We start from the raw sequence: 67,980 nt of genomic DNA, 5'->3' as shown, positions 1-67,980 counted from the left end.
ATAAAAAACAAATATAGTGAAAAAAACATGAAAAAAAAATCTTACTTTAATGTAGTTGCAAGTGAAGCTAAGAAGAGAAAAAAAATTCATAAAGTATATACTAATTAAAAAAAAACTGAGAAAAAAAAGAAGAAAGAAGAAGAAAACATACCTGATCATGAAAGAAAAGAGAAGGAGTTGAGGAGAGAAGAGAAGAAAAAAATGGATATTGATGTTTTTTACATATGGGGAAGAAGAAGAAGAAGAAAAAGAAGAAAAGAGACGAGTTTGTTGTGAAATTAGGAATTCTAGGCTTTTTATTAGAGCGTTGTACCGACGAATAATTAAATATTAATATTTTTTATCATTCTATTGGTGATTTCATCTGTAATATTTTAATTATTTTGTTTTTCATTGTATACTGAGAGAGTATTACCGTTGGAAAATTTTCTTTGAAAATATTCTCTCGATATTTTTATTTGTATTTGTTAATTTTTTGGTAAAGGGTAATGTAAATTTCCTGATGCAAATTGCAATTTATACAATCCGAAGAATTGAGTAATTTCCATGGTTAATGTGTGTAGTGGATCGTTAATTTAGAAGATAACATGGCATGGGAGATCGATGGGACCTTTGATTAATTTTATGATGTTGGATAACACCGGTCCTGAGATTCCTAGTACCGCGTTGAATTGTTGTTTTGTTATTTATTAATTTTTTATTTTAAATTAATTTTTTAAATATTTTTTAATGTGTTAATATTAAAATAAATTTTTAAAAAATAAAAAATATAATTTTAATATACTTTTAAATAAAAAAATATTTTAAAAAATACGATAATCTTATTACCAAACAATCACCTAATAATTGACCAGGATTTGCTGTTAGATTTTATTCCTGTGGCCCGCCATTTTGCTTAGAGAGGAGGAACACTCCACATTCAAATTAATAACTATATATTCACATTTTGTTCTATGATTTGTTTGTTTTGTAGATGGACGTGTTCTGTCCAGTATAAGAAACAAAAATGTACCCGAAGGTGATAACAAAGAATAATGAGTGCGCACTCATCCACAATATTTTTTTTATAATTAAACTTGAAGCTTTTATACTCTTTCACCAATAATTTTAAAACTCCATTCGGTTCGATAACTTATTTTAATTTTAAAATACAGTTACAATTTATTAATTTTTAATTTTTATTTTTTATTAAAATGATATCGTTTTTATTTTAAAAAAAGAATTGATTCGGGCATCCCAAGCAACCAGATCAAAACCCGGTGACCCGGTCAAAACCTGAAAATCGGGCCTTAAACCGGATCAGGTCTAAAAACTATGGTTTTACCTATTCTAATTTTAATACTTTTATAGTTTTTTTTTTAATTTGAGTATATATATTTGTGAACTTTGATCAATCAAATATCTCTATTAGTTATATTATCAAAACATTCGATGTGATAGTTAACTCTTTATTTATAAGGGCTCCATCGTTGTTTTTAGAGATAATGATTGAGTACTTATACTTTATAATTGTTTTTATTTGAGTACATGTATTATTTTTTTTCTATTACAATATTTTTTTATTATTATATCCTCATGTAACTTGAGGATAATTTTAAAATGAAAAATATGATTTTATGAATTTAAATGGAAAGACGCAATATCACATGTTGGAGATTTAGATGTTATATAATGATATAATAGACATAATTAAAAATAGTTTCATATTGAAAACGTGTAAAATTATACAGGGAAAAATGAAATAATTTATTTTTATATTCCGAGTGTCTATACTGATTTTTTTAAATAACAAAAACTTAAAAAAACTAATAAAAATAAACTAATTATGTGAGTTCTTATCTATGTTTTTATTTGGGGTTTTTTGCTTTATCTAAAATTAGATAAACTCTAACTAACGAGTAAGAAAAATAATGCACTGACCTATTTAATTAACTAGTTTTATTTATTTATTTGTTTTTTTCTTATTCTTATTCTTATTCAAAATTTTGATTAAAAAACAAAATTGTTGAAAAATAGCAAAATCAAGATTATTTCAAACACATAAGCCTCTTTGTATCGGAGATAATTGACATGTCAACTGATTTGAAATAAAAGCTTGTGAAAATACTTTATTGATCAAATTTTATGAATACATACAATCAAATTACTCAAAGAAAAATAATAAAGCATAAGTATTTTATTAAAATAAATAAAAATAAAATTATCTTGACCCATTCGGGTGAAGAGTTAAATGTTATGTCAGCATTCTAATAACAAAACTAACGTAAATATTTAAATATTGATCAAATTTCACAAGTACAAGTGTTCGAATAAAAAAAAGAATATAACTACTTCAAATATCATTATCTTTAGTTTTTTTTCTCCTCCTCGCTTTTGTTTAATGAGTTGGACTATACAGGTAACACTCCTTGATTACATAATTATGACCAAATTAAAAATTATCGGTATTAATTAATGCATGCATCATCTTGTTATCAAACTAACTAGGACAGCAATTCCAATTCCAACAACAACAATAAAAATAAATAAATAAATAAATAAAAGGAAGCTAGTGGCCTAGAACAGCATCTTTGTACATGTTTTTCAACCTCTATTGTTGGTTTCTCGCACAAGGAAATTCCCAAAATTAAACGTCCTTTTCTTCTCTGAATTTCCCCATCTTTATGAATGAAGACACGCCTAATTAACCTCGTTGATTTGTGAGTTGAAAAGAGAGCCTCAAAGTTGTGTGATATGATAGGTTACCCAACAACCTTGCTGCACTTTCAGTGTTGATTCGTTCAAGTTTCCAGCTGCATATGTTACTAAAAATAGGTGCTCCAAATCCATACGTTACGACTTTGATATCTGTGTTAGCAAGATGATTAGGTAGGCGGCCCATATATCAAACCATGGTGGTGGACGTGAAAATGATGGCGCCATGGGTGTTTACAGTAGTGATTCCGATACATTTGACAAAGTTAAGTTGGCCGAGGCTGGCCATGGCCTGTCTTCACGATTCTTTTTCCGTTTTTGTTTTCATTTGCTACAAGTCCTTGGTAGATGCTAGCTAGCCAGCTCCCCTTTTGAAATTATCATCCCATTAACTGCTATATATCATTGTATTACTATCTATCTTCTTGGAGATCATCATGTCACATTTTCCACAATTTTTTATTGCTATATTTTCGAAATGAGCATCAAGATATCAAAAGTTAACATCTTGTAGCTAGAGCAGATGGATTTTAGCATGGATTTAATTAATTAGAACCCTTAATTTCCTTTTCTTTTTAATTAATGCGTCTCATTACAAGGGTAAATGGATTTAATTTCTTTCCTTTTTTCTATTTTTTTTAGAATAAGTGTGAAGAAGACTTAACCTATGGGTTATTATTAGTATTGTTTTTTTCCCACGGATCGATGGAACTTTATCGAAGATAATAAGATCGAGGAGGTTTTTTGCCAAACTAACTTGTATATAATTCTAGCTAGGTGATATTATGTCACTTTGAGTAAGGTGATACCAAACAAAAAGGAAATAAAATAGTGCTAAACACAATAATCGAAAATTAAGCAAGCATAATCATTGACCAATTGTACTTTTCTAGCAATAGTGTTGAGCAATTAGGACTGGATTTTAAAATATGTAAATAAAAAAACAAGGAAATTACTGAGTTTTTATTTTTGCGTCATAGCATTCCTTTTAATTTATTTTTTAACTAAAAAAACATTAAATTGGTATCTTTTAGGTATTTTTAAATGAATTTAATATACTAATATAAAAAATAAAAAATCTAAAAAACATTAATTATTTATTTTTAATTAAAATACATATTATATCACAATACCAAACACACAAGCAACTGCCTTTCTTTCTTATATCCAAATTTCCATGCATGAGCTCCTTTTTCCAAAAGCTTATTAGGTCCATCGAGTTTTGTAGTAGAAAATCATGACGACATAGCCTGCCTAATAAACTGGAAGAAAGAAGAAGAATCTTATCTTTCGAACAATTGGTGTTCATGAAGAAAAAGAGGCTGAGTCTCCCTTTACAGTAACACAGAAGTGGGTATATTTGCTAATCTTGTCGAGAAAGTGAGAGTTTCTGTGGGTCCCTACTTCCTATTGCCCTGCACATTGAGAGAGAAAGGCCGAACTTTTGTTGTAAAAGATGGGTTTCAACTAAAGAGAAAGACTAGATGATGGTATGATAAAGAAAAGAGAAACAAATACCAAAGGGCAAAAGAGATACACTAAGATTTTGCACAAGGAATCCTGCTTTGGAAATTAGGTGTAAAGATAAAAAGGTCGACCAAAAGCAAAAATTCTGGCATTTAGTCGAGGTTAAAGAAAGAAAATATACGAGAGGGACATACCAAGCCATGAACACCACTCATTTCCGAAGAAAAAAACTTTTATTGTATTTTTTTCAAAGAATTTAGGCAAGATAGCATGTTTGTATATAGTTGACTTTACTGTGATTATAACCTGTCCATAATTACCATTTTTTCTTGAAAAAAAAGTGTCATTAATTCAAGACACAAACCAATTTTCAATGCAAAGTCTAGCAAGCTAAAATTTTAGTGTTTTCAACGCTTGTTGATTTATTGACATACGATGACCTCATGGCCTTATTAATGTCAAGGAAAGCACCAAATTTATTTATGGCAGCTCTTACCGACTCTAGTTGTTTTCTTTCAACTCAACATCATCGCAAAATAATGGAGTGTTCGAGAGTTTGATTGTTTTTTTATTTTATTTTATTTTAAAAATATCAAATCAATATTTTTTTAGGTTTTTGATATGTTGATGCAAGAAAAATAAAAAAACTTCAAAAAATTATTTTAATATATTTTTAAATAAAAAATATTTTTAAAATACACAATAATATTAAACACACGATTATAAGTCAATTGATATAATTAAAAAAATAGGACTATAAAAGCACACGCTAACTATAAAATTATTTTTTTTAATAATTACAGTAAAGACTAGTTTTGAACTCTTCACATATCAAGATTAATATTTTTCTTCTATTTAAATAGAATTGAATAATAGATAAGAATTTCAAGAGTAGACTAATACATTCATGAGTATATATTGAATTATATCCTTCATTGCTATTTCCTATACATTAAGTCTTCTTCCAAATTAATTTGAGTAATTCCCAGTTGCTCTCCCGACTACAGGGAATAGCTAGGGTGATTACACAAACATGTAACGATATTAAATTAAGTACTAGAAGCAAAGAGAGATGATTTTCACTTCAGTTGAATAGCGAAACCTCACGCAGATCATCCTTGTAGTGCTCTTATTTATTTATTTATTAATTGGTACGATTCTGGCATTTTTTTACTTGTGTTGCGTTAACATGCAGCATAGGGGACAACGAGTATGGTGGGAGTGGAATGTTTTTTCTAATTGCATCCATTACAACAGGGACGTACATGGCTTGTGCATCTAAAATGGATGTATTGATAATTTTGAGGGGTATAATTCAACTGGTTAGGTTTTGAATTTGCTACTTAGAGATCAACAGTTCGAGTCTCACAAATCTCAGGGCCACCAGAGACTTACATGATCGTTAACCTTAAAACCCATGAGATTAGTTGAGGTGCGTGTAAGCTGATCCAGACACCCACACTAATTAAAAAAAATAAACCCATTGACATTTTTCGTAATCCATAACTCAATAAAATTATGTCCATGTCTATCCATGGCCATACAATAGATTAATGAAGTTGAATGCTTCATAAGAAGAAGAAAAAGAAAAAAAAGAAAGAAAGATTGCTCGAGTCTGTTGCCCACTTGTTAGAAATCTATACCATGATTGCTACAACATTCCTACCATCGCTAATTTTCTCTTTTTAATTCAATACAAACAAAGCTCGATAACGTGTCACAGTCAATTTCGGCTGTTGTAGCCGATAGATCTGTTTTTATATTATGTTCTTACAATAGATTGATTGTATCATTAATGCTCAACACAAGTAGCTAATTTTTTTATGCATTAAAGAAAGCTGATTCAGGGTGTATTTCCTATATGGGATGTTTTTTTTTAAAATGATTTTTTTCTTAAAAATATATTAAGATAATTTTTTTTTAATCTGTTTCTTCAATTAATTTTTATTAGCATATCAAAATCAATAAAAAATATTAAAAAAATATTAATTTAATTTTTTTAAAATAAAACACACTTTTAAAATTTATTTAAAAAATATTTAAAAGTGCTTATATTTTTGTTTCGGAGTACTTTTTAAAAATGATTTTAGTTTGAAAAGACATCAAATTGAAGGTTTATTTTGGTATTTTAGGATGGTTTTAATATAATAATGTTAAAAAAAATAAAAATATAGAAAAGTTTATTTTAATATATTATAAAATAAAAAAATTATTTTAAAAAATATAATGTATCATAAATATGAACACGTACGTAATGAAAACAGAAATTGTCAAACTCTCCGACCACCATTAGTTTATTATCATTGATATAATCAAAGCAATCTATGTGGCCATCTTTGAAAAACCTAAAAAATAATTATTTACAGGTTTCTTCTGTGCAGAGCGAAACATGGATTGGTGTGGTGTGGCTACAGTACTTGCCTCTTTTAAGGAAAAGAGTGGCTACAGAAAGTCCACTTGATATATAAAAAAAGACTTGACGAAACCCTTCTCATCCTTCAAAAAAGACTGAATCTTTTTGAAGATACGCTGCACAGAATACTGTCGTGGACATGTATGACGACAATTTGTTGAAAAGAAAAGGAAAGAGAGAAAACTCCCTCCCCTTGGATGTTGTAATTTATATCAACAAATTAAATACATCTCAATTCCATAAATATTTGGAGTAATTGTGCAAGGGAATGGTTTTTTTAATCAAATCATTAATCTTAATCATTGCTAAAGCATCAGCGTACTCAAGGGGATGGCTTACCTAATCAAACTACATTCCAAGATTCTATCTTCCGAGATTTAAATATTGAATCTGGGTGTAAGTTATCTAAATTACTGTTAATTTATTATTTAGATATTAAAAAGATATATAAAAACAATGAGATTGTTTTAAGAATACAGAAATTTGTTTTAAGAGTGTCAAAAAAGCGAATTTATTATTTAACTAAAAACATTTCTATCTCTTTTAATCATATCTATTTTTTCTATGTTAGAACACTAAATTATATAATAACTTTGAAAATTAATCTCCTAGAATATGTTGCTGTGAATCTCAATTCTATGGTAATTGTCAACCGATTGGATCGTATGCTCAATGCAGGATATGAGACACGATTCCTGAAGATAATACTCATGTTGCTTCCAAGGTATATATGAAAGCTGTCATTTGTGACATTATCTGCTCTGGTCAAGAACATTGTTCAAAGAAAGCTTCCAGGTATTAATGATCTCTCTTACTGTACGCAACTGGGATCTGATTTGTCTGTTTTGGCTGCCTAAAGGACACAAGAATGGTAGATAAGAGTTTTAATTATATTTTGTCATTGTAGCGAACAAAAAAACATTAGAGTTATGATAATTTGGAAACATTTTCCGCGTGTAAGACATGGATAAGACCTGTGACCAAAGGCTTGGACCCAGTTCTAAGGAAGAAACACAGGAAACAAAACTCGGTCTAAAATCAACCATTCACACCAACTGAGTAAATGCATATATATATATATATGACAAAAAGAAAATTATGGGTTTGTTTCCTGGAAGTAAATGTGTTTACATGGATTTAGTCAATCTCAAACCGTGCCAATCAACCTCTGGTATATCGTCCTAGGTTTACCCCACATGTTTCTCGTTAGTTGTTACAGTCTGTCCAGTCATTGTAATATTGCATGCCAAAACATCACACTCAAGCCCATCTTCCTCTGTCTAGAGAATGTGGTTCGTTAAAGCCAATTTCACATTTGAAAACAGTTAATCTGCTTAACATCATTCAAATTTGTCGAATCCCTTTGATCGAGACTTGACTTCTGTACATCGACGGATTCTAGTATACTCTGTGTTTTTAATAGCTAAGGTGCACTTCAGCGTTACCGCCGAGCGTTACTTTGAATTATTACTTGGAAATAACCATTCAAAACTATAATTTTCTTACCATTCACTTATTGTAAGTTTTAACTTTCTTACTTTATTCTCTGTAATCTTTTCTTCTAATTTAGTAATGACCTGGAATAATATAACATCGATCAAGGAAAGAATCATTGTAGTTAATGAGTCCAGAGATTTGATCTTGGCCCAGTAATACCAGTGTTATATATTATGTTTGCTAACTAAAATATTTAATTTCTAGTTATTAATTTTAGGATTTTTTTTAGCTATATTTTTAATTGATTTTTTTTTCAAAAATCAGTTTAAACTCTTATTTAAAAGGTAGTATGTCTAGAGAGATTATTGTTATTAAATTTATAATTTTTTCGGAATCTAATAAATTCAAAGATTTTCTCTTAAAGCTTTAATTATAGAGTTATAAAAATCTTATTTTATTAATCTCTAGCCATTCTCTCGGATGTTTCCCAACATGAAAATGTAGATTGAAGCACATCATAAGAAAACGATTGCAAATTTCTCTGCGAAGCCCAATATAGAATATTAAGTGATGGTTTAGTACTATCATCATTTCTGTTTTTTAAAGTAATTTTTACTTGAAAAAATAATAAATTAATAATATTTAGTGATTTTAATATATTAATATAAAAAACTATTTTAATTAAAAACACTTTTAAATAACCCTAGAAGGTTCAATATTCTCCATTTCCCTTGTTACATTTCAAAGCGTACTCAAAATAATTAAGACTACAAGAGTACATTTTTGTCACGAAACATCCACTTGAAAAAAGGGACCGTCCCTTGGAGTAATATCCTTGATCACCATAACATCATGCAATATAAATTGTCCACCAAATCCACTTGTTGTTTATATTTATATCTATAAATGGCAAGCTAGCTAGAGCCTAATTAACTCTAACCCACATTGCATACTTGGCTTGCATGTCTTGATGGAATATTTTTTTTTTATGCGGCTATTTCTGTGGAATTCAAAATTGACTTGCTGAAACATTATCCAATGATCATGACCGGTTTAAGCATATGCTTTTGTCATTGATAATCACCATATAACCTAATATTTCTTGGCCCAGTTGATCACTTCAAGGTCTTTTTCTATTGAATTTTAATTAAACTATTGCCTTAATATTTAGTTATTATTTCGAGAAGAAAAAAACAGATACAATAAAGATAGAGAACGTATCTATTCGTGCATGCAACCTAAAGGCTTTTCCCACCCTTGCAGCCAATAATTCTAACTGTTCATACTTGGTATGGAGGAATTTTGCTGATAATTTTTTTTCTCCCTGTGGAGATGAGAAAGGGAGGAGATACGTTGAGAGAATCTTTTGTATTGGCTGCATACATCGTCCAGTCTCTGAAACCACGTGAACCTTCCCTTGCCTACGTCCCTACATGGATCTTCCGTATCCATACCTGGGCCCCTTATTCAAAAACCTGGCCCCACATACTGCCTCACTCTCTTCCTCCACACGTGTCTCCTCACCTCTCGCACGTGATCGTCCACGTGTCCCCTCCATCTTCCCCGACCCCATTTTGTCCTATAAATTGAGAGCCTGTATCTTATATCCCAGGCACAACTCATAAACGTCCCCAAGACACAGTAGTCAGGCTCTCTCCCCCTCCCCCTCTACCTGCACTACCACAAACACACAAGAGATTAAAATCAAAATATTATTTAATATTTCTGTCGTTGAATTACCTTATATTATTACCTTCTTATGCTTACATGTGTGTGTAAGTAATACTTTGTGCAACGTGCAAAAAGAGCAGAGAGAGGATTAGCGGGGAATCTGAACTTTGCATGTTCGGCCTAGAAAATCTTTAAAGCGCAATCCAGCTTACGTTACCCCACCAACACAAACAGGGGCACCAAATTTTGTTCTCTTTCTTTACCTCTCACCCTTATCGAAACCACCACCTCGGCCGCCGCCGCCGCCGCCACCGCCACCTACTTCTAACTGCCACCACCTTCTTGACTTTTTCTTTATAAAGGATTATTACTCTTACTCGTAATATACAAGAAAACCAAAGAAAAGAAACAAGAAATCCTTGAAATGGCTACTAAGCTTCTCTTAACGTTCGCTATCTGTCGTTTGATTGTGACTGTAGGGTTGACTGTTGACCCATCGGAGCTACTTCGTCTTGGGGTTGACGGTCAGCTCAGCGTTGATCCGTTTGATGTCGAAACGGCTTCTCTTGATTTCGGCTTGATAAGCCGATCCGAACCGATGGCAGTCTTGCACCCGGGTTCCGCTGATGACATAGCTCGGCTTGTCCAAGCGGCGTACCTCTCGTCTCAGGGTTTCACGGTCTCGGCTAGGGGTCATGGGCATTCCATAAACGGTCAGGCACAGACAAGTAACGGGGTGGTGATTGAAATGAATGGCGGCTCGAGAGGGAGTCGCCTTGGGTTGGGGAACCTGGCAAAGCCACAAGTAGCTGTGAAGGAGATGCATGTAGACGTGTGGGGAGGGGAGCTGTGGATAGATGTGTTAAGGAGTACATTAGAGCATGGGCTAGCACCAAAATCATGGACAGATTATTTGTATCTTTCAGTAGGTGGTACCTTATCTAATGGTGGAATTAGTGGGCAAGCTTTTAACCATGGACCTCAAATTAGCAATGTCTATGAGCTTGACGTCGTCACAGGTTGGTCCTTCAAATATCCATGGCTTTCTTGCATGGCTGGTTTCTTCTTGTTGTCTTCCTGTTTTTGGATAATTATTTTTTGCACAAATTAATTCAGGGTTTTTCCTTGGCTGCTTAATTGTATATCTTGGGAGATAGGTTCAAATTGGTTTTATGTTGATGTAATTAATATTCCACTACTGGATATCAGGCAAAGGTGAGCTCATGACATGCTCCGAAGAAAAAAATTCAAAGCTGTTCCATGCTGTTCTTGGTGGTCTAGGGCAATTTGGAATCATCACTAGGGCTAGAATTGCACTTGAACCAGCTCCTCAAAGGGTATAACTCTCTCTCTCTTTGGACAAAATCAATATTTTTCACTCGTTGATGACAGATTTTGGTTTTGTTCCACGGTGGGGCACATAACTTTGCATAAATTTCCTAGTATTAGTAGAAGATAAAACGAAAGAAGCAAGTATAATTATTCATGACTGATGAGTTAAGATTGGGTCCATGTAAGCTTTTTAACTCATTCAAACGGCTGTTCTAAAGCTGGCAATGTTGTTGACGTCTTGCTTTTGCCGCTAACATGGTCTTTTTCTTTCCTTTTCACGTTCTCTTTGTTTTATTTATCGCAGGTGAGGTGGATAAGAGTACTGTACTCCAACTTCTCGACTTTTACCGGGGACCAAGAATACCTCATTTCCATGCATGGAAAACCTTCTACCTTAAAATTCGATTATGTCGAGGGATTTGTTATTGTTGATGAAGGGCTTATTAACAATTGGAGGTCCTCTTTCTTTTCCCCTCGTAATCCTGTCAAGATTAGCTCAGTTGGGGCTAATGGGGGTGTGCTCTACTGCTTAGAGATCACCAAAAATTACGATGAATCCACTGGCGATACCATTGATCAGGTAAAATCCCTTTAATTCGTCCACAGAATTCTGCGTTCATATTTTTGTGGCTACAGGACTTCTCGTAAAATTATTAGCAAGAACTTGGTAATAATAATACGATCGCCTTGCTGCTCGTCTTAATTGGCACCATGGCTTATTAATTTAAATGCAGAGTACAATAATAGATATTGATAATCTTTTTCTCCTAAGTTGGTGGCTGGACAATCTCCAATCAGTATATATTTAACTCATAATTGTATTTAACTCAGTTTATTTTATAAATTATAAACTTATCCATTTAATTATTTTTTAAACCTGACCGGATTGAATACCTTCAGCTAAATTTTTTATAGATAAAGTATCTATAAATTGGACTTATATTACCAATTTTGAATATATTAGATTTTCAGCTGAATTTTTCATGGATACTATAAGTCTCTATAGGTTGAATTTATATTATCAATCTTCATGAGGTAGACTTAAATGTAACTAAGATTTAGGCTTAATAAATTAGCTTAAAACCTATTATAAAATGTAACAAATAATTTAAACTTAATAAATCAATTAGAACAATTGAAGCAGATAATAAATTGTAAAAAACAAATAGAATGAATTGTAAAAAAATCAGGTTGATCGAATTTTAAAAATTCTTACTCGTTATCTTCCTTAGAAACACAAACATGTCTGATATTATGATTTTGTCGACGACAACTTGACTTGGGTTAGTTAATATAAATATTACCCATGATCATTTGTTTTTTTTTTTTTTTTTTTGACACCCCTATCCCTCATGATACATGCCTTTTATATCATGGTGCTAACCATGCTGTTAAGACTAATTACAATTAAAAAAACAGGTTTAGAAAACTACCAGGTCTGTCCTCATTGAATGTGGGTTCGAAATGCATGCTAATCCAATTAAATTTCTTATCAATAATTTGCTTAATCATCTCTTCTTACAATAATATAGAACCTTCTACTATCATCGCTGTCATTCAATTGTATTATTGTACACATTTTCTCTACTTTTAGCAATATGCTGCTCTCAAGGGTTGCCCCCACTATTCCTAGATTATATGATTGTGATTGCTGAGTATGTATTTTTATACGTACTAGCTACTATAAAAATGCTAGAAAACATGTACAAGAAAACATGGGAGATCTAATGCAATCTATCGTCCTGTCTGAGCCTAAGATTGAACGCTACTTTTCTATTTTTTTTTACTGCATTAAATATTAATAAATCTATTATGAAGCCGGCCACCCACCAAATGATTCTCTTCTAATTAATATCTCCTTTCTTGAGCTTATTAAGAATTGATTGGAATCAAACTTATCTTGACAAAAGCAACAATGTCTAGTAGCAGCAGCTTTTCTTTTTTGTACTTGGATTATATTTTTCTAATGTTCTTATAATTAATGACACCAACAAATCATAATTAAGTATTGTCTGGTGGTTACTTGCTGCAGGAAGTAGAGGCTTTGATGAAGAACCTGAACTTCATACCATCAACAGTCTTCACAACCGATCTGCCCTACACTGATTTTCTGGATCGCGTCCACAGGGCCGAGTTAAAGCTGAGAGCCAAGGGTTTGTGGGAGGTGCCGCACCCTTGGCTCAACCTATTTGTTCCCAGATCAAGGATTGCTGACCTTGACAGGGGTGTCTTCAAGGGCATTTTGGGAAACAACAAGACAAGTGGGCCCATCCTCATTTACCCCATGAACAAAAACAAGTGAGTGATTCTTGGCTCTTTAGTGCTCCATAACATGCATTTCATCTTTTATCTCTTATCTTTTTCACAAGCACTGCATGCATGCAACATGGGACTATCATTGTGTTGCTCTCATCACGACAAGTCTCTCATCAAGTGTCTTCATGTTGTTGTCGTCGTCGTCCAACCGCACACGTAATTAAGCACATGTAACTATACACTTTTTGAATACATGTAAACGTACATTTAAGTTTTGTGTACAAGAAAGCATGCTTTGAACCACCCTCTTGCCTGCCAATAATACATACGAGACAAAAACAAATAATGCTGGCTAGCTAGCTAGCTAGCTAGAGCCAAGCTAGAGATTACCTCTTCACGTTAGGGGTAGCTATCAGCCTTCCTTCAATAATACAAGGCATTGTCATTACCATTACCCTCACTCTTAGCAATAATACTTCCTTGTGTCAATAATATGTTGTTAGTTAATTACAAATCGGACGAGTTCTTGAGGACTTGAAAACGATGATGATAAGGAAAAGACGAAGAGGAAGGAAAGAGACAGGGTAAAAAATCGGGTAGACCCATGACTATGGTGGTCCTCTGAGTCACACTGATACACGTGGCATATGTATCTAACGAAACACGTGGCCCACATGCAAAAGAACCAGCTCAACATATGAATATTTTGTATTAAAGGCCAGCTAGGATTGACAAACCCTTTTCTCTTTTGTTGACTGGAACCCAATAAATTGACGGTAGTGATCGTCCCAGTGGCAGATTCTCTTGTCAGGCGATCTTCGTTATGGGTCCCCCGTGAGAAGATGGTATCATGTCCACCTCCAAACTCTTACCAGGCCTTCAATGAGCAAGGATAGAGCTAAACAAGACCTGACATGATTGATAGGGCATGAAACTGTGAAGGGTATTTAGTATTTTTCTTGTCTATTGAGTTCCGAAAACCTAGCCTTGATGGGATCAACCATTGATTAGTCCAAAACCATCAAATCCCAACTAACATCATTACAAGAAAACTGAACTCTCACTCGAGAAAGATCCAAATCTGATGTCCTGTCTTGATTATTTCTTGTTTGCTAAATGCCGATGATCTTTCTTAACGTTACTGCTGTTGGGTTTTTTTTAATCTTGTGTAGGTGGGACCAAAGGAGCTCAGTTGTGACACCAGATGAGGATGTGTTTTATCTGGTGGCGTTGTTAAGATCAGCATTGGATAATGGTGAAGAGACTCAGTCCTTGGAGTACTTGACTGATCAAAACCGTAAGATCCTCAGATTCTGTGATGATGCAGGGATCAAGGTGAAACAGTATTTACCTCACTACACTACACGAGAGGAATGGATGGACCACTTTGGGGATAAATGGGACCGATTTTATCAGAGGAAAATGGAATTTGATCCCCGGCGTATTTTAGCAACTGGCCAACGTATATTCAATCCCTCCTCTGCCTCTACCAGTACGGTGTCTCCATGGTGATGATGGCACAGGATAGTCTACTTACACTACACGGGATACTATACTAACCTCTAGAAATTATAATCTTGTACATACAGTTTTTGCTTAATCATCAATGATGCTAGATTAATAGCATTTTAGCAGTATTAGCGGTCCGCCTTTTATCAAGTAAATAGCAAGAAAAGAAAAATATTGTGGGTTCTTGAAGAGGGTTTTTTACAGTGTTGATGTTGAATGATTTGATTTTCAAGGAAATGAAAATCTGAGGGTCGAGATTTGAGCTTGATAAAGATTGGGTCCAGGGATCATGGACCGCGCATGTGATGCTATTTAGCAGCGCCAGTGATCCCGATCCCCTTGTCTGGAGCTTCGAAATACAAGCTCACAGCTGGTTCCAGTCACATCCAGCCCAGTTCATTGGTTCACCCTATTGACCCAGTAATGGCCACTTCGTTCTTAACATCATCACAATGGTTCTATCATATTTTGCATCTATAGAAATCAGTGAAAGACATCTCGTCACTGTTCTGACCTATCGGAATCTTGGTTCTGTTGACATTTATGACTCACTCTTTTACAAGAACTGAGCAAAGACAGAAACAAAATTATGGTAGGACCGTATACCGAACAGCTCAAATCAAGGGTGGATGATGGAAGAAGAAAATTATTGTAGGATCATTTTTTGGATAGAGTAAAATTGGAAGAAAAATCAGGTCTTTCTCAATCTAGCAATTCATAGACTGGTGGGCTATCCCACGAGAGCAGATTCATTCAATTTGGTAATCAATGTCTTGGTCAAGTTTTATTCAACAAACAGTTTATAAAAAATCAAGCTGGTGGTGAACCCACAAAATGCAGAGTGTCTCCCACCTAAACAAAAGCTAGCAAGGTGGACAAAGGTGCCGATACATGTAAGAAATCTCACTCAAAAAGTCGGCCAATATGAAGTACCTTCATGTATAAGTTGTTCACGGCTCCCTTGACCCTCTTGGCTAAAAAAGTCTTGCTCCTGGACCTCAATATCATGCCTGCAATAACCTCTGAGCAGTTCACTTTGCCCTCTCTCAACTTCTTTGAGGAAAAAAATATTTTCTCCAATTTGTTCCAACAATAGTACGCTTGCTGACTTCAGGAAGCAAGGGGGAAATGCGGAGGTTGATTATAACTCGCATCCCTACTCAAGAAGTCAATAAGGCGATGGCAAAATCTCTTCAATGCAAGTGACATGAGTTAATTTGAATTATCATCCGCTTCAAGTTGCTTCCCAAACTTCTTCAATGCCAGCGAGTATAATGTTTTTCTCTTCACTGATGCTCCTTCAGCCACCAATTTGACTGCCTACACGCACATCAAAGCAAATCATAACCACGGTTGCAGACTTGCAGTGTAACAAAGCAAGAGCAAATGATAAAAGAGATTATTACATATAACCGATGCATTGCGCTTGTTCCCGCACATAAAATGGGACCCACCATAACAATTTCTCACAGGGTAATTAGGGAAGAAGAGGAGTGGTCATAGCAAGGTGCTTTTGGGAACCAAGAAAGACGATGCTTATCATCATTTTTTCTATCAGCTATGTCCAAATGAAAACCACTCATAATTCAAAAGTGCATCAGGTTTTAAAACATCAAAGCTAACTGAATTCCACTATGTTAACTTCAGAATCATTCACGTGCGAGATGAATTCATGTAACAATGATGGATTGCATGAAGAAACTTAATGATCATCAAATGGGTCATTACCGTAGAAAGAGTATGCCCACGGGAGATCAATTCTCCCAATTCATGCTCAAGCTGATCTTCTGACGGAGTTTCAACCAAACAATTTGTCCTGCCTTCAATTAGCAGTGTCATCTCCCCCTTGGGTTGTTGATTCAAAAAACGTACTTTGGCCTCCCCCAGAGTGCCCCGCCAAAACTGATTAGGCACTCTCATCTTGATCAGTGAACAAGGATGACACAAAAAACTGGTGGTCAACTGATAACTAATTTATTGGGCATTATCATCACTTGAGGCTCAATAATAATTTTTAATGACAATTGGTTAAAATGATGCAACTTCAGTTCGAGTTTCCACAATCAGCATCACTATCCAAATTCTTAAACACTATATGAACAGAATAAACCGGGTAAAAAGTAAAGAATAAAAAGCCACCTCTTCATGTATTTTTGTCATTTCTCGAGCCATGACACACCGCCTGCAATGCAATTAGATTAACTGTCACAACCAGCACTAATTAATCATTTAACTTACTGAACCATGACTATTTTGATACTCACTGTAGCTGGGCTTCTCGAAATTGTCTTGTAGGTGTCAAAAATGGAATCTAAACAGAATAAAGGAATTAACTTGGTCTTTTTCCAGTTATTGTCAGGTTTCATATACTTTTAAACCTGTAGATTGTAGTCTGCCATTTCAGCTCACATTTTCCATCTATTGTTTTCGATACCTTTATCTTTATCTATCTAACAAAAAAATGGAATTAATTTGATCCATGAAGGTCAGAGTCCAGAATATAGATGAGTTCCATCATCCTCATGAAGTGCACTCATAACAGGGTGTTGTTTCAATTACTTGGACCACTGCATCCAAAAGGCATGAAGCCACACAATGAAAGGGTAGCACACAGAAATCTGCTTAATCTGAATAATCCACGTCTAACTGGAATGCCAGCAACATACAACCAATACATTTTTTTTAGTGTTTCCCTGAGAACTTGTAAGAACTTGCATATCCATACAGAATTGAGAAAATGTGAGTAGTGCTGTACTACGATGATGAGCCTTGTATACCTCGAGTGCTGTACTAACAAAAGATGATAAGCCTTATATACCTCGAGTCACCAAAAAGCAATGAAGATTCTTCGAGAAACTGAGAAAACTTGTGCGGAGGAACATAGAATATTTGTGTTCTTGCTTCATTTGCAGAAGCTGTCAGCCTTTCTCTCCTGGAAGGACCATGCTTGGAAAGAAATCCAACTAAAAAAATATTTTATATCATTAATTTTTGACAATCCTAATGCTACGAGCAAAACATCAGAAACGTATATGAGCATCAAATTTAGAACAAAATTACCAAATGTAAACTCATCAGTATCCAAGCCTGAAGCAGAGAGCGCAGCAACAACCGCACAAGGCCCTGGAATTGGAATAACAGGAATATTTTCATCGACGCACAACTTCGCCTACAACCACATTCCAAACACGCATTCATTATATCCTACACAATCGACTAAACAATTCACAGTTACTATTATCTTACAACATGGCTAAGAGATGTAAATTTTTTTTTAACAAAATGCTAACCAATTCCGCACCGGGATCACTGATTCCTGGCGTCCCTGCATCACTAATCAGCACCACAATCTCACCCTCTTTTAACCTCCTTAACACCCGTTGCTCTCTTTGAGACTCGTTAAATTTATGATAACTCAGCTGCAAATATAAACCACACAATTAACAACTAAAATAAAAAATAAAAACAGCAACGCAGAAAACCGAAAACTCACCAGTGGAGTGCTGATATTGTAATGACGAAGTAACTTCCCCGAATGCCTTGTGTCTTCTGACAGTATCACATCGGCAGATTTTAATACACGAAGAGCCCTGCATTGGTGATTTTTCAAAATAATTTAATAAACAAAATATAATTGTATTCTGTAATAAAACAAAATTTTTTTAAAAAATAAAAAAAACTGCTAGTCAAGTTCAGCAACTACCTCAAGGTAATATCTTCGAGATTTCCAATGGGGGTTCCAACTAAATACAAGCCAGGTTTCAAAGGACCCTGCAATCAGAAAAATTGATTAAACACGATGTCGTAAAAGGAGTTGAAAATCAAGTGATGGTGATATCTTACACGTTTTGAAGAGTCTTGTTCAATGATTGGGTCAGGAACTTGAGAGGCGGAGCAGAAAGTGGCGAGGAGGGAAATTCTAGGGTAACAGGGAGTTGATTTTGAGGAGATTATTATTTGTTCAGGGAAGAATTTGGGAGAAGTAAAACGACATGAAAATGCTGATGTTAGAGTAATCGTAATTGGAGGTAACCGTCGTATTATCATCATCATCTTCATTGTCACTCGCAGGAGATAAGAGTAAAAAGAGGGAGAGCGGTGTTCTGACGACAGTATGCTTGCTAGCCTATAGCAGCATCGATAATATGGGCCTGAGTGATTGTTTTTTCGTTATGATATTTAGTCTTATGGCCCAAATTCTGTGGGCTGCATTACGAATCTGACTAAAGTAAGGGCCTAAATCATACTTCACATTAAGCAGCGGAGAAATGTAAAAAATTCCGTTGCCGGGAATCGAACCCGGGTCTCCTGGGTGAAAGCCAGATATCCTAACCGCTGGACGACAACGGAGATCTTGTCGGAGATTGAAGCTAATCATATTCATATTGAATTATTAAAAATTCCCATTCCAAGCACAGCTTAATTACACCGTGTAAAAAATATTAGTCATATTTTCAATTCAAAGTCAATCAAAGATGACGCATCTAAACATCCAAAACAAACAAATCCGATCCTGTGCACCGGGTAGTTGCTAATGCTTCTCCTTCTCTTGCTTTTCCTTTCCTACCTCAACCAGCCCATTTATGCCCAATACCACCACCACCACCAATATACTATACTATACATTAGAGAACCTAGAGTGGAAACATTGTTTATATGAACCATACACCACCTTAATTTTATTTTTTTTCCTTTTTTCATTTGTATCCTTCACTTTTTTTTATATGGTACTTCAAACCTTTTTTTACAGCCTCAAATCTTTTTTTTCTTTTGTTTTTTATTGGGTTCTTCAAACTCTTTTTTTTTTCTTCCACAACATTCTTTTTTATTTGATCCTTTTGCTTTCCATCAATTGTGGTTAGGGTTCATCAAATTGACTGTCAAAAAATCATGAAATAATGCAAAATGAAAGAAATATTAAAAAAAATGATGAAAGTACAATATAGGAGAAAAACACAATCCATTATGAGTTGCAATAATTATCCACAATACTTTTTTTTTTATTACTTAACTTTTTTTTACATTAAATTGAGTTTGGATTATATTTGATGTTTTTATTTTGGATAACTTTACATGAGGCTCTCGTGATGTGAAGAATATATTTTAACAATGAGTTAATGCTCAATTTAATAAAAAAAAAATAAGATTTTATTGATTCAAACCTATTAAAAATTTAGGATTCTAATTTCAAAAAAAAAATTTCATCTTTTTTTTCTTCTAAAAAATAACATCTTTATCTTAACTTTTAGACTTGATCTTTGATTGAAATCAACAAATTTATTATTATTTATTAGCATATATATAATTCTTGATTTATTTTATTTACATCCATATAAATTTTTTAGTTTGTAGTTAATTTTTTATGATAAAATATGTTAATAACGCACAAATTTTTTTGTAGTGTTGAGAAAAAAAAAGAAGCTCCATCCCACGGCATAGCACCCAGAATCAAACTAGTACACCATCTTTGTTGTGGCTGAGCCCAACTTCAGGATGAGAGGTCTTGTTTTGTCTTCCTAGTAGCTTGGCAGGATTTGAAGAACTAGTGGCATTGACTTGGGTATGAGCGGTGCTGTTTCTCCCCTTTTCACTTCTTAATTCAACAGCTACCACTGCTAGAAAGAAAAGAATCCAAAAGATTCTCATTTGTGCCTCCATCAGTTCAGCAAGTAAGCTTCAGAAGATAGAATGTAGCAATTTCATGCCACTTCGTAGAAGTTAGTAAGCTTATTCAGTCCATTTCACAACTTGGTTTTGGTCCCTACCTGATCCAATAACTAAACCTCAACGAATCAAACATCCTCTGAAAGAGTGAAAAAGATGGCTTCCCAAACTTTGTCCCCGCTTGCAATTTGGAAGGAAGCAGCAATGCAAGCTAACCAAAATCCTCAAAATATCCATGCAATTTACACTCTGCCTAGGCAAGCGCGTATCAGCTATCGATCCTTGACAGCGATATCTTATTCGTGTAATTTCATTTCGAATTAAAGTATATTAAGACTGCTTTTGATCAAAATATATCTGACGTCTTACAGTATGCTACGCCTACTGATTTATGGATGGGCATGCCAGATTGTCGAAAAAGAAAAAACATGGCAACGAATAACCCGTCTGTTTCAAGTGATGAGCCATGTTAAAAGCAAAAAAATGGTCGCATGATGATGAAGCACCGTCGAATACCGAAGAGCTTCCTTTTTCACGCAAAGAGCAAATGCGAGGTAGTCTATTGCCCACGCAGTGGTGAGTCTACCTTCCTTGAAATCAGCCTTTGTACATCACCCCTTTCGCTAAGGCTATTCATGGCCAGAAGACTCAAACATCGCTTTCTTTATACATTTATATAAGGCTTAAAATCACCCATTTATTCCCTGGTAGGGGAATATAGTTTCAATCTGGCACTTGATTGAAAAACTCTGAAAGAGTTGCAATATGGAATTTTTGGCTTAAAAAAAATACTTCCCATTGAATCTCTAATAGTTTTTGCTGGAAAAGATATACATCAGACGCCATTAGAATATATGCAGTATCTTTTGGGCATCTTATGACTCGGCTGTACTTGGTCTTAAATGCCTAATAAGATAGTAATAAAGGGAGAAGCCATATAAGTTGTTCTCCTTGATTAATATTATATATATTGCTTGCAAGCCCCTAATGGTGGCATCAAGGTACAAAGAAAAAAAATACCAGGTACGTGATTCACGGCCAAGGAAAAAAGTAAAGTGGTTACCAGAGCTATGGCCGCTCAAAGCCTTGCCAGGCCCCGTTCCACATCATCCATGATAAATGGAACTTATAGCCTTGTTATACACAGATGACAGATACATAATGGAATTAAACCTTGTCATCATGGAACCACCATCTTGTCTCCTTGGGAGATCGGCCACTCCTACAGTTCTTCACATAACGATCGTTGTCAGCAGGACGTTGCTGCAAACCATAACAGTGTATATATATGAGTGCTTGATAGAACAGGTAGAGCAAACAAAACAACTTTTAAATCTCAACAATTTTGAAACTAACCTTCACCGTTGAGCTCGATAACATAGAGAGAATGCTGATACAGATAGAACTAACAGTCATAGCCGGGGACCATGAATCATACAGTATGTCTGCAAGAACCAAGAACAAATAACAAAAATATTAATTACATACCTGTTCAAGGCACAACTGACCACCGTACCCTTGGTCGAAGAAGGGAAGCAAATGAAAAGACTACTAATATTATTTTCATGGAATGTCTTCTGAAGATGAAAAATATAACGAGTCTTCGGGCAGTAATGCAGAAACCGCACCCCTCCATGTGCATAATATTTACAACCAGCAAAGCCCAAATATAGTCCACTTGGTTAATAAGATAATGTTAAATATATCGTTCAATTTATAACTTCTTTGCAAGTTGAAAACAATACAACAGAGAACCAAACAAATAGAAGATTTGCTTTATATTTCACATTTGTTTTTAGCTTCTATTGTCTGACATAACATGCAAGTAAACTGAGTAAATTAAGATGCAGACAGAGTAAATTTTGTTTCCAAGTTCCACAACCAACCTTCCACATATCAATGATTTACGAGCTACCATTGCACACCATTGTTTCAAACAAAACTCATTTGCCAAAAAAAGCAAGATGCAATGCTTCAATCCTGCTTGCCTAAGACAACCACCACCACTTCAAAATCTCCTTGAAACAAAGCCCTTATTCAAAGAATATCAAAACAACAGCATGGAATACAAAAGAATCTTCGAAGAACAACATGAAAAACTTCTTTGTACAGAAGCACCTAATAGACCTTACAACCAGAGCCAAAACCTAAGGAGGTATACTCTAAAAGCTTGGAGCGAAAGCTCATTTATAAAACCTTGAGAATCCAACTCAATCTATCTTCGATTCATACACAACGCAACGTAGTCAGAATCTCTAGCCTTAGGGCTATTATCCACTCAAAAAATAACAATAAACTTACACAATAAGCAAAAAGGAGAATGATGTTAAGCAATTTAACTAAATAAATATCACTCTACCATCAAGCAGTCAATTACCTAAACAGATATGTCCATTGCTGTAGATGTGAGGATGCAGAGGAGCCGGCGGGGCAAAAATCACCTGTTCCATCAATTTAACAAAATAAATACATAAATAAAATCATGAAAATGAAGCACAATTATTCTCAAATAACCAATTCACATAAAATAGAAAAATTAAAAATTAAAAAGAAATGGAACAAATCACTAACCTGTGGTGCTTCCATAGGGTAATGTTCAGGGAAATCAACTTGAAGCTGATAAGTTTCATTCGCATACAGAGTCCCTGCGGCTCCATTCACTTCAATCACCCATCTTTTACACCACAAATAATCCCAAATTAACCATAATTATATATATAAAAAACCCCCAATTAAAGCAAAACCAATCAAATTCGTGATTAAAACGGTACCGTTGGAGATTATCAGTGACTTTATGCTTGAAGCCTGAAGGAGGATTGAGTTGCCATTCTGCGAGCTCTTTTTGCAGCCTGTTGCAAGCGATCTTGCTTAAAGCCTACGCAAGAAAAGTCAAGGAAAAAAGAAACAATCGAGATTAGGGCATAAAATAAGCGTATATAGATATTTGCGTGTGGGTAGAGATTTATAGAAAGGACGAGGACCTTGCGTGACAGAGCGGAGCTGCTTGTCATGTTTTTCCTCAGAGAGAGAGAGAGAGAGAGAGAGAGGAGTGTCTGTCTGTGTGTGTTGTCGTTTATAAATGTGAGGCCAAATTCATGAAATCTACTTTGTCTCGTTATGGAGTGGGAGTAATGTTGTATTTTGGTCCCCGGATGATGGGTTTTGTATTATTTTAATCCTTTTATTAATTTTTTTTGTCCTGGTGCCATTTCTCGGTCGAACATTTTTTTTTAAATTTCTATAATTATTTGCTTTTTTTTCCTGTCAAATATTACCTGATGAGGTTCGTGGAATCATATAAGTATTAAGTTCTTTTTCCGAGACTAATGGATAAACTGAAAGATTGAGAAAACTAATCATAATTTTCATGTTTGATTAAGGTTTTGTGTTTTTAAGCTTTACCTCGCATTTTATGTTAAGAGTCAGGTGGTCAGTAGACTAATAAAAAAATCATATTTATCATGAAAAGAAAACATGAAGATGATACAAAGTTTTTTTTTAAAAAAAAAACATAATTTTTTCCTCTAGTTTTGGTACAATTTAATAACAGTGATTGGTGATCTATAGTCTCGAATGGAGCATATTTATCTGCAAGTGCTGCTCATTTCTCGGCAGATAAATGGTCAGATAACAGTTTGTTTTGGATTTCGGTTCTGTGTGCATGCCAATGCGAGCAGAACACATAAGAGTCCTAAATTTGCCGTTCTCCCCCTGAAAAACCCACCTAAATGTGGTAATAATTCCACCATACAATGCATGCATGAATGGGAACTTTCTAAGCTCTTTGACGGGGCTACGCTTTGGTTTCATCATAGGAAACATGTTGCCAACGCTATAGTAATACTTGGAGGCATCAGCTTCGAATGGGTGGAGAGCACCGGTAGGAGAATAGGACAGGGCATTTGGACCCTTTAGGCCTTTTTCGCATTTGGTCTGTGGGCTGGGTTTAGCCACTAGAAACCCTATTTCGTATGCTACTGTTTCAAGATTTCTAGGTGTTCTGTTTAACATTTCAACCCCTAATATTGAAGAAGTAATGCGGTGATCAATGCGCATCAAACTGTTTAGGATTTGCTTGCTTGGACATGTTACTGTTACAAATTTTCTAAACAGTGATAGAAAATAATCATGAAAAGTTGAAGTAGCTTAAACACTGGTGTTAGTTGTACAAGATGTGCTCCAGGCCCATGGCAGCTTGTGCTTTCCCTGAAAATCACATGACAGCTCCAGGCTGTTCTCAGATATTTCAGTTTTAATTGCCTAGGATGAATGATTACAAAAGATGTTAATTGTCTATTGCATGAAAGAAACAACGAAGCACAACTTGAAGAAGGAATTAATTTAGCTATCAACCTATTCCTTCAGTCCTCTGAATGATCTGTTACACCTTCCCTTGTTATGAAAGAACTGCCAGGTAAGGGGTTCGAGTCTTCAGAAGAATCTGCGAACTCCACTTTGTACATTTCTTCTATCATAGGCTTCCATAGCCGGACTCGAGCATTTATGAACCAGTTTGAGACCTAAAACAACAATGTTTGCCCACAACTTTATCAGTGTCGAGCTAAACCGTAAAGAAAGCAACATTTTAATGGAAGATAAAGCAAAATTAAACTTACTTGATTCTTTGTCAAGCCTGTCTGCGATGCTAACATTAGCTTCTCAGATTCATTTGGATACCTGTGTGTGAATAACGAAGTCGGTAAATCACAGATTTAAATTTTAATGAGAGGATGACCACCATGGACTTATCACTGATTTTAAAGGACTTACGGATGCAAGAAGTGTTCAAAAAGCCAAGAGCGAAGGATGGCTACAGAAGTCTCTGGCAATCCTCTGATGGGTCTCCATGCTTGCCTTTGGCTTTGCGTCATTCCAAGCTGTTGAAGAGACATCCGATTATGTTTGGTCTCTTTATCAAAAAAGCTAAGTGGTGACAATCCTGAGCTGGTTCTTGGTAAATCTTGAGAGAATTTTCTTCTTGTCTCATTGATCTGGGACACTATGGCATCTCTTAAGTTGCAGAAGTGCTTGGACATGGCTTGGAGCGCTAGAGCTGTGTAAGATTTGGCAGCTCCTAAACCTGCCATCTCCTCAAATGATGATACCACTTCTTCCATTTGATGGTAGTATTTCTCGTATCTTCCCTCAACCTGAAATCAACAAGATACCTCATTATTAACCTGCTGACAGAGAATGTGCACTCAATACTGTTTGGACTCACCTCCTCCAACAATGCTATAAGCTTTGCAATTTTAAGCTGGACTTCGTGTTTCTCAGCTTGCACAAGCCCATTTCCCCACAGTTCTGCTTTTAATTCAGAAGAAAGTCCAAGAGATCCTCTACAACGAATTAACCTTCGGACATATTTTTCATTGCTAATTTCAACTGCCTTGCAACTTACATGCACGGTTTCTTCTAGTAGGGACTGAGCAGGCTTTAAATACCTTGAATTCTCTATAGCAACAGCAAAAGATTCTGTTCCGTAAGCAGTAGTAGAACGTCTACTTAACGAGGCTGGTGATGATGGAAATCCACTACCAATGAGAGAATAGTCGTTGTTTGCTTGTTCACCTCCAGGATTACAAGCTTCCCTTGCTTCTTCTTCTCTAGGAATTAAGTAACTAGGACTCATGAGATCCGAGTTAAAGGATCTCTGCCTGTACTGAACTTGAGGAACAAGCATGTGAGAACCAAGAGACAGTGATAGCCTTTGAGCTTGACGATTGGTCTCATTTGCCGCTCCAAGAAGACTCATTAAGTGTCTTGTGTGGCTAATCTCGGATTCTTGCGCTACTGAGGGAGCTTGTACAAGGTCTATCGACCTAGACATTCTTTCCTCAAGAGACTGTATGCTAGGCAACACACCATGAGACTGAGGAAATGTGTTACTGCCAACTAAAGCATCAAAATTCTGGTTTTGAAATTGGTTTTGGCTAGTAATGGAGTCCGAGAAAATGAATTGGTGTAGCATGCTAGAAGCTGAATTTGAAGATGAATCTTGTGAAACCATAATACCAGTAAAGTAGGAAGGCAAAGAAGTATTGATTTGCAACTCAAGAGAAGAGTTCTATAACTTAAATGGTCAATATGGTATAGCAAAGAAAGCATCAGAGCTCAAAATACCAGGTTTGATTCCAGAATATTGGCTTTGCAAGCCAAAAAAAGGCAATATCTAGCCTGGAAGGAACTACAACTTGGGTTATCAACTTCTCATGCATTCATGATAACAAGAAGAAAGACAACGATCATCAAGTAGAAGGTCACAGACTCGCACAAGATCTGGCTTACAGCTCTTGAAGTGGCATTCTGTCCTAACTTGGATATAAAGCAACTGGAATCAAGAGCCAGAAAGAGGTACTGCATTATTAGGCATGACAAGAGATTACAACCAAACGAAGTTCATAATTATAAAGCGAATAACTATTGACAAATAAAAAGATCCAACAATACCAAGCCAAATGAAACCCAGTTGAGTGCAAATATGTAGAAGCAGAATTGAAACCAGAACTGCAAGTAAAACAAATTTCTGAAAGAATACATCAGAACATATTCGGAATGGGGAGAGAGAGAGCGAGAGGTGAAACAAAAAGTTCCAATATGTGGAACCCTTAAAATAGATGAAGAGAAAAAGAGCTGGTGAAACTTGAAAGTACAGTACAGGACCGTGGGAACAGAAGAAAACAAGTCAAGCCAACATCTTAATCAGTCTTTGCCAACTAACGCCTGCCCTGATCGAACTAGTTGTAAAAGTTTCAAACCACCCTTTAAAAGCTAAGATGGATTCAGTTAACTTTAATAAGCATAAAAAACAGTGGATGACAGAAGTCTAAGGCTACAAATCCACCAGTCTGTGAATTCTATATACTTTTGTTTAGAGCATAACAATTCCCTGAAGAAATTGATAACTCTCTCTCGGAAATAATGCGCAAGTCTAAAATGTAAGCACCTAAAAGCTATAATGCTAAGAGACAACCCTCTGCTAGTTCATTAAATGTGAGAAGCTAGTTGGTTGAGTAAAATGCAGAAGCTGAGGGCAAGAGATGGTCCCCCTTCCCCAACTTCTCCGAGTAAAAACCAACAAGCAAGAGCATCAATCTTTCAGCTTTAATGCTTGCAGTTACATTTCTTTGGGAGACTCAAAAGTACTTCCAGCTAAAAACAGTGTAATTCTCTCTCTCTCTCTCCTGGCTTGTCACAAGGAGAGTTCTTTAATATGTAAAATTTGTTCTGTTCATTGTGTTACTGTCATCTGCAAAAGGTAGAGAAAAAGCTGGCTATCTTTTGCACACTCCCAGTTTTAAGATTGTCTGTTTCTGAGACTGTGACCATATGGGAATATCTAGCTTTTTCTTGCTAGGTGCTGTAATCATGCATAGAGATGTTGAAAGGACACTGAATATCATGATCTTTCAAGCGCAAGTAGAAAATAAAAAATCCATCTTGTGCCCTCAAACAAAGAAAGAGAAGCTACAGACTTGTGGATGTGGTTTTGTGTGCTGATAAGACTGATTCTAGGTGTTTTTTTTTGGGCCGGGCCTTTGGATGCTTTAGCAATGATTCCATCTTTGTTCCTTTAGCCTCCTCCAGTTGTCACTCTCTGGTTCACTAACTTTGTTGTTTATCTTGGAACTTAAAGGCCCACACTGATAAGATTAAAGTGTCTGCATTTTCTGAATTGTTTCAGCAATTTCAAAAGGATAAATTCTGTCAGCTTTATTAGCAATTGTTTATGCCATGTAACTTGCCACAAGGAGAACTTGTAAAACCCAGTTTTGAACTTGCCTAGCTTTAACTAATGGCCTGAAAAAATTAGATCAGATGAAGTGGCTTTGTGATTTTCATGATAAATCTAGAAATTAGGTTCAACATGACAATCATTCCCCATAGCTTGGAAAGAGAAAACTGTGGGCACTAACACTGATAATTGTGTGGTCGTTCAAGGTTGCATTGGCTCAAATGGAATACCAGGTACCTCGGCTAACTAGAATGTGGACTCACCTTGAGCGCCAAGCAGGAGGCAGGGTGAAGGGCGTGGGAGAGAAACAAAACATCTCATTGTGCAACATGAAGAGATTCACTTTCTGTGATATTTGAATTTAGAACTGGCAATTGATTTGCTGAATTTGTCTTATGGACTTTGTAATCAACACTTTCAATGCGCGTGCAGTTTATTTGACATGATCATCTGTCGCATTTTGTCCTGCTAGATTGATGTTCTTAGAAAAAAAAAGCTAGATTCTGTTAGAAAACGTAGAAAGCAGTACAGGAATAGGCGTGCCTCTGTACCTGTTACCTGTCTCTATAGTATCTTCGGTAAGAAAACGCAAAAACATCCTGTTATCTATCCTTCCTTTTCTTTTTCAAAACAGAAAGAAAACCAGAGAGTGCAGGGGCGGTTCTTTAGACCGACCGCTAACATTATAGGTATGTCATGCATTTGACTTCATTTAGGTTGGTTACACAAACGCTGGAAAGAGTACACTACTTCTGAATCAATTAACAGGAGCAGATTGTTTGCTGAAGATCGGCTATTTGAGACACTGGGTCCAGCTATAAAAAGGGTTTAGGTCAGTCCAACAAGTTAGGAAAAGAAAAGTCTTCGTTACAACTTGCTTAGGGCTTGCATAATTATGTTCTTGCAGAACCAAACAATTATTGATTTCCAATTTGTACTGTAGACTTTTTGCGTTTATGAAACCAAAACGTTTGTGGCAACCTGGCTTACAGAAGCTGGCAGCATTTACTCACACGAGATGCTCGTGTTGTTTGGTTTCTTCCAGATGAAGAACGGGAATGTTTTTTCCCTGTGGAATCTTTTCCAATGGTTTTTCACTTGAAACAACTAGATAACTTTTGGTTCTTGCAATGTTAACTCTGTATTGATAACATCATGGCCACTGCTGCTTATGGCATCTTGACAGGGTCAGTGATGTGAAAAAACTAAAAATGGAAGCAGAGAGAAAACAAGATGTTGTTTGCGTGTCTGCTATGAATGGCGATGGGTTACAAGAATTCTGCAATTCAGTTCGGGAAAAACTGAAGGTATTGAGTTGGTGAAAACATTATGGTGTTTTTCGAAAACGGATAGTTCTGTTCATTCTTGCTACCAGGACTGGAGTTTCAAGTGCACTTGAAAACCTTAACAAGTTTCATTTGTTGTAGGATTCTATGGTATGGGTAGAAGCTTTGTTTCCATTTGACAAAGGGAAGCCTCTCAAGATCATACATCAGGTTCGAATGGTAGAGAGAACTGTGAGTATGTTCTAGATTGTTTTCATTTTCTTCTACGGAGAACTGATCCTCTTATTTTTTATTTTTGTCGTAAATTTTTCTTTCTACTCATTTGATTAGGAAAGTGGGACATTGATCAAGGCTCACGTCCCCCTTCGTTTTGCAAGGTTGCTAACTCCTATGAGACAGTTGTGTAAATCATAACTCTTTAGCGTATTTGATGCTCTTGTAGAACTGCAAGTACTATCCATGCCATTCATTAATTGTCATGTACGTATGAATCATCTGACAGTCATTTCTTTCCTGTTTCTATGGGGGAGAGACCACCAATTTTTTTAAATGGCCTTTCTTTTACACTTCATCCTCTCAATGAAGGCTTCTAGCACAGGATACTATCACGAAAGTTTCAGTATCTTCCCAAGTGTAACAAATTTGGAAAAGGACTGTGGTTTTCTGTTTCGGCATGAATGTTTAACCACTGTCATTGCTGAAGTAACAGCTCATGTAATTTGAGCTGACCTTTCGTCAAGCAGCGGTGGCGTATAGGAAGAGTTCTACTTGTTGACATCTGAAATTGTCAAGGTTTTTATGATTTGTAGTCGGCAAGTGCTGATGTCTGTTGTACCATACAAACTATCAAGGGTAACAAATCGTGATGATCGAAGAGAGCAGTGTGCTTCTTTGTGTTATGAATTCGACATTGCAAGACAAGCATGTGCAATATTTAGCTAACGGAGAGGACCCAGTAAATTTTGCACGTAAGCCATGTTGGGCTGCTGCCTTAATGAGTAGTATTGCAACTCCAAAATGGAAATCTGCGTCTCCATATCGCTGTATAAGCTCTCAACTCATGGGCTAAGCATACAAGTAGAACGTGCTGGATGACTTGGACATGCCGTGAGAAAAGATTAAAATGTTATTATCAAGGGGTGCTGCGTCTGAAAGGGTCAAAACGTTGTAGATTGTAGTTCTATAAAGCACAAGCTAATCCACTAATAGTAATTTTTTAATTAGTCATCTTACTAATATTTGATGAGCTTTGAGGATTTGAGATCCCTGTGGTTGTCATTTTTCTGGAATGGACTAATGGTATTTCTGTAACCCAATTACCCAAGGGCCAGCCGCCAGGGACATAGCCATGCCCATGAGCGCTTGAGCATAATAGCCGAAAGGAAATTCCTCTTATATCATTGGCTTTCTGTAAAGTGAAATTTAGTTTCATTGTCACTATTTTTCTCCTCTCATCAACAACGTTGCTAGCTCATCCTGGTTTTGGCTGGGGTGGTCCTTTTGGCGGTGGCTCGTTTGGTCTTTTCACTGAGTTTTATCAGTTTTCATGCCCCCAAGCAAATGACACTGTTATGTCAGTGTTAAGAAAAGCTATTGCAAAGGACCCCCGGATGGCTGCCTCTTTGCTAAGGCTGCATTCATTCATTCTTCTTCTTCTTCTTCTCCTTCTGCTCCTCCTCCTCCTCGTTTTACACAATCTGTTACCTTTTCTTTGAAATTTTCGTATCATATGGCCTTGAACAAATTTATAAGCACTGTGTTACTTTATTAAATTGTCATGCTATTGATCTGGCAGGGCTGTGATGCATCATTATTGTTAGACGATAGTTCAAAGATCGTGAGTGAGAAGAATTCAGCACCAAACAAGAATTCCCTTAGAGGATTTGAAGTGGTTGATGAAATCAAGGCTAATTTGGAAGAAGTTGTTAGTATAATGGAGACAAACAATGCCCCAACTCCACTATATACTAGTGGGAACAACTCATCTCCCACTTAGCACAAAGTGGAAGCACATGGTGGGAACAACTTATCCCACTTAGCATAAAGTGGAAGTTTATGGTGGCCATGATCTCTTGCTCCCAGCTTAGTCTATAATTAGACACATTGAAGAGCTGAGGCTTATGTGCTAGAAGAGAAAGTAGAGAACAGAGAAATAGAGAGAGCTAGAGTTAGTAGAGTTGAGTTGAGAAGAGTTTTCTGCTCCTCCTTATTTGTATTGTTTCTTTGATTGATTAATACAAACCAGTAGCTCCGTGGAGTAGGCAAGTTGTCGAACCACATAAATGTGTGTGTGTTTGATTTCTAAAATTTCCCAACAACTGGTATCAGAACTTGTTCTTGAAAAAAAGGGTGTTTGATCCAAACCCAGAAATAAAGGTTCTCAAAACGTGTTTTTATACATACCATCATGTAGGTGAAGAAGATATACATCCACTGGTGAAACTCCGGTGAAGAACTGACGTCTTTCATGCCCGCACGCACTCACACGCGCCGACGTCAGGACTGCCCACGCGCACAAACGCGCCACACGCTCCTTCTTCGCCCGACAACCTGTAACTGAACCAGGTTGACCCGCCACAGCATCCGCCAGTCAGGAGCCATAGCAGCAATTCCGCACAAGCATCAGCCACGTCATCTGACCAGTCAGCTCATGCCACATCATCAATAATTCCACACGGCTGTGACGCGTCATCTATGGTGGGCCTAGTTGCTTACGTGTCTGACATGTCATATTAGCCACGTCATCATCTTGAGGTTTGATCCGGTGCGCCGCAGACACTATTCATCTGACACGCGGCTTCATCTACATCGTCCATTAATCCAAAAGTTTGATTGATAAGATCTGAGCCATCCAAAGTCCGATTTGGGTGATTTCAGAGTCATTTCCAATGTTTTTGGCTATTCCCGACACATCTGTAAGGTTAGATTCAGCAGATTCAAATTCAAACATTATTAAAAATGGCAGATGAATAAAGGCTGCTGGAATTGAAAATTTTGATGGGACAGATTTTGGATATTGAAAAATGCAAATCGAAGACTATCTATATGGGAAGAAACTTCATCTTCCTTTGTTGGGGAGCAAACCAGAGAATATGCAAGAAGAAGAATGGCTACTTCTTGATAAACAAGTTTTGGGCATTATCCGACTATCCTTATCAAGAAGAGTTGCTCACAATGTTACAAAAGAAAAATCCACTACAAGATTAATGGAAGCCTTGTCTGGGATGTATGAGAAGCCATCAGCAAATAATAAAGTGCACCTGATGAAAAAGTTGTTCAACTTGAAGATGATCGAAAGCACCTCTGTTACACAACACCTCAATAACTTTAATACCATCACAAATCAATTGTCATCTGTTGAGATTGAGTTTGATGATGAGATTCGTGCACTCATCTTGCTAGCTTCACTTCCAAACAGGTGGGAAGGTATGAGAACAGCCATGAGTAACTCAGCTGGAAAATCCAAACTGAAATATGATGACATCTGAGACTTGATTTTGGCTGAAGAAGTGCGAAGGAAAGACTCAGGTGAAAGTTCAAGTTCAGGTTCAGCTCTCAACATCAACACTCGAGGGAGGAGACAGGATAGAGGCTTATCCAGAGATAAATCAAAATCAAGATACAGAAGTAAAAGCAAGTTTGGACCCAGAAAGCAGGTTGAATGTTGGAATTGTGGCAAACCTGGTCATTACATGAGGAGTTGCACAAAACCGAAAAAACCTGAAGCTGACTCTGCGAATGCTACCACAGATGAGGTACAAAATGCTTTGATTCTTGCTGTACAAAGTCCAATTAATGATTGGATTCTTGATTCTGGTGCTTCATTCCACTGTACACCACACCATGAAATGATGCAAAACTATGTTGCTGGAGATCACAGTGTAGTCTATCTGGCCTAGGGGTGTGCAAAAAAACCGGAAAACCAAATAAACCGAGAAAACCGAAAAAAAATTAATCGAAAAAACCGAACCGAGAAAAAAAACCAATTAAACCGATTAGAATAGTTAGAAAAAATCCCGGTTCGGTTCGGTTTTCGATTTTATAATGCAGGAACCGGTTGAACCGGCCCGAACCGAACCGGTTCAAAAAAAAAGTCCCTAACCAGTGTTTTGTGTTGACGGTATAAATAGAAAACGATGAACTCTCGCCTCTCTCCACTCGCTAACCCTAATTCCCTAACAGAGAAACACTCTCCCTCGCCCTTGCCGTCCCCCCTCTCCCTCGCCGTTAACCCTAACCAGAGCACCCGCCCCCGTACCAGAGCACCCACACCCTCTCGCCTCTCCGCCTCTTCGCCTCTCCCTCTCCAGTCTCCTTAGACTTAGAAAATAGAAACACGGTTACACAGATCCAAAACAGTTTGTGTTTCCATCGTTTGAAACCAGTCAAGCCTCTCATAAACAGATCGACGTTCCTCTTCATCTACGCAAGATCACATGGTACTCCACAGTCTCCACTACTCCGAAACCGAATCAGTTCTATAGCAGTGAGTTTTAATTTTGTTTTTTCTGTTTTAATTAATTAATTAATTAACTAATGGCTGCTCGTATTTTGCCTAGATTTATCTGTTTATCATCTATTTAATTTATTGTATTTGTTTTTTTTTTTCAATGCAGAGGTCAAATAATAAAGATACAGTTGCTGTGTTGATTCTGTTGAAGTGAAGGCATTCTGCTTGCTGCTTCATGTATGTCAGAATTTATTCGTATGTTTTTTAGATTATTCGAGTTAATTTGGATACTGTTAGAAAAAAAAAATTGTTGATACTGTTAGAAAAAAAATTGTTGAAATTACTGATTATAAAATTGCTTTACTAATTTGTTAGCAATTTCTATTTAATTATTGATAGTGTATAATCATCCGTATTTAGTACTGGTTTTTTTTTATGTTCAATGTTTATGCTTGCCTGCTTGGTGCTGTGTCTCCTCATGGCTATTATTACTGTGATTCTGTTCTGTGAACGAATTTAGTTTCATCACAAGAAAAATGATGTTTAAGTCTTTAAGATAACCTGTCAAATTTTTCAAGGCTTCATAAAACATAACCTGCAAATAATGAAAACAAAAATAACTCAAATAAGCTCTACAGAAGCTATTAATTAGTTTTGAGATTTTCTTTTTATGTTTATCTGTGTTGGTTTTATGCCCTGGTTCTGGTTTGTAGTGTGATAATATCACTTACCTTGCCACTGCTTCTGAAATGAATGGATGATAATGATATAGGCCTGAGAGAGACAATGTGTTTTTCTTTGCTGAATTCTTGTTTTATTAAGGTCATTAGTAGCAATGAAAAAATAATGGAATCTAGATTAATATCGGAATGAGGGTTAATTTAATATACAAACTCTTGCATGTTAATTTAATATACAAAACGCAGATAATTGGCACTGGTAGAAATGGCACTGGTCTGAAAACTGAATTTTTTTTATTTTATGAAAAGAGAATAATGTTTATATATATATTGTATTGTATTATTGTCTATTGAAATTACAAAATACAATCTCAGCACTCAGCAGCAGAATTTTTTTTACAACATATCAACCAAAATAAAAGAACTTAACTTGTGAAAATAATCTTTAAAATTACAGCTGAACTTATGCATGTCATATTATTGTTAATCTATTATAAATTATTGGTTTTTAACATGTTTTCATTATGTAATAACAGATGGAAACTACTCAAATTCAAAGTGCTTCATCCACGGGCACTACACCAACATCAACTACTTCTCCAACTTCAAAACCTAATGCAGAATCAACCAATGCAGGATCCACCACAGATACAAAAGGTAAACAACCTCAAGTCCTTACATCTAGGAAAAGAAATGCTGATGATAAAAAGAAGTCACAAATTTGGGATCACTTTACAAAACTTGATGTTGATCCTAAAACCCCTAGAGCTGAATGTAATTATTGTGGAAAACATTATGCATGTCATACTATTGTTAATGGCACAAGTAATATGTGGAGTCATTTAAAAGTGTGCAAGAAGTTCCCTTTTGTGATTGATAAGAAACAAAAGGTTTTGGTATTAGAACCTAAGATAGAGAAGGGTGAATTGGGAGAACAAAATGTGGGAAGTCTTAAGGCAATAGGTTATAATTATGATGAATGTAGACAAGCACTAGCAAAGATGGTTATAATTGATGAGTTGCCTTTTAATTTTGTGGAGGGTCGGGGATTTAAATTGTTTGCTAGGACTATGCAACCTAGATTTGACATTCCTTCTCGTTTTACAATTATGAGAGATTGTTTGAAACTTTATGTTGAAGAGAAGGATAGATTGAGGACAACTCTTAGGGGTCAACGATTGTGCTTGACAACAGATACATGGACATCAATCCAAAATATTAACTATATGTGTTTAACAGCTCATTGGATTGATAATGACTGGAATTTGCATAAAAGAATTCTTAATTTTTGTCAAGTTTCCAATCATATGGGTGAGACAATTGGCCAAGTTATTGAGAATTGTTTGTTGGAGTGGGGGATTGATAAATTGTTGACTATTACATTAGACAATGCAAGCTCTAATAATGTGACCATTTCATATTTAAAGAATGTGATGAAAGATTGGCCAACTAATATATTGTCAAATGAGCACTTGCATGTTAGATGTTGTGCACACATTGTAAACCTCATTGTGTGTGATGGCTTGAAAGAGATTAATGATTCAGTTGTTAAGATTCGAAATGCCATTAGGTTTGTAAGATCTTCACCGTCGAGGCATCTTGCATTTAAGAAGTGTGCTGAAAAGTTGCATATAGAGTGTAAGAAATCATTGTGTTTAGATGTTGCAACTCGATGGAATTCAACTTATCTTATGCTAGAAGCTGCTGAAAAGTTTGAAAAGGTGTTTGTGAGGTTAGGTGAAAAAGAACTTAGGTATATGAGTTACTTTTTGGAGGTTGATTCAAAGGGGAATAGAAAAAACATAGGGCCACCTGGTTTGGAGGATTGGGAAAATGCAAGAATTTTGGTTAAGTTCTTAAAGATCTTTTATATGGTTACATTGAGATTTTCTGGCTCATTGCATGTCACATCAAATTCTTTCTTCAATGAATTGATTTACATGCATACAAACTTGTTGCAATTGTGTAAAAATAAAGATAGTATTTTAAGTGGAATGACATTGAAGATGATGTTAAAGTTTGAGAAGTATTGGGGTTGTGAAGTAAATCAGAATTTTTTATTATATGTGGCTAATGTCTTAGATCCACGTTTTAAGTTGAAATATGTGAAATTTTGTTTTGGTGATTTGTATGATTATGACAAAGCACAATTGCTAACAAATAAGGTGAAAGATACTTTGATGAGCTTGTATGAGTTTTATTTGAAAATTGATGAAGTGGTGCATAATAATAGGCATAAACAGGATGTTAATGCTATTGATGATGTGGAGGTAGATGTTAACACTTTGGCTCGATTCAAAAGACATTTGCTGGAGGTGGATAGTGTGGAAAATAAAAATGAGGTTGAGAGGTATTTGATTGAAGGTTGTGAGGATCCTAATGATGATAAGTTAGATATTTTGGGTTGGTGGAAAAGTAATGCTTTGAAATTTAAGATACTTTCAAAGGTTGCACAACATGTTCTGGCTATTCCTATATCCACAGTGGCTTCTGAATCAGCATTTAGCACAGGTGGTCGTGTACTTGATCAATTTCGAAGTTCTCTCTCTCCAGCAACTGTTCAAGCACTCATTTGTTGTCAAAATTAGTTGCATCATGGATCAATTCCAACTGATATTAGAAGCTTGATAAATGATCTTGAAACCTACGAAAACCTTGAGTCGGGTAATTTTTTTTAGAAATTTGCACCTTTTATTTTGTTATTTATTAATTAAATTGTTTGCAATCATCTAACATGTCTAATTTTTTATTTTGTAGAATTTGGTGGAAAGTTACATTTAGTAACGGATGATAATTAGTTCAAAAGTTACTTTGATGGTAAAATACTACTATTTATTTTTACATATTCTAATTTATTTTATCATGTTATAATTTTAGATCTTGATTTTCAGGTTTTGATGTCAATGGTATTACGGAATCAAAGTGCAATGTTCTTGTCATCTTGTTGTACTTTTTGATTGAGATGATGTGCACAATGAAGATTTATATTTTTTGCATGAAGTATTTTATTTTTTATGGCAATGTTATTTGTTGTTTTTTTAAGCCCATTTTGAAGGCAATGCTTTGTAATTTTAATTTTAATTTGGTGTGTGTGTTATTTAAATTTTGATGCATGCGGAGTCCAAACTCCAAAATATAAATATTAGAAAGATGTTCAACATATTAAACATAATATTAGCACTAATAATTTAATATAAATGAATATTTAGTGAAAAAAAATATTAAATATATTATAGAATTTTGTAACAAAATTAGATGATATTTACATTAATTACAAGCCCATCAGAAAACCCATCAGAAAGCCCATTAAAAAGCCCGAAAAAGCCCAAAAGGCCCAAAAAAACAATAATACAGGTTTTCCGGTTTTTCTGATAAAAAAACCGAACCGAACCGAACCGAAACCGGTCGGTTTGAACCGGTTCCGGTTCGGGTCCGGTTTGAATTTTTAAGTTTTTCAAAATTTGATTTTGGTTAGTTTTTTGGGTAAAAACCGAACCGAACCGAATTTGCTCACCCCTAATCTGGCCGATGGACAACCAATAGATATTATGGGTATAGGAGATGTGCAAATCAAGACAATGAATAGATCTATATGGAACTTACAAAATGTAAGGCATGTTCCTGGATTAAAGAAGAAGCTGATCTCCGTTAGACAACTTGACGATAGTGGTCATTCAATCTTTTTTTCTGGAGGTATGTGGAAGGTATCGAAGGGAGCCATGGTTTTGGCTCGTGGAAAGAAAACCGGCACCTTGTTTATAACCACAAGATTTGCAGATATTTGTCATAACCCAATTTTTGATCATTTTATTTTAATTATTATTATTATTTTATTTACTGAAAAGGATAAAAAATGATGATAATAATGAAAAAACAAGTAAAATGAAATAAATGAAAAATGAATTAAATTTTGGGTTAAAGGCAACATGATTGGAAGTTTTGGGATTTAATTAAACTTTGGAATTAATCTAATTAATCCAATCAAGGGTTTAATTGGAGAATTGATAAGTTTTGAGACTTAATTGAACTTGGAATTGATTTAATTAATCCAATTAGGGGTTTAATTGGAGAATTGATAAGTTTTGAGACTTAATTGAGCTTGGAATTGATTTAATTAATCCAATTAAGGGTTTAATTGTAAAATTGATAAGTTTTGAGACTCAATTGGACTTGAATTTAATTTAATTAATGAAATCAGGGACTTAATTGAAGAATTACCAAAGTTTGGGGTTAATTGGGGGCAAAATTGCAACAGATTAGAGTCCAAAGACTGTTTTGTAAAAAGCTCAGAACTGCAGGGGTCCAATTAAAGTTTATCCAGGGGCTTGCTTACGAAAATTTCAAGAATTCCGAGGACCAAATTGAAAGCAGCCTTAAGAATTGGAAACGGAGCCGTTTTGCAGGCGACCGTTCGCTTGTCTTCTTCCTGCAACGGCTCCGCCATTAATGGCAGAAACGTTTCTCCATTGAATGGAGCGCCTCACGCCATTATTGCTGACCGTTACCACTACCGGGGGCTGTCTCTGGCCTTATAAAAACCGGGTGAAGGCAACCTCGCGGAGGGAGAGAAAACGGGGGGAGGAAAAAGGAAGAAAAACTGGGGAGTGAAAGGGGGGAAAACAGTGGGATTTTGGACGAGAAACCGAGAAAAAAACTTCAGCTAAACCCAGACAAAAAACCAGAGAAGAAAATCAGAGCAAAGAAGAGAGAAAAAGCAGAGCACAAATCCAAAGCAATAATACACAGAGAGAGGGGAAAAGAAACCGAAGAAAAGCAGGGAAAACAGGGGAAGCACACAGGGAGATGAAGAAAAAATGAAGACTGGGAACTAACACAGAAAAACAGAGGAAAAATAAAACCCACGGACGAAGAACAAAGAAAAAAACAGATACACAGAGAGAGAGGGAGAGAATCCTGAGAGCAGAAGAAAGCAAGAGATAAAGCGGAAGAAGGGAGAGGACGTTGCTCGGCCAGATCGTCACCAGAGTTTCCATCTTCGGTCTTCAAGGTGCAGGTCAGTAGCACAGACGACGTTGCTCGGCCAAGTCGTCACCAGAGTTTTCATCTTCGGTCTTCAAGGTGCAGGTCAGTAGCACTCTTCTTCCCTCATCTTTCCTTTTTAATTACACTAGCACTGTTGCCAGCATGCGTGAGTAATTCACGCGTGCTTCTTCTTCTTTTGCCCAGCCGGGCCACTGGCCCAAGCCAGTGGCCGGGCCGGGCCGGCTGGGTCTAGGCCGGGCCGGCTGGGTCTAGCCCAGCCCATGTGGGCTGAGCTGGGCCCAGCCCCAAAAAATATAAAAAAATAAAAATAAATAAAAATAAAAAAATAGAAAGTGTAGAAATAAAAATTTTGCATGTCTTAGAAAAAATATATTTTTGTCAATTTATTCACTGATATCAGGATCGGGAATAAAAAAAGGAAAGAAAAGAAAATATACTGTTTTTTTTTTTGCAGCTAAGAATTTTTACCAACGCCAGAGTTGGAATTATTTGTGGTGGAATTTTTACCAACACCAGAGTTGGAATTATTCGAGATCGAATATTCACTGGCGCCAGAGTCAGGAATATTATAAACAAATCATCATAACATAAACGAATAAATGTTTAGCAATTTAAGACAAAATCAGCAATGCAGTCTGCCTCAGGCAGAACGTTTAAGGGGTGATAATATCTTCCCTTTTACGTAACCAGTCTCGTACCATAGAATCTTTGTTGACCAGTTAGGGTTCCTAGTGACCATAATATTAGGTGGCGACTCCTTAAACAAGATATTTTCCCTAAAAGAACCAGATGCCAGAAATCTGTTCTTTTTTCATAAATCAAGATTATTAATATTTTTAGGGTTGCCGCGATGTCGGGTGCGACAATATTATTGCCTCTACTGAAGCAGAAAATCAAACACACACACATTTACGTGGTTCGGCAACTTGCCTACTCCACGGAGCTATTGGTTTGTATTAATCAATCAAAGAAACAATACAAACAAGGAGGAGGAGAAAACTTTTCTCAACTCAACTCTACTCACTCTAACTCTCTTTATTTCTCTGTTATCTGTTCTCTACGCTCTCTTCTAGCACACAAGCATCAGCTCTTCAATGTGTCTAATTATAGACTAAGCTGGGAGCAAGAGATCATGGCCACCATGAACTTCCACTTTGTGCTAAGTGGGATAAGTTGTTCCCACCATGTGCTTTCACTTTGTGCTAAGTGGGAGATGAGTTGTTCTCACTAGTATATAGTGGAGGTGAGGCATTGTTTGTCTCCATTATACTAACAATCTCTCATTTTGAGACAAACAATGAAATTATCTTTTACACTTGATAAACTGAAGTTGTGTAAAACTTCAGTTGGTCTTAAAGGATAAAAGATAATTTCATTGTTTGTCTTCAAGTGGGAGATTGTTAGTATAATAGAGACAAACAATGCCCCACCTCCACTATATACTAGTGGGAACAACCCATCTCCTACTTAGCACAAAGTGGAAGTTCATGGTGGCCATGATCTCTTGCTCCCAGCTTAGTCTATAATTAGACACATTGAAGAGCTGAGGCTTGTGTCCTAGAAGAGAGCGTAAAGAACAGAGAAATAGAGAGAGCTAGAGTGAGTAAAGTTGAGTTGAGAAGAGTTTTCTCCTCCTCCTTGTTTGTATTGTTTCTTTGATTGATTAATACAAACCAGTAGCTCCGTGGAGTAGGCAAGTTGCCGAACCACGTAAATGTGTGTGTGTTTGATTTCTGGAATTTCCCAACAGAAGCATGCTCTCAAACTGTCTCCTGTGCGGACATTCTCGCCTTGGCAGCTCGTGCCTCAACTGTGATAGTAAGCAAAATCTCCAATTCTCTAAGCTTTCCTTGGCTTATTAACCCCTTTTTCTGCTAACAAACACTGGTTTGGTACAGAGCAGTGGACCCAATTGGGAACTCCCATTAGGAAGAAAGGACAAAGACTGCGAACCTGAGTGGCTCAAACAACAACATTCCCACTCTCAACTCTACTATCCAAAACCTCATAACATTTTTCAAGCGTCAAGGCCTTAATGAGGTCGACCTTGCTGCTCTCTAAGGTTAGAACACATACACATCCTTCAGCTATCGTTAGTATCTGTTTCCCATCCCTTCAGAACAAAGACACATTAATAATTATTCTGAATCTTTTGATTAATTTGAAAAATGCCATGTTTCAGGAGGGCATACAATTGGGGTGGCAAGGTGTGTGACCTTCAAACAGAGACTGTAAAACCAAAATGGAAACAACCAACCAGATCAGACTCTAAAGAAAAACTATTTCTTAGATCTGAAGTCAGTATGTCCAAGATCAGGTAGAGACGATAACCTTTCTCCTTTGGACTTGGCCTCTTCAGCAAAATTAGACAACTCTCACTTCAAGCTCTTACTTTGGGGCAAAGGGCTTCTCACTTCTAATGAAGTGCTTTATACAGGAAAGGATGGCAAGACTATTCAGTTGGTTAAGAGAAATGCTGAAGATGAGGGCCTGTTCTATGAGCATTTTGCCAAGTCTATGGTTAAGATGGGAAACATTAGCCCTCTTACAGGTTTTAATGGTGAAGTTAGGAGGAATTGTCGCCTTGTTAATTAGAAAAAAAAATAGTTATCATGTAAACATGTGAAGAACATATTGTATTATAAATGTATTGTATTTGAGCTTTAATTATGGTGGAATCTGATTTCTTTCATGAATTGAAGTGTTGCAACCTGTAATAGATACTAATTAGTGCTGTTTTAATTTTTTTTGAGTAAATTCAATTCCTACCTTTTCTTTTCTAGATAAAAATTAGTTTTAACCTCTTTATTAGCTCTTAATCAGAGTTATAAAATTCGGTTTAGCTTGACAATTCAATTTAATTATTTAAAGTTTAACTTGCAGCATGTTTTATTTAAAACCAGAATTTTTTTATCAAAATAATATATTTTCATTTTAAAAAACAAAATCACATCATTTTATTTTCTAAAAATCTTGAAACAAAATTGTTAACTTAAATTTTGAGTCGTTTTTTTATAATTATGCTCCTAATTATAAACATGACTTGAAAAGGGGATTTCAAATAAAGTTTTATCTCTCTCTTTACTTTTTTTTTATTAAATTTATTTTCTACATAAATACATTTACCTATTCTTAATTTGCTTTTTTTCTTTTTTTTAAAAAAAAAGAAGAAATAAAGAAACATAAAGGACTGGCCATCTTTAAGTTGGGCTGGGTCGCCTGTGAGTCCAGCCCCATCTACTGGTTGAGCAGACTGCAACGACGTCGTTTGGCTGCTGCCCAGCAAGGATACGGAAAATTAAATTAAAAAGAAAGAAGTGACCCCGGCTTCAAGTCAGCTGCGGTGGTTCCCTTCCTCGATAAAGAGAACGTTACTATCTGACGTCCATTACCAAGAAGAAAAAAAAATGGCAACCATAAACAACGACGGAGAAGACGCAGCACGACGTCGCAATGCAGAGGCGGAGTACCGCAAAAAGTTACTCCACCACAAAGAGCTCGAATCCAGAGTTCGATCTGGTCAGACGACACTCACTCTTTAATCATTTAAGCTTCAAATCATTTCTTTAATTACTTAATCGAAGATCTAATCTGATTTCTTAATTGTCCCCCTTTTCCTCTTATATATCTTATTATTAATTACCAAATTTAGGATTTTATTATTGTTTTCTATCAAATTTGCCTGTAGAAATTCAGATTAAAAATTGATTTTTTGTAGATTTAGGATCAAGTCGCGAGTTAATAATAGTATGGGTAACGTGTGAAAATGTTGGTTTTGGGATTATGTTAATGCAGCGAGGGAGAATTTGAAAGCTGCAAAGAAAGAATTTAACAAAACCGAAGATGATTTGAAGTCTCTTCAAAGTGTTGGTCAGATTATAGGAGAAGTTCTTCGACCTCTTGACAACGAACGCTGTACGTTTGCCTCCTCAATCTTCTTTTGCTTGCTGTGTATATTTATAATTGGTTGCATCATGTGCCCGATAATGCTAGTCTTGATTGCCTTTTTTTTTTAATTTGTTAGTGATTGTTAAAGCTAGCAGTGGACCTCGGTATGTGGTAGGCTGCCGTAGTAAAGTGGATAAGGAAAAACTGACTTCAGGAACCAGAGTGGTTCTTGATATGACTACGCTTACGATTATGCGTGCTCTTCCGCGCGAAGTAAGTCATTGTGGCTTCTTTAGAGCACAGTTTAATGCCAGATTTTGTAGTGTGTCGTGAATGGTGTCCGATGTTGTGTGTGTTTTGGGCTGACAGGTTGATCCAGTTGTTTATAACATGCTGCACGAAGATCCTGGTAATGTGAGTTACTCGGCTGTTGGTGGTTTATCTGATCAGATTAGGGAACTAAGGGAATCCATTGAGTTACCTCTGATGAACCCTGAGCTTTTCCTTAGGGTGGGGATTAAACCTCCCAAGGTGATCATGCTACTCCTTTCCTTTTCTGCTCTACTTTCCTTTACTGTTTGGGTCAGTAAAAACTGGGATGTGGTAAAATAAAGCTATTGGCAGTATTATGCCCTGTGTGAATAAGCTAGATTAAATTCTATCTCATATTTCTTACCCTTTTTGTTTCAGGGTGTCCTTCTTTATGGACCTCCTGGTACTGGGAAGACATTGTTGGCTAGGGCCATTGCGAGCAACATAGATGCCAACTTTTTGAAGGTCAGATCCTGTTACCTAGTTTTTACATGCTCACACACACACACAAAGATATGTGTGTGTGTGTGTGTGTGCTGTATTGCTTGGAGTTGGCTGTCTGTGGTTAACATGCTGTACTTTTGAATTGGATTAAGGTTGTTTCAAGTGCCATCATTGACAAATACATAGGAGAAAGTGCTAGGTTGATACGAGAAATGTTTGGATATGCACGTGATCACCAAGTAAGAGTCTTAGTTTCGTGAATTTGTTTTATTCTGACTCATTTATAACTCCATTAAATATACAAATTGCTTTTGTCTCTCAAGCCCTGCATCATTTTCATGGATGAGATCGATGCAATTGGTGGACGCCGTTTTAGTGAGGGAACAAGTGCTGATCGTGAAATCCAAAGAACATTGATGGAGTTGCTTAACCAACTTGATGGATTTGATCAGCTTGGGAAGGTAAATTTGGTTAATAATCTGATTCAACTTTGCATTTTGACACTAAAATGAAACTTTCCCTTGGGAGGTTTTTTTGTGGAAATATAGGTGGGGTTTTTCTTTTTTTATTATTTACAAATACATATAATGGGTTTGCTTGGGATCTTCTACATCTTGCACTTCTTTCGTATCCTGTCTGGTTTGGTAAACTCTTGTTGTAAGCTTGTTATTGTTGAGGAAGTGAGTGGATATCACCATTGGGTTTGCATGTGACTAGGCCATTGCAGCATCCGATTCATATGACCCTTAATAATCGCTCTAATTCCCTGTTGAAATTTGGGGGCCTTGTAGTTTCAAAATAAATCTCTTGTAAATGTAAGTGTTAGCAGCTATCTATATCTGTACCATATCTCTGCTATCCACATCTTTACCAGTTACTTTCATGTACTAGTTATCTATATACATGTTTAGATGTTTAAGTCATACAAGTATTGAATCAATTAGGGGGGAAATGAGTATTCAATTTTATGTTGTAGGTTAAAATGATAATGGCAACGAACCGCCCTGATGTTCTTGACCCTGCACTTCTTCGTCCGGGAAGATTAGACAGAAAGATAGAGATTCCACTACCAAATGAACAGTCAAGAATGGAAATCCTAAAGATCCATGCTGCTGGAATTGCCAAGCATGGAGATATAGATTATGAGGCTGTTGTGAAACTTGCAGAGGTGAGTTAGTGGTGGTTTTGGTTGTTTTGTACATTGACTGTTCATTTAAATGATTGTTGCGATTATATCAGGGTTTCAATGGAGCTGATCTTCGTAATGTTTGCACGGAAGCGGGGATGTCAGCAATCCGTGCAGAACGCGATTATGTCATCCATGAAGATTTTATGAAGGTAAATTTTAGCGTGTAAAAAATGTGTTCTTGTGCATGGATTTGTCCAATTTATGTGCTCAGTTTCATATTGGTCGAAATTTATTGCAGGCTGTACGGAAGCTTAATGAAGCAAAGAAACTCGAGTCTAGCGCACATTATAATGCTGATTTTGGCAAAGACTGATTCATTCTTTCCTTACAGGCCATGGATTTTTATTTGACATGATATCTTCTCACAATGCCAAATTTCTTCTTCAATTCCATCTTGTCTCTTGTATTGGTTTTGAACTTCACCCGACAAGTTTACTTGGTTATTTGAATGACAAAGCCGTCGCAGATTTAGAAACTCCACCACCTCTAGATAGTTGTGGTTTTCTTTGTTATACAAAATCATTGAACTTTATTTTACAACTTTTCAGTGTAGACAAGGTTCGTAGATGCAACCCTTTTGGTTAGCTTGTACTTCATCATCCCGGCAATCTTGAAGAACCAGTAAGCACTAACCAGCTGTAATCCCACTGCCATTGCCTAAACAACATTAATGTGATTTTAAGCATCGATAATGACGAATATAATATGTTATGTATTCATTCAGTCTGAAAAAAAGAAGTGAAAACGTAGAAGTATTGTCCTTTGGTACCTTGATAACGAGAGGATTGTCGGCTGTAAGAGTCACCCAAGCAAGGTAAGGCCCAAAAACCATTCTTGCAAACGAGAATACAACTGCAAATAAGATCTGTGCAGCATTGCAACAGCAATCAAGATTTTTAATTATATTGTCTGTGGATATTAAAGAATTACCAAGTCGTTCTAACAGCTGATATGAGATTCAGATATACAGAAGTCACCAGCCACATCTGAATTTTAAATCGAGGCTTAAAGAGTAGCTTACATCAGCAGCCAAATTAAGGTCAGTGTCCCTGTAACCAAGCTCCTTGAGAAGTTCTCTCAGGTGAAGGAAAGGGCTAGAGATCTCTGTTATGCATAGGGCTGCAATCAATTCTGATCCACACTATACACAAGGACCCAAAACACAAGAGGGAAAAGATAGAGATTAAAAGCTCAATAAAAAAATAAGATTCTTACAGCTTAGAGAAGTGCTCAAGATGGAAATCTGTATCGTCTCAAGAGCAGAAAAACACAGTTAGAGTTCTAAGTTTCAAGGCAGTAACAAGAAGGTTAGTTCATCATCTTAAGTACTATAACTAATCAAAAACATCCGAGGGAGAAGATGAGTACCTTCCCATAGGCAAGGCCTGCTGCTATTCCAACAATGCTAACCAAATGGTGTATCGTGTTGTCAATGGTGACTCGCTTGTCGAATTGACAACATATCAGATCATAAATGAGATAAGAAAGGGAAACTGCCAGGGCTTGCATCTGCCCAGTTTCAGAGCATCAACAAGAATATCAAAACTATTCTTGAATGGATTTGAAGCAAAAGAATAATCTCAACAGCCCATATTTTGAAAGTAAAATAACTGCATTAATTACCTGACTGGGTGAAGGTCTCGAAGCCAGAGGACAAACTGGGCATGTCCAGTCTTCAACAGAGAGAGAAGCAAGTGTAAAAGCTAAAGTTGCATGGACCGTAGAAACAAGGCGATTGCAGAATTCAAAAGATCGCTTTGGCAAGAACTTTCTAAAGAGATGAAATGCTGTTGTCCATGAAATGATTCCCAATGTGATTATTCTTAAAATACGCTCTTCCATTTGCTGTCCCTCTTTCTTCTCTATCAAGAATCGCTCAAAAACAACACAGGATAGTTCAAAACCTCCCCTTTGTAAACAGAAGCTGGTCAAAGATAAGACAAAGAAGGCGGAACTGAACAGTTCGGCAAAGCTAAATGAAGTAGACGACAGGTAGCAAATTGAGCACAACCATAACTGCATTATATAAATGTTCAAGGACGTTCAGAGAGTAATTATTATCATTAAGGAGTTGATAATTAAATTGTGACGATGTGTAGGTGGGTTGGGTTGATGACAGTTAACATTGATATCTACTTAGGGGGGGGCCTCCTCCTCCTCCAAGACATTTTAATTTTTTTAATTACTGGATAATTAAGTTCTGAGGAGATGTTATATTTTTTATTTTAAAGAGGTGAGCTTTGAATTAAGTGTGATTTTACTTTTGATTTCTTTTGAATTTACACTGGACCTATATGGGATAGAAAATATTATAAAGCTAATGAGAGCCATCAATTTATCCTAATATAAATTTGCAGTTGATCAAAAACATAAAAAAAAAACATAAATCACAAGCAAAATTTTTCTACAAAAAAATTAAAACAGAGCCACTTATTAATTTATTTTTCATCAAACAAAACAAGGTAATTTAAATTTAAAATCTAATTTTGTTTTGTTTTGAGATGTTTGTTAATAATTTGATGAGGTTTTTTTTTATAATTCTATCATTTTTGCTCTTTTTTTTTCTCAGATCTGCTAGTTCTACCAATTGTCTTTTGAATTCTTATTATAGTGATTTTTTTTTCTAATTAATTAGATATATTTTATTGGTTTGTTTTGATTATACTTGGATTTATTTTATATGTTTTGTTTTTAACAAAGCCATCAAAATTATCAAAAAAAATTTACGATATATGTTTTGATTTTAGGTTGAAACATGAACAAAATAAGAAGAATTGATTTTAAAAAAAAAAAATATTGATAACTCACAGCTTACTAAACAAGCTTTTTCAGTGATGAAGATTGTTAAAATAAGACTTCGCAATCAGATGGAGGATGATTTTCTTGCAAATTTTTTGATTGTTTATATAGAAAAAGAAATTACTGAAAGATTCACAATTAATATGATAATCGATGATTTCTATTTTATGAAAGAACGACGAGCACAATTAAAATAAATATGTAATAATCATTCTTTATTATTTTTTACCTTATTTCAAAGTTTATCAAACATAAATAATGTTTCACTTTAACTAGTGTTTCTTATATACTTTGTATGTTTATATTTGTTAGGTATAAATATCAACATCATTAAAGTGATAGATACATTATGAATATAAAATTAACTTCATTGCTTTGATTCAATTTGATATTGTTCCAAACATTTTACTTTATATAAAGGTCATTATATGTTTATAGTAAGTTATTTTAATAAAATTAAATTATATAAATTTTATCTTACAATTCATGTACAATAAATTAAAACAAAAATTATATTTTATTATATTAATTTTAACCTCTCTTAATAAATAATTCTACCTCTGCCCAGTAGATAGATATTGATGCCATTGCGTGCAAGAATAATCAGTGAGTTGCCATTGCGTGTGTGGATCCGGATCCAGGGCGGATTCACGTTGAACTTAATGTACCAAATGATGAAAGCTGGTTTGGCATTTGGGGGAAGAGGTCAAGACATTAACCAAAAAACGTAGCCTATTTCACCATTAAAACCTCAGTTGGAGGAAGGTTCTTGTCATTTTGAAACAAACAAAGTAGAGAAAACTGTTTCCTATTTGTGAATCTGTGGATGGTAATGAAACGCGTATGTATAGCGTTTGCCATGTTCGGCTTGGAAGGGAAAGTTGGTGAACGAATTAATCAAGGTTGGGAAGTGGATAGGTGGGCAACCTGATATTTAATATATCATGTTATTTAGTTTAATCGCGTTAAAAGTGTGGTTGTTATTGTTTTTTAAAGTATTTTTTATTTAAAAAATATATTAAAATAATATATTTTTTATTTTTTAAAAATTATTTTTGATATCAGTACATAAAATGATCTAAAAATATTAATTTTAAACAAAAAAAATTAAAAAAAAATTAAACTTTTTTAAAATGCTTTTAAGACAAGAAAGAAAAAAAAAAAAAAAAGAGTTGTTCGTACAATGAAAAACCCATTTCACTGCAGTTCATGAAGTTTCTGAACGATGCACAGATGCTGATATCCAAGACTGAAAGGAGAACAGGTTTAATGTGTGTGAGAAAGTGTCTTTGTTTCTATCGCAGCTGCATTAACTCATGGAAAACCCATTTCGCAGCTCCGCCTCTTCTGTCTTCATGTTGTGGAACAGTGGAACGAAGAATTATTGCAGAATCAATTTTGTTTGAAGCAAAATTAACCAGGAGCTGCAGGTTCGTAATTTAGGGATATTAGATTAGATAATAAAAGATCCAACTGAAAACCGAAGGTCAGGATGGCCGAGTGGTCTAAGGCGCCAGACTCAAGTTCTGGTCCTCGTGAGAGGGCGTGGGTTCAAATCCCACTTCTGACATTTCTTTAAATTGTTTATTTTTTTCCTGAAAAAAATGCAAAATTTCTCCTCCGCGTGGCTTCATAATTAATTATTTGTCTTTGATTAGGGCTTGCAATTGCATATAGTAGAATCTACCTAATCTAATGGTGGAGGATTATTAGTTAAATATTGTCTTTAAAACTCAAATTAATGGACAGGATTTTGTCAATTTAAAGTGAAATATAAGGAATATGAATCCAATAACAAGGAAGAAATAATTCTTCAACTAAAAAATCATATAAAAATTCAGGATAATTTATAGAATAAGAATAATTAGAAACTTAACTATGGAAGATAAATCAATAATTTTTAGATATAATTTAGAGGTACGTAGAAACTTTCTAATCAAATTTGAGTTTAATTCAATATTAAAACTAAAAGTTATAAATTTTTTCATCAAAACAAATAATATATCTTTTTGGACTTTAACATATCCATATAGTCCAAATACATATTTGCTAGTCTTATTCAGGTAGTAGGTAAAATAGGTTCATATCCAATTTATAATAAGAATCTCCTGCATTAGAGTTTCTTAACTTGAGAAACCAATTAAGCGTGCTATTTGTTAGACTTTTCTTACCAAATTCTTATTTATTTATTTCCAAGAATTATTTATTTATTTTTCATTTACATTGTAATATTTTTATTTATCTTGAAAAGATTAAAAAAATAAACAAAAATGTTATTTTTTGTTAATTTTTTATTTTTTTTTATTTTTCTATATGATTTTTTATTTTGTTTTTAAAAGTCAAATAAATCCTTTAGAAGAAGATAAGCTTCATGTAAAAAAAAATAAAAAATCTCAAAATCAAAAATCAAAAATTTCATGAAAATTTAAGTTAAAAAACCATATCTATGAAAAAAATACACAAATTGAATCACGTTCCATCAATAATTTTATCCTTCATTGATGAAGTAAAAAAATAAACACTTCTTTTTAAGATTTACAAAAATAAAAGGCACTTTTTCTATGATAAATAAATAAATAAACAGTTAGCTAAAAATTTTAAAATCATGAAAAAATGATAACATGAATTAAAAAATAACCAAAAAAATCATTTTATTATTTTCTCTTTTATGAAAAACTCCAAAATTAAAAAAAAAATACTAAACTATTATTCATGGAAATTTTTGAAGGGAAGGTCAAGCAGACAATTTCTCGCCACTTTCAATGATTTGTAAACATAAATTGTTTAAACGCCTGTGAGTGTGAATTTGTGGTTGAATTATTCGTTGCATTATCCTTGTCTTAACTTTTTCAAGAAAGTGTCCTAACGGGTGATAAAAATTTCAAAAATCTTGGGCAACTCGTTTCCATCATTTCCAAATTGATACTCCCATTTACATTTCATTGCTGGGAGGAGCATTGCTTTTATGGATCTCTTATTGACCGTTAGAGAACACAATTAAAACCACATTTTCTATAAAAATAAAAAAATAATTGATTTTTTTAAAATTATTTATATATATATATATTTTCTATTGTTTTTTTAAAATTATTTTAATATATTTCTAAATAAAAAATACTTCAAAAAAACATTTGATGCTACAATTCTAAACACCCCATGGCTAATTTTGTGCAGCAACTTCACATAATAGAACTCACATACCAAAGGCATGGCGATAGGTACAACTTACAAGAGTGGGATAAATATCCATCGTACATGAGAAATTATCCTAGCATTGATTGATGGAATATGAAAGTGCAGAAAATTTTCAAAATTCAGTCTAGCCCATGGATAGCAAAATCAAGGGCTTCAGAGATCAGATGGATGATCCTAGACTACATCTGTAAATGGATTATCTGAATCCTATTTTCCTGTTTCTTTTTCAGAAAACTAGAGCCGAAGAGAGGACGAGTGAGGGACAATGACTGTCGAACAGGCAAGACAAGGATTTGAATAGAACGAATGTGCTCAAAGCCTGAGTTCAATCACAGCCTTCTCCTTCAATCATACAGGATTGTCACATCTCCAGCATTTCCAGTCAACTGGGAAAAGGAAAAAATATAAGTTGAATAAACAGGAAATAGAAAACTGTGCTTGTTAACAAACATAGACTGTGTTATAGAAGAAACCTATGACATACTAGCATGGCAACTGAAAAAACGAGATAAAAATTTTCACCTCAAACTAGTCAAGTCAATCTTTGCGATGTCTTGCCCAAAACCCTCTTTTCTCTGAAAGGGTTCTACTCCATTTGGACCTAAATGAAAAGTGTCGTCTCAAGAATGGCTTCAAGGAGGAGCTTGCTACACTAGAACTGGGATCCATCTTTGCAGCATCTCTGTCTTGTATGGCATTCTTCTGTTGATAAAAATCATCAGAATCACTATCAAGGTAACTATCAACGACTCGGTTTCTTGATATCTTAAGGCTTTTTGCTTTTAATTCTGCTTCTGTTTTTAAAGCTTTTTTGGACATCTTCAAGACTTGCTTCTCTCCGCCCTCACATATTGGGCATGCAGGATCATACTTGTCAACCTCCGGTGTTGTGGCCTCCAAGCACTCTGCATGGTATACATGACCACATACCAGCATAGCAACCACTGGGAACTCATGGGTGCCAGCAATTCTCTGGCTACTCCACACAGATTTCTCAGTCAAGAACTTTGAGCAAGCTCCGCAAGCTTGCGGATCTAAGGAGGGAGAACACGAGAACCTACTGCTACATCCACTTATTTTTCCAAAGCCAGCGCCAAAGTGCTCACTGTCAAAAGACCACCTCCCTCTTTGTGAAGAGGCCACAAGCTCAGAGAAGGTTCTCATGGACCATCCATCTGAAGATCCACCATGGGATTCCACTGCCAAGTCATGGCTGCAAGTGGAGAGCACAAATGATGACCTTCCTTCAGACAAAGAATAGTTATTTGGTGATTTTAATCCCAGGATTCGACTATCAGAAATCTGTCTTAATAACCGGTGACCAGGTGAGCGACGAGCCCGTCTCGATGGGGTTGAGTTGGGAGGGAGTGGATGGCCACAGGTCGGTAAAGGATCAGCAGTAGGTGTTGAAAATGATGACTGTACAGAATAAGCAATCTTCGGTAATGGCAAGTCTGCAATATCAGGTGATTCTGCCAAGCTCTTCACCTGAAATATATTTAAAACATCGAGCAATCAGCAAGAATACACAAACAAAAGCCTCCTCAAACTAATTTTGCATCTCAACCGGTTCAAACTCACTTCCATAGGGTAATTGCTTTCCATGGATAGATCTGCATCAAGAAAAGGAAAGTGTAAAGCAAAACATTCCAAAGGCAAGCAGGAAAGGAATACTGTCCAAAAAACTGAGGGACTTGCTGCAATGTGCAAGATAACAGAAGTAAGCAAGTAGAGGACACTCCATCACAGCATCACTGTAACTGAAGTCCTCTAAACTGCAAACAGCAGGTGGACTCTGCCAATCCAGGGATGAATTGAAAGTTTAGGTGCCCTACTTGTAAGATATCAATGTACCCAGGAAAAAAAAAAAAAACAGAATGAGAGTTTACATGGACTAGAAACTTGATTTTGAAAATCAGCTAAAGAGCATGGTGTGAAAGTGCTACAGAGCAATTAGGAGTAAAGAAAATGTTTGATGAGATGAGAAACCATAAATGTCAGAAGCACATTGTGAAGATCAATGACTAAAACTTGAATAAGATGCAAATAGCTTGCTAGCATGTCAAAAATGATGACATGATTTGCGAGCAAGACATGGAGTGTACAAATTTTCCACTTTTTGACATACTTGACAATCTCTGGCGGACTCTTTTCCTTATCTATGGATAGGAGGAAGTGCTTAAGAATTCTCGATACTATTGCTTGGTGAATGCAATAAGACACTTATTTCTGTTCAAATGAAAGAACATGTGGATTTCTGAAAGAATTTAGAATGGATTACAATGGATATTCAGTTTTGCAAAAGAATTTACTTTTACATTAAAGAAGATTAAACCAAACAAAGACAAAATTGCAAACCTCTACCTGAAGGTTGAGTCGTCAAATTTACACCCATTCCTTCATGAACCGGCGATTTCAAAGATATAGGTGTTCCAAAGCTCTCAAGTGGGCTTAACCCATCTGAAAGATTACCTCTGTCAGAACCTAAAGTCCCCTTCATCTCCACACTAACATCTCTGCTGACTCCACGAGACATTTGATACGAGGAGTCCTCAATTTCACCAGCCACACGCCTTCTGTTGTCCCAACGAAAACTCAATGTTGGAGAACATCCGGCATTCCCATGCAATGCTCGACATCCAGTCCCGGTGGGAAAATCATTATCTCTTGCAGCTACACAACAAGCTGCTCCCATGTTCACTCAAGTATTGCAGGGACTATCTAAATCTACAGAAAAAGCAAACCGCGAGTAGAAGCTTGAAGCAGAAAAGAAACACTCTAATTCCTGTTAAAAGTATAAGTACACATCATCAGCATCTACCAATCCCGAAGCAATTCAATAGCAGAAATAAATAATCAAATACCAACCTCAAACCATGTCTCGACGCAGAGTTATGCTACCATACCATCTACCTTCCTGAATAAAAACATGTCGGAACATAAATTTCTTACAATCTAACATTCAAATGTGCAAACTTATAACCCACTTCACCGACAGCAATCATCGACTAAAAACATATTTTGTCCAGAAAGACAAATGAAGGGTTCTTTTTCTTCCATTTATTAAATTAAATCTCTAAATCCAACACTTAGAGATCCATTAAGCACGTTAATCAATTCAACACAATCAAATATTCACCAAACACATCAATCTCTGATTAATCCGCAAGCCAGAAAAATTCCATCATTATTTGGGGAAAATAAGGAAAAAAAACACATTGTGCAGGAAAGCAGGAACATGGATTAAATGTAAAAAAGAGAAGAGAATAAAATAAACAATAAAATATCAACTCGTTGAATTAGAAACTTAAATAAACAAACCTAATAATCCAAGAAAAAAATTGAAACTAGGGTTTATGAACTCTTTTGTTTCAGAAGAAAAATCCCTAAATCAAAAAACAAGGCTAAATAGTTACAGGAAGGAATTCTAACCGAAAGTTATCGATGCAGAAAAAGCTTCGTCGTTTTCTCCTCCACAGTGTCGGTCAGGTGAGAGAGAGAGTGATGAGGGAAAAAGAGAAGGGAAAAAAAGAGTGATTGAAGAAAATGGTAGAGAATTTATAAGACACTATGTATTAACTATATATTTAATTAATTTAACGGCGTTAGATAGTGCTCTCCTGCGTGAAATGCTTGGATTCGTGCTTCTTGGCATTCCAGACAGCTGTATTTTTTTTATTTTTTAAAGTTTTGAAAGGTTAATATAAAAAATAAATTCAATAAAATATTATTTTAATATATTTGTAAATAAAAAATAATATCTACCACGCTAGACACGACAGAGAGGAAGTGTAGAGAGGCGACTAACGGTGTTAAAATGGAAATGATGTGTGAGTGTGACTGAATAATTAGCGAAGGCCGTATGGGGAATTGTGCCACCTGTGATGTTTTTGCTTTTTTGTGTGTGTGTGTGTTTTCTTCACTTTTTGTGTGGTTACTTGTGGAGGGCGAAACAGTAAATATTAAAAAAAGAGAGACTGCTGTGCTTTTGCTTTCTTCTTTACCACGCGGAGTGCGCACTACGTGTTCTCGTCTCTTTTCCTTTCTAGTTTCCCTTGCCTTTATGGAAAGAGAGTGTTCAACCTTTTTTTTCATTCACATGTAATTTACAGAATCGTTATAAATTTTATGAGATATTGCAGGCATCAGATTTTTCTTCTATCAGAAGAAAGAAGGGCTTGACATTTGTTGTTTTAATTATTTTTCTTTGGGAAAACCTTCTAATGGATTTTCAACTTCTAACCTAAATCATATCAATTATAGCGTTTATGCACTCGAAACGAAAGAGATTATTACCGGGAGAGCCCGCGTACTACACAGTACTTATATATAAAAAAATAAAAATAGATTACTAGGTTATTGAATCACCTAATTAATATTTTTTTATTTTTTAAAAATTATTAAGATTAGGTTTGATCAGGTCACTTTAATCATTAAAAACTTGATGGAGTTGGCTGTGTTTTATCGAGTCACTATTTGGTTTGATATGCTAAAAACTAAACTCGGATCAATTATAAATCTTGATTTCTCAATAAACTTGCAGGTCAAATCAGGTTTGAGAACTGAAGAAGATTCATAATGTATTCCTTTGGTTTTAAAAAGGATTGCCCGACTTTGATGGTGAAGGAAATTGATGATACAGAGTATCGATTAATGATTTTCTTCATATGTGTGATGAAATAAATCCTCATTAAAAGAGAGGGGGTGAATTTTAGGAAAGATTTGGACAAGGAGGGAGAGGGGGTGTTGATGCGAAGTACACGAAGAGAGTGTTGATTCTAGCAACTTGTAAAGTTGTAATTGAACTGAAAGTTCTTTTATTGATCCATTCGTTTGGATTAAGGTGGTCGAGAAGCAAGCACATGTACTTGTGCTAGAGAAATAATGGTGAAACAGTTGGGGAGATCCCAGATCGCATCACTGATTAATTTAGCTAATAATGAAGGGCATTGATCTAACTTTTGAGATCATACCCCAGCAGCTACTGTTTCTTTCTTTTTTTTTCTTTTTTTTTATGAAGCCATTTTTTTATAGTTTGGGATTTCAATTTTGACAAGAACAACGTAAAAACTGGTTAAATCAAGGAGATGTCAATTGTTACCATTTTCTTACCAGTTCATTCCCCGCGCTATTGAGGGATGAAGCCTTTTTTTTTTCCCCTCTCATCGCGAATAAAGGTGACGGCATTTCTATCGATAAAATTCTTAATTCTAATAAAAAACTTTACACGGGCGTTCAGTAAAAATAAGTTGAGAATTTTATTTCGAAGATTGAATCCGAAAGTTGAGATGAAAATGTTCTTTTAAAAAAATGAGGTTAAATATCTATCTTAATTTAAAATTAAATCCTGAAAATTTTAATTGATTTAAATTAATAAAATCAATTTTTATCTTATCAAATCAAGTATTAACTCAATTTCAAAACTTAATTTTAATATTGTGAAAGTCCTATACAAAGCCAATAAATAAATAAAAAATCAAACCTAATTCAAATGCAACCTAATATGAAACTATTAAATTCAAAGTAGAAGGTCGAGTGATTAAAAACTAACAAAAAGAAAAAGAGTAAATATTACAGGTAACTATTATATGTTTTACAACTTGTAATATATTGTGTCTTTCTTTTACTTTGCACTCTCATTGGTTATTTTTTTTATATTTTTTTTATTTTGTATTGGCTAGTGTATTCATGATTTCAAATATTATTTTATGGTATACCAAATATTAATTATGTGAAACTGCACTAAATTTATTAAATAAAAAATAAAATAACTCAATAAAAAAAAAAGATAGCTAATGATAAAAAAACGAAGTTTAGGTTTTTTAAATGGAAAACAAAATAACCCGTTTGAAAAACAAAGACTTACATGAAAAAAAAAAGATTTGGATGAAAATAATAAAGTTGAGGTGAAAAAAAATGACGAGGCTTGCTAAATAGAAAATAAAAGGACCCAAATCAAAAAAGAACTTGAATGGAAAAAAATAAAGTTGAGGTGAAAAGAAAGAGAGGTTGAAGATTATTAAATCGAAAACAAAAGGATTCAATTAAAAAAAATAACTTAAATGAAAAATAAAAACCAGTAAAAAAAATTGAGATGTTTCACTGAATATATTTTTCATCTCAACTTTTTTTAATTGTACTGATGATAATAATGATAGAACAATATGAAAGACTTTTATGGGTCCATCCCAGGGTGAGAAAAAAACTAGAAAATTAAAAAAACTAAAAAAAATAACTGAAAAAACTAAATTGTAAAAAAAATAATCAATTAAACTGATTAAAATTTTGAAAAAACCGACCGATTCGGTTCGGTTTCAGTTTTATAAGCCTAAAACCGAAAAAACCGAACCGAACCAAACCGAAAAAAACCGAGTCAAACCAAAAAAACCGAGTCAAACCGGAAAAAATCAAGCCAAAACGAGGCAAAACCGAAAAAACCAAGTCAAACTGGTTTGAATCAGTTTTTGTCCTAAAAAACCAAACCGAAACCGGCCAGTTTGAACAGGTTTTGTTTTGATTTTTTTATAAAAATCAAACCGAACCGAAAATAATCACCCCTAGTCCATCCATCTTTCACTCTTGACATGTTCCCAGCATATTCTTATTTATTAAAAAAAATATATTTTTTCTCAACACACTGGGCTGGGCTTGATCAACATACAAGGACAGCCACAAAAATAAAGGACCAGAAATTTGCCCAAAAATGCAGTTAATTGTAACAGTCGGGTGGGCTTATCAGATAAAGGGCCGATCCAAGATGAAGGCCGTGGCCCAAACAATTAGAGTAATCCGGTTAATGGATAAAGTAAACACTTACCATTATTGGATCATTGCAATTTACAACCAGCAAATAAATAACTCTTCTGCTGCTTCACGAAGGATAAGACAGGCAACGATGAAACCAACAAGGGACAGCACCAAATCCTACTGACATCGCAGCTCCATTTCAAGTAGTTCAAATTTCAACCCAAGGTAATTTTTTTTCTCTGAAATCTAACTCCTTACCTCCCTATATTAGCTCAAATAGCGTGCTTTGAATTTTGTTTTTTATATATATAGTTTTAGTGACTACTGGAAATGGGAAAAAAATATAATAATTGCTTGGATTTTGAGGAATTGAGAAATGGTGCAAGGGATATTAAAGAAATGGTTTTTTTTTTATTAATCATTTCTCATTTTTGTTAGATTAAAGTTTTGTAATTTCTCTATTATTTTAGCTGGGATTTTGTTTTTCACTTCAATATTGTTGCTTTGTTGAAGAAGTGGACATGTTTATTAATTAACTGGAATGTAGTTTGTTTTTGTAATTTTACATGCTCTCTCTCTGTTTGATGGAATGTCAAAGTGTTGTTCTAATTACTGGGACAAGGGGAGAATGATCTTGTCGAGGTTTAGCAACTTATTTTATGTGTGTTTGATGAGTTGATGATGAGGGTAACTTTTTTATAAAGGGGCAGATTGGTTACTTTTTTTTTTTTTTTTTGGGGGGGGGGGGGGTTTATAAGTTTTGCTTTATACTGCTTATTGCTCTAAATCTTCTTGATTATTGTTTGAAAATAATTTATCATGCTTTCTCTAATACAATTGAATCTTGCAGGACCTTAAAAGGTTATAACATTAAATTTTGTAGCGAAAAGGTTCTGAAAATTGGAGGATTTATCTTTATTTTGTCACCTAGATTCTGTTGCTATGTTTGATGGCGGAGTGTATGGATGACATTTTGTTTCTTTTTCTAAGTTCTCTTGTCACTGCTGTATTCAACCAGGTACCCAGTGATGCTTCTGAATGACTGCACCATGCCCTCTGGGTCTGGTTTTACTAACACCAGAGCATGTAAAACTATGCCTGGTATTGTGGTTTCGGCAAGTGTTCCTTGCACAACTGCCAGGGCTGCATTGTTGAACAGCAGGGCTTCATTGGGACGACAATTGGACTCTAAATCCTGGTCATCTAGAGGTACGTTTATGTATTCTTTCTCAATTTTTTTCATCATGTGTTTTTTGGAGGAAAGGGAAAGGGGGGACCAGAGTTGGATTTTGTCAAGGCGACAATTTGTGGTAACTTTTGATCAAGTAGGCATATGAAAAATCTCACCTTAATTAAACAAGTTTTCAACATTACTCCACTCATTTTGACTGCATCTCAAAAATCTGTTTTATTTGTACTGATTTTGTACTTTTTACATGGTAGGTTTGCCTTCTTTGCTTCTTTCAGCTGCATCAATGCCTCTCTTAAGTGGAGATTATGGTAGATTTTCACACAATATTCCCACATATCCTCGGCAGCGCAGATCCTATTCATGCCCTCGAGCATCAAAAGATGTCCCATACAGTTATCGATTTCCTCCAATGACCAAGAAGCCAGGATGGTGGTGGAGGACTTTAGCATGCCTGCCCTATTTGATGCCTCTTCATGAAACATGGATGTATGCTGAGACGGCATATCATCTACATCCGTTCCTTGAAGACTTTGAATTTTTGACCTACCCATTCCTTGGAGCCATTGGGAGGTTACCAAGCTGGTTCTTGATGGCATATTTCTTTGTTGCATATCTTGGAGTGGTGAGGAGGAAGGAGTGGCCTCACTTTTTCAGATTTCATGTGGTAATGGGCATGCTATTGGAGATTGCTCTCCAGGTTATAGGTACAGTGAGCCGATGGATGCCACTTGCTGTTTATTGGGGTAAACTGGGCATGCACTTCTGGACAGCCGTGGCATTTGCTTATCTTTTTACAGTCCTAGAGTGCATACGTTGTGCTCTTGCTGGTATGTATGCTGATGTCCCTTTTGCCTGTGATGCGGCATACATTCAAATCCCATATGATTAAGCTGGAAAAGCTTGAGAACAGAAATGTGTGCTCTCCTCCCCTTTTGCATTTTTTCTCTATAAACTTTTTGAATCAAAAGCTTTTCGAGCAGAAATAGATCAGTTTATCTGAGACAACCTTGTATAAATGCTGTGATCGGATTACTTGGTTTTGTGCAGAGCAAAGGGCCGTTACCCTTTCTTGTTAGTTGTATGAATTTATTTTATAGATTTTGCACGTTGATAACATCTTCCTCACTCTTCCTGATCCTTATACATAAATCACTGCCTGTGGATCAGCTCAGTGGTCATAGCAACCCTGGAATGCTACTAACTTGATACTGAGGATTCATTTGTTTCACATAAAATATTTTACAGGTACTTTTCAATGTTTGGCTTGAAAAATATTTTAACATGAAATATTTTACATATAAATATTTTTTAATGGTTGTGGTGGTGAGATAGTGAAGACAGTCATGGAGGAGGTAATGATGGTGTTTGTAATGAGATGGTGGTGGTGGAGATAGTGGATGATGATGAGGTGGTGAGAAGGTAGTGATGTTGTGGTGGTGGAGGTGGTCATGGCAGTAGTAGTAGTGGTGACGTGGTGGTGATGTTAAAGGAGGAGGTGGTCGTGGTGGTGGTCATGAATGCGGTGGTTAAAATAGTCGGATGATATTGTTAATGAATTATTATAACTTTTCTGTAAAATATTTTATATTGACAGATTTTCCAGTTAAATATTTTACAGAAAAACCAAAACAAATTGGCATAAAGAAAGCCATCAGCAATGCTCATTTTAGTGCATATCCTGCATCCAAAATCAATACCTTTCCCACCTGAACACCGTACTTGATTTTATTTTTTTTGTGGAGGCTGACCCAATCCACCCCACCTTATTGATTTGATATCAGCTGATCTATAAACACAGCTTTGGCATGGCTCAATTTTTGCTGGGAAATCTCCATTTTCGCTTTTCTTTATGACCGATGCCCCATTGCTTGAACCCAACAATCTTGAGGATAGTATCAATTTGGCGACCACCAGGATCAAATTGATGGAAGAATATAAGGCAATTATTGTGGCCAAATCATCCCTTGTCCCGGAAAACCCAAATCCGGGTGTTGGGCCCTCTTGCTTTGCATGAACACACCATTTGTTTCCCGTGACAAATCTATTTTTTTCTTTCATTTTTCATTACTTTTCTTTAAGCATTTTTTATTCTTATTCTCCGAACATTATATCTATGGACAGAAGAAGGCACGGGCTAAGCGGATAGGAGGGAATTATTGTTCCAATCAAATACAAGTCCTGCCAAGGACTTGGGCATTTTGCATGATTGGACCATGTATAAGCCTCACATCACTCTCATTCTCAGGCGTCACATTTTGTAACAGGAGTTTATTAAACCAATATCCCACACAGGAAATGCAAGTGGGCACCGTTCATTGTCCAATAATATATAGAGATTATGGCCGACTTAGGCAACGTTCTTCGACAAGGGAAGCCGACTTACGGTGTCTATGATTTGAGCTGACGATTCACAACCTACTATAATTTGGATCGATTGGCGTGGTTCTTCTCTGCACTGAAATCATTTTGATTATTCTATTGCATTTATGGGCGGGCGCGCGCATGTCATTGTGATCTCACATCATTCTGGATATTGCCTTTCACGCTGCAGGCCATTTTATAAAGCAAAAGCTTAATTAAATTCTGAAGTGTTTGGCTCAGCCAGTCGTTCGTCTTTGGCATGCCCATAAGTGAGAAGAGCGAGTAATTCTGTTGGCATAATTCAAATAATATGTGCTAGTTTTAAATACGCTTCAAATCTTATGCTTTGCCATGTTTACATCTCTCTTTTTTTTTTTTTTATTGTCATTAAGGTTATGTTTGGATCCGTTGTGTTTTAAATTAAACATCGATTATTCTAATTTTTAGAGGTAAAAGTCTCTTTTAAAGAGAGAATTTTTTTTTTAAAAAAACACGGGTTTCTTTTTAAAAAGCAGGTAAAATTGATTATAAGAAAAGCATGTCTTTGTTACGTCACTTATAATCAACTAAAAATGATGATTTACTTATAAGTATGACATGGGAGAAAATTCTATTATTATTTAATAATATATTGGATAATATTTTTTAATTAAAGATAAATTAAAATAATATTTTTTTATTTATGATATTAGCCCATTAAAATCATCATAAAGCACCTATAAAAGCATTGATTAGATATCTCAAGTAAAAAATAATTTGAAAAATACTTTAAAAACAAACACTGGGCTAGTAATGCCAAACACATCCTTAGCACTTCTTGTACATGTTTGTTTTTTACATTATAATTTTGGGTTTAAATATAATTAAAGAACGTGAAAAGGAAACTTTATATGAATATATTTTAAACGTTGATGGCTTTTCTAAAACAATTAGAAATAAACTGATTGAATTTGGTACCAAAAAAAATGATTTTAAAATACCATAGCCATTAAAAAAACTAAACATAAGTACACCTTAGCCATTAAAAAAAAAAAACCTCAACCTCAGTCTCTTGCAACTTGCAAGTACCATCACCCCAACTTTTGCTCACAGCATAAAGCCATTTAAAACTAGTGCCTCCCCACTAATCTAGAAGACAAGGAAAACGACCTCAATTGCTCATTCTCAGGCCAGGCCTTTGCTAGTGGCTGCCCTGCATGCCCACATGCTTTAATCACTTCCTAAATATATTTTAACTCATTTTCTAAGCATTTCTTTAGCTATCATGCAATCAAAGGGCAAAACGTCGAAAGGCTTGACAGATGAATTCATCATCCTCTGCTTCCTGATAATGACTTTTTCTCATACAAAAAAAATCATTTGTCCACCTAAACCCACCCACTTCCTCGATCGGCCCATCTTTTTAGAATCTCTTGAGCATTGGTTTTACTCCATTGATGCATAACTTGTTCCTTTTTACCAGAGAGATAAAAAAACTAAATCAAAGAACACATTTATCATCGAGACTTGTGTTTGGTATTGTGTTTTTTAAAAAAAATCTAAAGGTATCAATTTAATATTTTTTCGAGCGAAAATCAACTTCAAAAACACTTTTAAAAATATAGTGTAACGCAAAAAGAAATACTCAGAAAATTAAATTTGTTTTTTATTTACGTCCAATTTATTTTCAGCATCACCCAAGACAAAATAGAATTAAAAATCTAGGTGTTGGAACAAAACTTATAGTGAGTAGCAGGATCTAAATCTCGTTTCTTACTTAAAGAACTCATCTGTGGACAAGTAATAAGGTGAGGCCTAAGTGTTCATAAATTCTTGCCTCAATGTTTACGGGTTACGACACTAAAGTCCAAGCCTCTTGTTAAAAGTAGCTTGAAGACTCAAATTTATTTATTTATTATACAACATAAAATTTAGATAAGTGCAATAACATCTCACAGGTCACAGGCAAGACTTGTGCGATGAACTGATGAAAGAGAGATGTCACCGCACTCAGCTGGACTTGAACGGTAAGCATTAAGCAAGACTGTATTCTCTTAATCTGTATTATCATTGTATATTAAGAACTTCTGTGGCTAGGACTTGGACAAGCTGTGCTTGAAGAAGAAGAATAATCTCAATATAATAAGAGGATTGGCTGAACGTGCTAGCAGTGGCTTTGACAGCCCACAATGAGCTTCACTTTCTCTTGGTGGCTAAATTTGGTATACATTTTCCTCTTTTCTTCTTTATTCATGACTTGACATTGATTTGCGTAGTCCACCATTTCACACTCCTTTTTTTTACATTGCAAACAAACTCGAGATCGACGCCAGCCACCGATTAGTAGCTAGTTATTTCTCAGAATCAAATTAATTACAGGAAGAAATTGTCAACGTGAGGTCCATGAGTGAGCACACACGTGTATGTGGGTTGAAAATATAAGGAGGAGGATTTGAATGAAGAATTAATGTCCTCACATCCTGCTGGACTCATTTACCACTTGAATATTGCTTAGGGTGTCTATTTCGTACCCTTTTATTTTTGCATTTAGCGATGAAAGTATTATAATAGTTTTTGTGGCTGTTGTTTAAAAGCATAAAAATATAATAAATTATAGTTTTTATTTTAATTAGTATTTCAAGAGAGAGTTTTTCAATGAGATAAATGAAAAACTGTGACATATGTCAAGTAAATATTTTAAAATCTATAATTAAGATAAAATATAAACCCTACCATAAAACAAATGTAGCTTTCATAAGAAAATAAAGCTTATTATCAACAAAAGTCTTCTCAAGTCTTCTCTGGAATTTCTCTTCGATTTCGTACAAGTTATTGGTTAGTTAATAAATTAAATCGATTTTATTTTAATAAATTATGGCACTGTTTATTTTTACAATGTAAAAGCGCTTTTGAAAAAAAATATTTTGTTTTGCTTTAAATTATTTATATAAATATTTGTAAATTGTTTTGATAATATAAAAAATAAATTTTTTAAAAAAATATTTATTACAGCGAAATTTCACTACGTCACTATTACATTGGTAGTTGCAACTTTGGAATTCAAACATGCAATCATATGTCAAACCCTTAATCGAAATACATTGAACCAATGTATTGAAGACAAATCTCTTCACAAGAATGGGCTCCATGAGGCCACTTATTATTATTATTATTATTATATCCTTACTATTTTTTCTGTCTTTTATAAAATATTTTAACTTATCAGCATCTGGACACCAGTTTAGTGGCATTGAAATTGATATGGGGTGTTTGGCTGTGAAGACAGAATTTTGCCGATATCCTATTATATTTAAAAGGGTTGGAGATCAATTCAATGCTTCTTTGTTTTTTTTTTTTTTTTTTGGTATTTTTATATATTTTTTTAAAGGATGAGACTAGTTCTGTTCGAGTTCGTGGCTGTTCTTTTTAATAAATATATTTTTTTAAAAATCAAACTTGTATTTTTATTTTTATAGAGATATAATAGTATCTTAACCGCTTGTCTAAGATTTTATTAAAAAAAACAATTTCATGCTGGAATTTTCCGTATAGGAATTTGATCCCATGCTCCTTAGCTTCCCTTATTCTAATCGACCACGTATAAAATTCGTATTAATATTTCTGTGTATATGTACGTGTTGACTCTCGAGAGGGTTTGGCATGAATTTCATCTCAAAAATATAATTATTTTCTTTCTTTCCAACAAGGTAAGAAAATACAATTAATATTTTTTAGAAAAGACAAAATACAGAGGAGGGAGAGGGAGAGGGATCATGTGATGGAGAGTTGACACACATTAAACTTGAACGAAAAGATTGAAAATCTTTGCCACCGAATAAATTAAGCCTGTTTGTACTGTGAAAGTTTGATTAGTATTATGGAAGGGATTGTTTTTTAAAGTATTTTTTTTATAAATATATTAAAATAATATTTTTTTAATATTAGCATATCAAAATAATATTTATAAAAATATCAAAAATATTATTTGAAGAAAAAAAAATTTAATTTTTTTAAAAAAAATTTTGAAACGTAAAAATAAAATTATAAGTAAATGTTGAATCATGATTTTACTGTATCAAGTTTAAGCTTTTTAAACAAATGCGCAAGTGGTCGACTTGCTAAGCCAGTTAGCCTAAATGAATTTGGTTTTTGCTTCTGTTTTTTTCAAGGCACACGAGGAGCAATCAGCAGTCTTTAGATGTTTTTCCTTTTTCCATCAAAATGTGCTTGACTTGCTAGTGTTACGTGCGAATATGGTAACTTCAAATAGCATTGTTAATCATACATGTTTTTTTTTTTTATCGCCGATTCTGAATAGAAAAGACGAAAAAAAACCATGTTTATCTGTATTTTTTACTTTGAAAATACAAAAAGTTACTCAAAATTGTGTCAAAAACAAAAAACCTAACCAGATACAACCTTGGCAAGTGTTTTTATTAACACACATGGACAATCAAACCAAGAGAAAATATTGAAAGCTCATTGTTCTTGAGAGTTGAGAAGAATGAATTGAACAGATGTAGCCCACACCAATTATTAGAAATAATATCATTAATTTACCGTTCAGAAGAGACAGGACATTATGACACACATCCAGGGCCTTGCACACCATATTTATAGCGACAAATTACAACTTACAAGCCAAATTGCCAGAATATGAAAATACCAATCAATTTCCCCTGTTCTAGGTGCATTTTTTTTTTAGCTCAATGCACCACTCTCATTAATCATAATATTACTTCATTCTAGGTCCTAGTTAAACTAATATTCAACATAAAAAAGAAAGGCCCTCCCTTTTCCACTCCACTTATTGCGCCTGAACAAGACAGCCTTGGATTGACCAATTCCCAACCCATGGGGATGGTGGGGATGGTGATGGTGATCAATACTGAAACAAATCTGGGGATGCCATGATGGGCTGGTTAAGATAGAACAGATTTGATGGATTCATGAAGCTATGATCAGGGAGATCCTCGTGATGATCATTTTCAAAAATCCCATTACTCGTGTTGATATAGTTGAGGATCTCGTTAAGAGAATCAAGTCTATGGTTCAGTTCCATCATTTGTGCCCTTAGAATAGAATTCTCGGCTTCAACATTCAAGTAGTGCTGTGTTGTGACATTGATGGTTGTAAGGATTTGGTTATTGTCCTTCCTTAGCTGTGTCACTTGGGCCATTAAATCATCCAAGTGCTTCTGTTTTTTCATCCTGGATCTCCTTGCAGATTCTCTGTTTGATTGCATTCTCTTCCTTTTCCTTTGATCCACCAACATCATCTGCGTATTCTCTTCAGAGCCTGAGTTTTGGAGCTGAGTGAAACCTGAGGAATCCCCACTGGAGGATGCCATATAGATACACAAAGACTATATATACACACACACCAAAAATAGTACCACCAATAACAGATCTCAATAAAAATGAGATCTTTAATATTGTTCTAACCTTACAGATTTCAAATTGTTAAAGATAACAATTATATTCTACTACTTATTATATATTACAAACCAGGCAGAGTTGAAAGATTATTTCTGAAAAAACATAGAACCAGTAAAGGAACACAACCGAGAAAGATTGAACAAGATGGGTCCTGCGTCTGAAAGAGGAATTGATCATAAACCCGGACCGGATGATTTCACTGACAACTGGAGACATGAATCTCAAACATTAAGATCCAAACCAGCAGCATCAAGATTTTGACAGGATTTTGGCAGAGTAGCAGCCTTAAAAAACAAGAAAAGAAAATCTTGGGATCTTCGAGATCTTGACTTTAGAAATCAAAACTCAAAAACGAGACAAACCCACAAGAGGGGAGCAAGAAAAGAGAGCGAAAATAGCTAAATATCTAAACTACTGATGCAAAACCAGCAGAACCTCAGTCCTAAGAGAGCTAGAAAGCAAGAAAACCTGAAATCTAAAGGGAGGGGAGAGAAGAGAAGAGAAGAGGTTTTTGAGGATGTTGGGAGGTCAATTTATAGATCAGGAGGAGGGAAATAAGAAAAATAAAATAAAATAATAGTAATAAAAAAAAGGGGGCATATGAGCATTGGAATCTCCATAGAGTTGTTGGGTGAGGTTGATTAGAAATGTGGGGTGGAGACGAAATGTCCACAACCATCCAATTACAGCTGGAGAGCAAGACTGACACCATTTATTATTTAATTTATTACCTGTATATTTATTTGTTTTCTTTTGGGTCTCTTTTTTTTTTTTACTTGATTCTTACCTCACTTCCTTTCCCGCTATTACCTGAATTAACCGCCCAAGTACAGTTTCT

The 67,980-nt window shown here is 35.2% G+C and overlaps 9 protein-coding genes, 2 long non-coding RNA genes and 2 other non-coding genes across 21 annotated transcripts; 6 read left to right on the top strand and 7 right to left on the bottom strand.

The window, feature by feature from the left end:
- The first annotated feature begins 9,614 nt into the window (after positions 1–9,614).
- On the top strand, positions 9,615–14,968 carry LOC7477637 (cytokinin dehydrogenase 5). The gene is made up of 5 exons (XM_002307645.4): positions 9,615–10,701; positions 10,892–11,019; positions 11,319–11,594; positions 13,047–13,312; positions 14,443–14,968. Exons 1-5 carry the CDS (start codon positions 10,107–10,109, stop codon positions 14,780–14,782), a joined length of 1,605 nt encoding a protein of 534 aa, XP_002307681.1. The 5' UTR covers positions 9,615–10,106; the 3' UTR covers positions 14,783–14,968.
- A 509-nt stretch (positions 14,969–15,477) lies between these two features.
- Positions 15,478–18,918, bottom strand: LOC18099677 (uncharacterized). Its single transcript, XM_006383661.3, has 9 exons — positions 18,623–18,918; positions 18,483–18,550; positions 18,273–18,369; positions 18,070–18,198; positions 17,840–17,948; positions 17,598–17,742; positions 16,919–16,961; positions 16,508–16,681; positions 15,478–16,099 (listed from the first exon to the last, which is right to left on the bottom strand). Exons 1-9 carry the CDS (start codon positions 18,836–18,838, stop codon positions 15,992–15,994), a joined length of 1,089 nt encoding a protein of 362 aa, XP_006383723.2. The 5' UTR covers positions 18,839–18,918; the 3' UTR covers positions 15,478–15,991.
- A 139-nt stretch (positions 18,919–19,057) lies between these two features.
- On the bottom strand, positions 19,058–19,129 carry TRNAE-UUC (transfer RNA glutamic acid (anticodon UUC)). Its single transcript has one exon. It is a non-coding gene; the product is annotated as a tRNA-Glu (tRNA).
- Positions 19,130–21,358: 2,229 nt separating this feature from the next.
- On the bottom strand, positions 21,359–23,575 carry LOC7477635 (probable ubiquitin-conjugating enzyme E2 18). The gene is made up of 6 exons (XM_024600790.2): positions 23,425–23,575; positions 23,215–23,318; positions 23,015–23,117; positions 22,821–22,884; positions 21,800–21,888; positions 21,359–21,706 (listed from the first exon to the last, which is right to left on the bottom strand). Exons 1-6 carry the CDS (start codon positions 23,452–23,454, stop codon positions 21,611–21,613), a joined length of 486 nt encoding a protein of 161 aa, XP_024456558.1. The 5' UTR covers positions 23,455–23,575; the 3' UTR covers positions 21,359–21,610.
- A 986-nt stretch (positions 23,576–24,561) lies between these two features.
- On the bottom strand, positions 24,562–27,827 carry LOC7493527 (BEL1-like homeodomain protein 11). Of its 4 annotated transcripts, none has more exons than XM_024601064.2 (5): positions 25,665–27,827; positions 25,214–25,593; positions 25,060–25,120; positions 24,797–24,963; positions 24,562–24,703 (listed from the first exon to the last, which is right to left on the bottom strand). In XM_024601064.2, exons 1-4 carry the CDS (start codon positions 26,451–26,453, stop codon positions 24,805–24,807), a joined length of 1,389 nt encoding a protein of 462 aa, XP_024456832.1. In that variant the 5' UTR covers positions 26,454–27,827; the 3' UTR covers positions 24,562–24,703; positions 24,797–24,804. The 4 variants fall into 4 exon arrangements, with proteins under 4 accessions (XP_024456832.1, XP_024456833.1, XP_024456830.1 ...); XM_024601065.2 differs by having other exon boundaries at positions 24,562–24,674; XM_024601062.2 differs by having other exon boundaries at positions 24,562–24,963; positions 25,665–26,800; positions 26,894–27,824.
- An 896-nt stretch (positions 27,828–28,723) lies between these two features.
- Positions 28,724–30,879, top strand: LOC18099676 (uncharacterized). The gene is made up of 2 exons (XR_002981858.1): positions 28,724–29,485; positions 29,606–30,879. It is a non-coding gene; the product is annotated as an uncharacterized LOC18099676 (long non-coding RNA).
- An 8,286-nt stretch (positions 30,880–39,165) lies between these two features.
- On the top strand, positions 39,166–42,265 carry LOC18099675 (uncharacterized). 2 transcript variants are annotated; one of them, XR_008059182.1, is made up of 3 exons: positions 39,166–39,679; positions 41,497–41,660; positions 41,781–42,265. It is a non-coding gene; the product is annotated as an uncharacterized LOC18099675 (long non-coding RNA). The 2 variants fall into 2 exon arrangements; XR_002981857.2 differs by lacking the exon at positions 39,166–39,679 and adding an exon at positions 40,959–41,416.
- Positions 42,266–42,923: 658 nt separating this feature from the next.
- Positions 42,924–45,971, top strand: LOC7477634 (26S proteasome regulatory subunit S10B homolog B). The gene is made up of 10 exons (XM_002307643.4): positions 42,924–43,117; positions 43,394–43,513; positions 43,623–43,759; positions 43,856–44,017; positions 44,177–44,263; positions 44,395–44,481; positions 44,566–44,703; positions 45,219–45,410; positions 45,482–45,580; positions 45,670–45,971. Exons 1-10 carry the CDS (start codon positions 43,006–43,008, stop codon positions 45,742–45,744), a joined length of 1,209 nt encoding a protein of 402 aa, XP_002307679.1. The 5' UTR covers positions 42,924–43,005; the 3' UTR covers positions 45,745–45,971.
- LOC112327659 (uncharacterized) lies at positions 45,708–47,504 on the bottom strand. Of its 2 annotated transcripts, none has more exons than XM_024602366.2 (5): positions 47,055–47,499; positions 46,800–46,940; positions 46,453–46,572; positions 46,201–46,296; positions 45,708–46,088 (listed from the first exon to the last, which is right to left on the bottom strand). In XM_024602366.2, the coding sequence occupies exons 1-5, from the start codon at positions 47,451–47,453 to the stop codon at positions 45,966–45,968; spliced, it is 879 nt and encodes a 292-aa protein (XP_024458134.1). In that variant the 5' UTR covers positions 47,454–47,499; the 3' UTR covers positions 45,708–45,965. The 2 variants fall into 2 exon arrangements, with proteins under 2 accessions (XP_024458134.1, XP_024458135.1); XM_024602367.2 differs by having other exon boundaries at positions 45,791–46,088; positions 46,800–46,874; positions 47,055–47,504.
- A 2,212-nt stretch (positions 47,505–49,716) lies between these two features.
- TRNAL-CAA (transfer RNA leucine (anticodon CAA)) lies at positions 49,717–49,800 on the top strand. The gene has a single exon. It is a non-coding gene; the product is annotated as a tRNA-Leu (tRNA).
- A 1,594-nt stretch (positions 49,801–51,394) lies between these two features.
- On the bottom strand, positions 51,395–55,009 carry LOC7454379 (uncharacterized). Of its 3 annotated transcripts, none has more exons than XM_024602109.2 (6): positions 54,858–55,009; positions 54,294–54,342; positions 53,790–54,210; positions 53,007–53,038; positions 51,948–52,913; positions 51,395–51,811 (listed from the first exon to the last, which is right to left on the bottom strand). In XM_024602109.2, exons 3-5 carry the CDS (start codon positions 54,118–54,120, stop codon positions 51,963–51,965), a joined length of 1,314 nt encoding a protein of 437 aa, XP_024457877.1. In that variant the 5' UTR covers positions 54,121–54,210; positions 54,294–54,342; positions 54,858–55,009; the 3' UTR covers positions 51,395–51,811; positions 51,948–51,962. The 3 variants fall into 3 exon arrangements, with proteins under 3 accessions (XP_024457877.1, XP_024457878.1, XP_052308710.1); XM_024602110.2 differs by lacking the exon at positions 54,858–55,009 and adding an exon at positions 54,747–54,816; XM_052452750.1 differs by lacking the exon at positions 54,294–54,342 and having other exon boundaries at positions 54,858–54,967.
- Positions 55,010–58,255: 3,246 nt separating this feature from the next.
- Positions 58,256–60,480, top strand: LOC7477632 (protein TIC 20-I, chloroplastic). 2 transcript variants are annotated; one of them, XM_052452749.1, is made up of 3 exons: positions 58,256–58,397; positions 59,191–59,381; positions 59,640–60,480. In XM_052452749.1, exons 2-3 carry the CDS (start codon positions 59,201–59,203, stop codon positions 60,251–60,253), a joined length of 795 nt encoding a protein of 264 aa, XP_052308709.1. In that variant the 5' UTR covers positions 58,256–58,397; positions 59,191–59,200; the 3' UTR covers positions 60,254–60,480. The 2 variants fall into 2 exon arrangements, with proteins under 2 accessions (XP_052308709.1, XP_002307678.1); XM_002307642.4 differs by having other exon boundaries at positions 59,616–60,480.
- Positions 60,481–66,237: 5,757 nt separating this feature from the next.
- LOC7477631 (bZIP transcription factor 44) lies at positions 66,238–67,685 on the bottom strand. Its single transcript, XM_002306852.4, has one exon. It carries the CDS (start codon positions 67,052–67,054, stop codon positions 66,587–66,589), a length of 468 nt encoding a protein of 155 aa, XP_002306888.1. The 5' UTR covers positions 67,055–67,685; the 3' UTR covers positions 66,238–66,586.
- Between the last annotated feature and the right edge of the window lie 295 nt (positions 67,686–67,980).

Source organism: Populus trichocarpa, chromosome 5 (genome assembly GCF_000002775.5).
Source record: "Populus trichocarpa isolate Nisqually-1 chromosome 5, P.trichocarpa_v4.1, whole genome shotgun sequence".
NCBI lineage: Eukaryota > Viridiplantae > Streptophyta > Magnoliopsida > Malpighiales > Salicaceae > Populus > Populus trichocarpa.
The sequence above is the reverse complement of the archived record's forward strand: the minus strand, read 5'-3'. Positions and strand labels throughout refer to the sequence as shown.

Excerpts from the sequence above, each read along its gene's own strand:
- LOC7477637 (XM_002307645.4), top strand. The coding sequence starts at position 10,107 with ATGGCTACTAAGCTTCTCTTAACGTTCGCTATCTGTCGTTTGATTGTG. Across the intron at positions 11,595-13,046 it reads CTGGCGATACCATTGATCAG|GAAGTAGAGGCTTTGATGAA; the intron begins GTAAAATCCCTT and ends TACTTGCTGCAG. Across the intron at positions 13,313-14,442 it reads TACCCCATGAACAAAAACAA|GTGGGACCAAAGGAGCTCAG; the intron begins GTGAGTGATTCT and ends AATCTTGTGTAG.
- LOC7477631 (XM_002306852.4), bottom strand. The coding sequence starts at position 67,054 with ATGGCATCCTCCAGTGGGGATTCCTCAGGTTTCACTCAGCTCCAAAAC.
- LOC7477632 (XM_002307642.4), top strand. The coding sequence starts at position 59,201 with ATGCTTCTGAATGACTGCACCATGCCCTCTGGGTCTGGTTTTACTAAC. Across the intron at positions 59,382-59,615 it reads TAAATCCTGGTCATCTAGAG|GTTTGCCTTCTTTGCTTCTT; the intron begins GTACGTTTATGT and ends TTTACATGGTAG.
- LOC7477635 (XM_024600790.2), bottom strand. The coding sequence starts at position 23,454 with ATGACAAGCAGCTCCGCTCTGTCACGCAAG. Across the intron at positions 23,319-23,424 it reads GCTCCGCTCTGTCACGCAAG|GCTTTAAGCAAGATCGCTTG; the intron begins GTCCTCGTCCTT and ends TTTCTTGCGTAG. Across the intron at positions 21,707-21,799 it reads TATCGAGCTCAACGGTGAAG|CAACGTCCTGCTGACAACGA; the intron begins GTTAGTTTCAAA and ends TATGGTTTGCAG.
- LOC7493527 (XM_024601064.2), bottom strand. The coding sequence starts at position 26,453 with ATGGTTTCACAAGATTCATCTTCAAATTCAGCTTCTAGCATGCTACAC. Across the intron at positions 25,594-25,664 it reads TTATAGCATTGTTGGAGGAG|GTTGAGGGAAGATACGAGAA; the intron begins GTGAGTCCAAAC and ends TGTTGATTTCAG. Across the intron at positions 24,964-25,059 it reads CAGGCTTGACAAAGAATCAA|GTCTCAAACTGGTTCATAAA; the intron begins GTAAGTTTAATT and ends TTGTTGTTTTAG.
- LOC7477634 (XM_002307643.4), top strand. The coding sequence starts at position 43,006 with ATGGCAACCATAAACAACGACGGAGAAGACGCAGCACGACGTCGCAAT. Across the intron at positions 44,264-44,394 it reads TAGATGCCAACTTTTTGAAG|GTTGTTTCAAGTGCCATCAT; the intron begins GTCAGATCCTGT and ends AATTGGATTAAG. Across the intron at positions 44,482-44,565 it reads GATATGCACGTGATCACCAA|CCCTGCATCATTTTCATGGA; the intron begins GTAAGAGTCTTA and ends TTGTCTCTCAAG.
- LOC7454379 (XM_024602109.2), bottom strand. The coding sequence starts at position 54,120 with ATGGGAGCAGCTTGTTGTGTAGCTGCAAGAGATAATGATTTTCCCACC. Across the intron at positions 53,039-53,789 it reads TTTGACGACTCAACCTTCAG|ATCTATCCATGGAAAGCAAT; the intron begins GTAGAGGTTTGC and ends TTCTTGATGCAG. Across the intron at positions 52,914-53,006 it reads AAAGCAATTACCCTATGGAA|GTGAAGAGCTTGGCAGAATC; the intron begins GTGAGTTTGAAC and ends AATATATTTCAG.
- LOC112327659 (XM_024602366.2), bottom strand. The coding sequence starts at position 47,453 with ATGCAGTTATGGTTGTGCTCAATTTGCTACCTGTCGTCTACTTCATTT. Across the intron at positions 46,573-46,799 it reads CAGGCCTTGCCTATGGGAAG|TGTGGATCAGAATTGATTGC; the intron begins GTACTCATCTTC and ends CCTTGTGTATAG. Across the intron at positions 46,089-46,200 it reads ACAATCCTCTCGTTATCAAG|GCAATGGCAGTGGGATTACA; the intron begins GTACCAAAGGAC and ends AATGTTGTTTAG.
- LOC18099677 (XM_006383661.3), bottom strand. The coding sequence starts at position 18,838 with ATGAAGATGATGATGATAATACGACGGTTACCTCCAATTACGATTACT. Across the intron at positions 18,551-18,622 it reads AACAAGACTCTTCAAAACGT|GGTCCTTTGAAACCTGGCTT; the intron begins GTAAGATATCAC and ends TTCTGATTGCAG. Across the intron at positions 18,199-18,272 it reads ACAATATCAGCACTCCACTG|CTGAGTTATCATAAATTTAA; the intron begins GTGAGTTTTCGG and ends TTATATTTGCAG.